The sequence below is a fragment of the Ziziphus jujuba genome, chromosome 2, assembly GCF_031755915.1.
Source record: "Ziziphus jujuba cultivar Dongzao chromosome 2, ASM3175591v1".
Taxonomy (NCBI): Eukaryota; Viridiplantae; Streptophyta; class Magnoliopsida; order Rosales; family Rhamnaceae; genus Ziziphus; species Ziziphus jujuba.
In genome coordinates, this window is record NC_083380.1 from 24,518,885 (window position 1) to 24,590,973 (window position 72,089).

At 32.4% G+C, this 72,089-nt stretch overlaps 5 protein-coding genes across 21 annotated transcripts in view; 2 read left to right on the forward strand and 3 right to left on the reverse strand.

Moving 5' to 3' along the window:
• Positions 1 to 9,873: 9,873 nt before the first annotated feature.
• On the reverse strand, positions 9,874 to 12,471 carry LOC107419123 (uncharacterized). 2 transcript variants are annotated; one of them, XM_060814318.1, is made up of 6 exons: positions 12,411 to 12,471; positions 12,264 to 12,307; positions 11,641 to 11,713; positions 10,863 to 11,015; positions 10,639 to 10,758; positions 9,874 to 10,258 (listed from the first exon to the last, which is right to left on the reverse strand). In XM_060814318.1, the coding sequence occupies exons 1-6, from the start codon at positions 12,414 to 12,416 to the stop codon at positions 10,178 to 10,180; spliced, it is 477 nt and encodes a 158-aa protein (XP_060670301.1). In that variant the 5' UTR covers positions 12,417 to 12,471; the 3' UTR covers positions 9,874 to 10,177. The 2 variants fall into 2 exon arrangements, with proteins under 2 accessions (XP_060670301.1, XP_060670300.1); XM_060814317.1 differs by having other exon boundaries at positions 12,264 to 12,328; positions 12,411 to 12,431.
• LOC132800500 (disease resistance protein RGA2-like) lies at positions 10,246 to 25,444 on the reverse strand. Of its 5 annotated transcripts, none has more exons than XM_060814316.1 (7): positions 22,138 to 25,444; positions 21,349 to 22,002; positions 21,075 to 21,163; positions 20,871 to 20,942; positions 20,501 to 20,751; positions 19,369 to 19,476; positions 10,246 to 10,353 (listed from the first exon to the last, which is right to left on the reverse strand). In XM_060814316.1, the coding sequence occupies exons 1-3, from the start codon at positions 25,259 to 25,261 to the stop codon at positions 21,075 to 21,077; spliced, it is 3,867 nt and encodes a 1,288-aa protein (XP_060670299.1). In that variant the 5' UTR covers positions 25,262 to 25,444; the 3' UTR covers positions 10,246 to 10,353; positions 19,369 to 19,476; positions 20,501 to 20,751; positions 20,871 to 20,942. The 5 variants fall into 5 exon arrangements, with proteins under 5 accessions (XP_060670299.1, XP_060670298.1, XP_060670296.1 ...); XM_060814315.1 differs by having other exon boundaries at positions 10,248 to 10,353; positions 19,369 to 19,590; XM_060814313.1 differs by lacking the exon at positions 10,246 to 10,353 and adding an exon at positions 14,730 to 14,762.
• Positions 25,445 to 50,961: 25,517 nt separating this feature from the next.
• LOC107407568 (diacylglycerol kinase 1) lies at positions 50,962 to 57,972 on the forward strand. Of its 3 annotated transcripts, none has more exons than XR_007240766.2 (9): positions 50,962 to 51,155; positions 51,929 to 53,343; positions 53,847 to 54,213; positions 54,925 to 55,001; positions 55,296 to 55,415; positions 55,613 to 55,777; positions 56,121 to 56,258; positions 56,725 to 57,077; positions 57,449 to 57,972. XR_007240766.2 is itself a non-coding variant. In XM_048473279.2 (9 exons), the coding sequence occupies exons 3-9, from the start codon at positions 52,174 to 52,176 to the stop codon at positions 56,872 to 56,874; spliced, it is 2,187 nt and encodes a 728-aa protein (XP_048329236.2). In that variant the 5' UTR covers positions 50,962 to 51,155; positions 51,327 to 51,428; positions 51,929 to 52,173; the 3' UTR covers positions 56,875 to 57,091. The 3 variants fall into 3 exon arrangements, 2 of the variants coding, with proteins under 2 accessions (XP_048329236.2, XP_048329235.2); XM_048473279.2 differs by lacking the exon at positions 57,449 to 57,972 and adding an exon at positions 51,327 to 51,428 and having other exon boundaries at positions 56,725 to 57,091; XM_048473278.2 differs by lacking the exon at positions 57,449 to 57,972 and having other exon boundaries at positions 56,725 to 57,091.
• Positions 57,973 to 60,487: 2,515 nt separating this feature from the next.
• Positions 60,488 to 64,181, forward strand: LOC107407569 (UDP-glucose 6-dehydrogenase 1). 2 transcript variants are annotated; one of them, XM_025069818.3, is made up of 2 exons: positions 60,488 to 60,606; positions 62,506 to 64,181. In XM_025069818.3, exon 2 carries the CDS (start codon positions 62,522 to 62,524, stop codon positions 63,962 to 63,964), a length of 1,443 nt encoding a protein of 480 aa, XP_024925586.3. In that variant the 5' UTR covers positions 60,488 to 60,606; positions 62,506 to 62,521; the 3' UTR covers positions 63,965 to 64,181. The 2 variants fall into 2 exon arrangements, with proteins under 2 accessions (XP_024925586.3, XP_048329243.2); XM_048473286.2 differs by lacking the exon at positions 60,488 to 60,606 and adding an exon at positions 61,343 to 61,675.
• Positions 64,182 to 66,590: 2,409 nt separating this feature from the next.
• The window catches only part of LOC107407162 (pre-mRNA-splicing factor ATP-dependent RNA helicase DEAH1), a 15,632-nt gene continuing 10,133 nt past the window's right edge, over positions 66,591 to 72,089 (reverse strand). For 2 of the 9 annotated variants that reach the window (XM_016014396.4, XM_016014395.4), the window contains exons 19-28: positions 71,897 to 71,983; positions 71,644 to 71,759; positions 71,489 to 71,555; positions 69,760 to 70,800; positions 69,404 to 69,466; positions 69,148 to 69,271; positions 68,953 to 69,053; positions 68,113 to 68,175; positions 67,926 to 67,998; positions 66,987 to 67,529 (exon numbers count right to left, since the gene is read on the reverse strand). In XM_016014396.4, the coding sequence (XP_015869882.3) occupies positions 67,486 to 67,529; positions 67,926 to 67,998; positions 68,113 to 68,175; positions 68,953 to 69,053; positions 69,148 to 69,271; positions 69,404 to 69,466; positions 69,760 to 70,800; positions 71,489 to 71,555; positions 71,644 to 71,759; positions 71,897 to 71,983 (1,779 nt within the window). In that variant the 3' untranslated portion in view covers positions 66,987 to 67,485. Of the gene's footprint in view, positions 66,874 to 66,986; positions 67,530 to 67,925; positions 67,999 to 68,112; positions 68,176 to 68,952; positions 69,054 to 69,147; positions 69,272 to 69,403; positions 69,467 to 69,759; positions 70,801 to 71,488; positions 71,556 to 71,643; positions 71,760 to 71,896; positions 71,984 to 72,089 lie in introns of those variants that run through there. The other 7 variants (XR_007240764.2, XR_007240763.2, XR_001580641.4 and 4 more) reach the window with 7 other exon arrangements.

A 72,089-nucleotide genomic window follows, 5' to 3' on the forward strand; every position in this document is an offset into this window, starting at 1 on the left:
CTCTACAGGAAGAAGTCTTCATGGTTCAACCTCAAGGATTTGTGGATAGCTCCGAACCCTCTCACGTTTTCCGTTTAAAGAGAGCCATTTATGGTCTGAAACAAGCCCCACAGGCATGGTTCCTTGCTCTTAAAACTTTTTTAATCAGCTTTGGCTTTTGAAATGCGTATACAGACGCTTCCTTGTTTGTTTACTTGAAGAATGACTGTTTGCTTTATCTTCTGGTGTATGTGGATGATATCATCCTCACAAGGAATAATCCATCTTTTATAGATTCCTTTGTTGCATCATTGTCCACCAAGTTCTCTCTCAAAAACCTAGGTTACTTTCTTGGAGTTGAAGTAATACCTATTGCCTCCGGTATCTGCTTGTCATAGCAAAAATACATCATGGACTTACTTGAAAAAACTGGTATGGTTGATGCTAAAAGTGCCACAACACCAATGGCCTCCTTTACTTCTCTCACCCTATCTGATGGTACTCCTCTCTCATCCTCCACCTAGTATTGTCAAGTTGTTGGTGACTTGTAGTACCTCACGTTAACCATACCCGATATTTTCTTCTCAGTAAGCAAACTTTCTTAGTTTCTACATCGGCCAAGAGATATCCATTGGGTAGTTGTTAAATGGCTACTTCGTTATTTACATGGCACCATGAGTTTTGGACTTCATCTCAGGAGAAATTCACCCTTAACCCTTCATGCATTCTCTGATGCAGACTAGGCAGGGGACAAAGATGACAGTAACATCCACAACTGGCTATCTTATTTTTCTTGAAAGCAGCCCTGTTTCATGGTCCTCAAGGAAACAAAGGTCAGTATCTCGGTCCTCCACTAAAGCTGAGTATCAGGCAGTAGATCATGCCACATCCGAAGTCTACTGCCTTGTTAATCTTCTTCAGGAACTATAGATTACTTCCACTGTCACACCAGTTATTTATTGTGACAATCTCAGCACCATTTATGTCTATGCTAACCCAAAACTTTATTCCAAAATGAAGCATGTGAGGATTGACTTACATTTTGTCAGGGACAAGGTTACGGAAGGGTCAATATGGGTTGCCCATGTCTCATGCCATGACAACTTGCAGACATACTCACTAAGCCTCTGGCTCAAGTTCCTTTCTACTCAAACTGATCCAAGTTTGGTGTTTTGGACAATACCCCAATCTTGAAGGGGCATGATAGAATATTGTAACTGTAATTTCTATATTGTTGACATAGTTATCCTTTCCTTGTTTCGAGGCTCAGTTGGTTTTGTATGTAGCTTATTAGTTGTAACCAAAGGTCTCACACTACCTTTATATATACTGGTATGTTTTTAATAAATATATAAGTTTATCATTTTGTTACAATACTGACTAATGGTGCACAAACAATGTGCGCCTCAACCTGCGTAAGCTTTTTGTTGATTTTGATTCCAAGTCTCTAGCATAATTGTCTTCATGGTAAGCGTTGTGATGAACCGTCTGTATAGGAAACAAATCAACAAGTACACCAGACGGAGGTTAAACTTTAAGTGCAAAAAATCAACTCCCGGCATATTTTACATCAATTCTGTTATATTCACCTGCATGATGATCTGTTTCTCATTAGCCTCTTAGAGTACCTCTGAACCTCAACAATTGTGTTCCTATGAATTCACATGCAAAGATAGCAACATGCAAAAACTCCCTCTGCCTCCCAACCATGCATGCTATCATCAATATTAGACTCTTGGAATTTCAAAGATATGAACAACCATCACCTACACTATCTGTAGGCTGTTGCCTTGTCTACGATTCATTACCATGTACCATATATAACCATTAAGAAAATATAAAATATAAAACAGTAAACCAGGTTGCCCTTATTTCATAAATCAAGTTGATAGGTGTGGTTCGAGGAGCATATCCATGTAATAAGTAAGAATTATATATATGACTCGTATCTAGTAAGGTCCATGTTATATCCAAGTTACTATTACAAAGAACAAAAACCAAGAGAGGAAAATATTGCCATACATGTACTGTAAGAAAACAATGCCAATGAAGAACTCAACGATAAAGAATAAACTAAATAAACTACCTCTGCTCTCATATAATTAGCATTATTATCTTTCAGTTCTTCATTCATCAGCATGATCTTCTTTAATATCGTTCTTCTGACGTGTTGGTAAAAGTCAGTGAATGGTGATCACTGTGGATCTAATATTGAAATAAGACAGAGAACAAAAAGAGAAGGCAGATGTGAGTAAAAGGTGAAGGGCACCAAATATTATAAAGCAAAAAATGGACTAGAGACCTTTTTGCAGAATCACCAAAAGTGGGAACCAAATATTAAAGCAGCCATGATTACTTTTTTCCATCTAGAAATTCCATGACTGATCCACGAAGTGGTTAAGAAAGTTGGATTATTACACTATTCAGCACATACTTAGAAAATGAATAAGGAAGCTTTTAAGAATTCAAATCTGGAACTACCATCAGGGAGAAAAAAAAACGTTTACTATCTCCGAATATTGAGACTAGCTTCATTTATTCATTTCTAGTTCTATTTGTACCTAAAAAGCCACTATATATGTTCTGCAAAAAGAACTTCTTATACATGACTAAATGACACTTGGAATTAAAGCAGTAAAGGGAAGCAGTTTCTGGTTTCTTTCAACTAATTCTATTTCTGGTTTTTTTTCCCTCCCCCCCCCCCCCCCCCCCTCCAAAGAATGACTTTTGAAATTAATCCCTCTTTTCAAAATTAAATATTAGCAAATATTATATAAAAATATAATATATAAAATAAAGCAAGGATACGGAGCATATACGAAAACAAACATTAAGCCTAATTATAAATAAGCTAATAAAAATGAATTATACGGAAAGCTTAAATTACAAAATAAAACAAGCTATATAAATACACACACCAAAGCTTGTAAATGCTAATCTGGACAAATAATATGAAACGTACATATATAGATATAAAAAAATATAACATAAATAAGAACCCGTGAGAAAATAGGAAGAAGTTTCACATAGTTTTTTTAAGACAGATTTACTCTTCACCAGTATTAATGAATCTAAATACATCTATTTTCTAAGATATAATGGACTACAGAAGCTTCAAATGTAGCATTTTTGAGCCTTTGTCGGCGTACTTGAAATTGTTTCTCCTCTGCCATACTGAACCCTAAACAATTTTAAAGAAATTTCAGAAGGAGTTAAGAAGAGAGCTGCAGAGCTTCTTCTCCTGTAATCCTCAAATTCTGTCACTTTTCCTAACACTGAAAACTGAAGGGAGACTAGGTTATATATAGGCCTTAACCTGCAAAGGATTTAAGGTTTGCCATGAAATTTGCAATTTAATTATCCATTACAAAATCAAATTCATTCAAATTTGTAATTCCCTTGTTAAAAACTTATTAAACCACCCAATTAACATGGCTGTTACACATTCAAGGTTTTTAATATAATTAACAAGCCAATTAACATGGCTGTTACACATTCAATGTTTTTAATATAATTAACAAGCCAATTAACATGGCTGTTACACATTCAATGTTTTTAATATAATTAACAAGCCATTTAATATGGTTGTCACAAAAATTAATTTGGTTTAATAACCAAATTTTTCAAACATTAAAATCCTATCTTATATTAGTTATTTTTTAGGGTTTAAATCCTATCTTATATTAGTAACTTTAAATCATTATCTATTCCAAAAGCTATTTATTATAGAAATAATATATAGAAATGACCTATTTATTCTAGAAATAATATTGAATACATACAATTTGAAGGTACAAAGTCACTTACAAAATGAATCCATTATGGGAATTAGCGGTCCACAATGCAAGTGATCTAAGCATTCAAAAATAAATTACTGACATTTAAAAATGGAGTTATTTAAAAATTTGCACAGTAAAGCATTATGTAATCCTTATTTTCTTTCTTTACTGGCAGTCTCTGGTATGACAAGAATAAAAAGCTGCATGTTTCATACTGTGATTGGTAAATCTTCTAAGATATCATCCGCTTTCTGAATAACTGCCTCACAGAATCAATTTCTACCATATGTGCTATGATAAGTTGGAAGAAAAACTCAAAGATATCTCTGACTGGTAACTAATTTCCATAGTTGTACTAATTAATATAACACGTCCATTAACTAAGATTATTATGGCTATTAAGAGTGAACAATATAAGTGACATAAGCAGTTTATAAATAAATGACAAGAAATAAGCAGCTACATGGTACATAGTGTGATTACCTCTGCCAATTCTTTAGAAGGTCGAAAATGAGATGATACCATTTTGTTTCTCAGTTGCTACATAAGTATGTTTTAGACATCTTCTACCACACAAGATTAGTGAACAAATAATCACTAATCAGCTTCATCCCATTCCCATACAAAATCCTATAGGGGTGGAAGTTCATACACAATGATTACCTCGTTATTCTCATAAACAAAAAAACCATAACCAAAATTATGGTCTAATGGAAATGGATATGGAGTCACAAGGAAAAGTAAGAAAATTACCTACATATCATAAACCAAACTCATTATGCAAACTTCTTCTTCCCAATGGATTGGAATTAATTGTCCATAAATAAGCTCTTCAATTGGGCAAAAATTTTCAAGCATTATCAATCCAGGGGAAATGAAAAAGGACAGGATTCCTCATTTTGCCTTTACTGGTTAATGTTTGAAAATTTTGCACAGTTGAAGTGCCCACAAGTTTTGGAAGAGATTGATTCCTCTTGTTGTTCTGCTTTGTGTTGTTCTTCTACAATACAAGATCAATTCAGAAGCTTTGGTCAATAAAATTAAAGACAAAATAAAGATTTAGTATTCCATCATATACAAAAGTTGAATATATAAGAATATTAATTGTTGAAGGTAGATTAGTTTTCCCTTTTTGTCGTGAACTAATAGTAGTATAGATCAAATGAACATGGAAAACATATCTGAATTAATGTGAACGAAACACAGAATTACAACATACCTTTTATCAGCTCCAGCTCTTCGATGTGGGAAATCTTAGGCCAATAGTCACCCATGTCCTCTTGGCATCTTTCCATTAAAATGGGACAACCTTCAATATGCAGTGTTTCTAAAAAGGTGAGGCAATCGATTCCTTCAGGTAACGACTTCAAATTTAGGCAATTCCTAATGTCTAATTCCTTTAACGATTTAAGGTTGTTGATATTTTCCATAACATCCTCTAAATTTTCACATGTAGAAATAAAGATATCTTGGTGGGTTGTAAGTTGTTGAAGCCCCTGAGGCAGAGCAACTAATTTTGGGAGTCCCCTCAACCACAACTCAGAGAGGCTTTGCAAGTGTTGCCACATAATTGCATCACTAACATCATTTGGCATCTCTATCTCCTTACAATCCCTAATAATGTACACATGCAATAAATTAATGAGTTATATATGAATTGCATTGCATATGTAAATTAAAAGAAATAATAACACTTACTAGCATAAAATAAAAGAAAGCCATCGCATACGAATTAATGAGTGTACTAGCATTGCATATGTAAATTATTGATAACACTTAATTTACCAACCACTGTATATAACTTTTTTTCGAAAGATCATATACCATACGTAAATTAATATACACTTATGGCAGTATCTTTGGAAGCGTTCAAATTAGTTATAGTTTGATCCAATTTTAGTCAAGCGTGATGAATTTACAAATAAGAATGTGCCAAGAAATAAAAAGAGATTAATTTGGCATGAATTATGAGTGATATTAATATTTGGTGATGGATTGGTGAAACACATAGAATGGATGAGACTTAAGGTGGATAAAGTGAATTTGTGTACATTTTTTTGGGTCTTCTCAATTAAAAAAAAAAAAAAAAAAAGAACTCTTGATTCGATTCTGGTTGAAATTTTATCTCCTATTCTTCTATAAAAATGGGTAAATAATGAGATATCAAAGTAAAATTAATAATATAGAACCACTTATTATTAATGAATACACATTCTTAAAGTAAAATCTAATAATAAATTTTATATAACAGTGCTTTAGCCGTGATTTTAGTGCCCATAGGGGTCACTTTCAATATTGCCCCCACACTATACTAATGAAATGAGAACAATCAAGGCTAACATAGTACTTTTGTATAAAAGAATTTCCAGATTCAATTTTTAGGTTATGACTTATTCGAAGTCTTTTCTCTTTTTTGGCAAATACTTCATTTCTTCTCTCTCTCTCTCTCTTTCTCTCTCTTGTTTTTTTTTTCTTTTTTTGATAAAAGATTTCTTTTTCTCCTGTGAAAACTTTTTAGGTTTCACTTGTATATTATTTTAGAATTTTTATCTTTTACTATTTTTCCCACTCTCTCAATTACCCAGCACTCTTTCTAAAATCCTTGGTCCTCATCAATTTTCCTTTTTCTTTTTTTTCTTTTTTCATGATTATTATGTGAGAGAGAGAGAGAGAGAGAGTTGCTTTGATATATTTTTTTGTTACTTTCCTTCTTTATTTTTAGTTTCAATTTACAAAAAGACAAGTAAAAAAAAATCATATCCAAATAAATAAGGTAAAATGCACAGAATATTTTGAAAATATATATTATGGCAAATTATTTTGCCCTTTGAATGAATACATCAAATGGTGGATAAATATTGAGAATGATGGTAGTTATTGTTATGATTTATTATGTATAGTTAAATCTAATCAAATCATGGATAAGAGTTACAAGATAATATTTGTTAAAAAATTCTTTTCCTTCGTACATGAAACCAATCCCTAATAAAAATTTTAGAGAAATGCTAGAGAACCAAGTTTTGGTTAACAAATGATCAATGCGGTGTAATCCTATTGAGTTCACTTTCCATGAATTAGTATATAATTTTATTTTTCTTTTTCTTTTTTTGGGGATAATTACACTTTAATACATTCTAAAATCAAATTATTTTGTTTAGGGGTTTGTATTTTTTTTCTTTTTTTAACACCCTGATACCTCTATCTTAAAAATTATTATAAACTGGTACAAATATGTTAAAATTAACAGAAACCATTAAAAAGTGGAATTTTATATTGTGTTTGGTTTGATGGAATACGAGAGAATAGAAAGGAAACAGTGCAAATTCTTTGTTTGGATGGTTAAAATAGGTGGAAAAGTAAGGAAAATGAAGGAAATAGAAATAATTAATTATTTTATTTTAATCAATTTATTTTCCTCTCAAATTTGATAGGAAATGGATAAAAAGAAAAAAAATATAATAATTAATTTTTTAATATTCCAAAATTTTTCTTATTATTACCACATGAAAATATTTATTGTCTTTTATATCATTTCATTTTCTTTCTATTCATTAAATATCCAAATAATAATTTTTATAGACACTTTTCATTCCATTTTTTTTCCTTTCCTCACTTTAATCCAAACATAGTAGTAACTTGTTTTTTTTTCATTTTTTCCAATTTAATTAACAAATAGATTAGTAAACTAAAAAAATTTAAAACCACAGTAAAATAAAATATAAAAAACTCATCATTGAATCCGACCAAACAACACATATGTATTATATATATATATATATATATAATATGTATTTTTTATAAACATTTTACTTTTCCAAAAAAAAAAATTACATTATATTATAAAAATTACTTGATCACTTTTTTTAGAGGTCTTTATTTTTTCTTTTTTCTTTTTTCAATCACTATAATATGTATATATTACTGTTTTTATTTTTTGAAAAAATATATTTGTATTTCTTAATACTTTATTAATTTATTAGAAGAATAATAGCTCTCTTAAATAAGTTTGTAAAATTTTAAATTTTTTTGTCCCAAAATTTTAATACGAAAAAATGGTATAAACTTTGGAAAGAAACTTAAACTTTTATAAACTTTTTAATAAAAAATACAAATATAATTTTCTAAAAATAAAAATATGTACATATTACAGAGATTTAAAATATTTATAAAAAAAAAAAAGTGATCAAGACAATTTTATCGTATAGAGTATTTTGTTTTTTGGAAAAGAAAATTTTTTATAAGAATAATATATTATATATATATATATATATATATATGTGTGTGTGTGTGTGTGTGTGAAGTGCCTGTCTATGCATGCAATCCCACTCTGTCCCTCATGATTTGCTACTAAATTCTGGGTTAATGTTTCTCAGTTTTAAACATTTTTTCTTATTCATTCATATTACATGCAGCCACAAGTAACTTTTTCCCATTGGTGTTTCCCAGTTAAAAGGCATTTGCTGTTGTTTTGTGCAGGATATTAGAAGCAAGCTTGGTATAATATTAATAATAAGGAATGAAGCAAAAGTGGAGCTTATAACTTTATGCTGTTAAGATGTGAGTGCGTATATAACTTCATTTTTTCTATTAATCAATAGCTTTCTTTTATTTTCTCTTTAGATACTCTCTTACTGTTTTAGGGCACTTTTGTTATTTATTTAATTTCTTACAAAACTCATTTTATGTGTTTCTATAAAAGTCTTCATTGTTAATCAAAGCAGATGAGCATTAATTATATAATTCATTCAAAAGTTCTGCCAGTTTCAAGAAATGTCTCTGTCGTCTGTGGTTAAATTAGCTTAAGATGTTCCATTCTTGGATTTTCTATTTTTTCAAGCATATTTGCTTTTGCACGGCTTGTTTTTCAAGCTTATTTTCACAACTTAGACCCGTATGTTATTAACAGACCACATAACAGACTCATATAGTTTTTTTTTTTTTTTTTTTTTTTTTTTTGATGAAACAGACTCATATAGTTAATGTGCACATTTTTGTTGGATAGGCACTTGAAAGTGTTTACTATTATGTTCAAGGAAGAAGAATTGCTACAGGGACTTTATTTGGAAGGTGAGCGCCTCTTGTGATATTTTTCATGTTTCATTTGTTATGTAAATTATAATCCTTGTTTTGAATTTTATCTTCGCATTTGGTTTGGTTTCTGGTTATTTATGTTACTGGTCACTAGCTTTCTGCTTGTCTAGTCGTGATTCTTTGTTCTGTCTTTGGCAATTTTGATGGCACACTAATGCTCACTAACATAAATTGCCCATTTTGGCTACTAATGCTTATCTGCTTTGTCATGACAGGCTCCAAAATGAGAGTTTTTCCTGGACGTGTCATATTTTGAAATTTATAACGAGTAGAAGGAGAATCACTTCAATTGGCCACTGGTATCTTGACCAATTAATTTTTGAATGAAGAATTTTTAGAAGTTGCTATAAATTTTGAGTCCAATGTGTTTTATAATCATGCAATATTTTATTTTCAGTTGTTAAAGACTTATTTTTCAGTTTTTGAACCAGCTATTCTTATATTCAATGGTTCATCGATTTAACTAGTGCAATGCATGCATATATTTAAAACATCTCAATTAGTACTCCATCTACTTCATTTTATTTTTATTTTTTAATTTTATTTTCCTAATATTTAAAAATTTTGCTCCGTCATTTTCCAAAAAAAAATATTGAATACCAGTTATGAATCAAAAACTTTCAATGCTTTGCTATTATGATAGATTATCAACCGGTTGATTTATTTTAGAAAACAACGAACAGAAGTTCATGTTTCAAATTGAAAAAGAAACAAGGAAAGAATTGCATAGATAATAAAAAGATTAAAACAAAATTATGTTTTCTAAAATTTTAGCTTTTACAAAAGTATATGTGCCGTTTTTTTAATGTTTTATTTTTTTATGGAATTCAAATTTGCAACAACTTCGATAGAAAATTGTCTAAAAAAATGAACAGTTATTTTGGGCAAAGGAATGAAATCCTAATGGCGAGAATTTTTAGAGGCATTATTAGTGATATGCATAGAGCTCCTTTATAATCCAGAAATGAGGAGATTCATATTCGGCAACAACCTTAATGAACAACCGAATAACATAAAACAAATATAAGAAATAACTTTCTTCCTTCTCAAGTTGAAACTTTAAAAATCTAAACTCATTAAGACTATATTCTGTTTTAGAGCATAGCAAAAGTGATTGGGAAAAGGTGATAATGAAGAATTTGAACATATATGCCTAACTCCTTGATATATAGCAATGCAGATGAAGAATAGCCCTTCTATAATCATTGTAATCATGCATTAAATAGTCTGCAGGCAGGGGCCTAACAGCAGTATTCAGACCTGATGCCTGCATGCCTAGTATACCCGCTCTTCCTCCCATGCGTCCACACCTGCACGAGCACCGCTTGTCATTGATCTGGTGTCAGATGTCTCGGCTCCAAAAGATAAGCTTGGAAAGGCAGCAACATTAGCATAATATTCAGGGGGAACTGCCAAATAACAGAACAAAATTCAATTAGAAAGCTTATTCCAACGAGAAAATAGGAATAACAATAAATTTAGGCCAGTCTTGAGAAGCCACAACCTGTACTGCAAACACAAGTTTATACCAAGTTAAAACACAAGAGTTTGAACATACAGCTAAAGAAGAAGAAATATTCATATTCAAGCAAAAAGCAAAATTGGGTATCCCATAACAGACAGAAGCAACTGTCTTGCACATTTGGAGAGAAATTAATGCAGAACCAGTTATTTACTCTCACCATTTACCATTTTCTACAAAAATTTTCCTACCAAGAGACACTAACATATAGCAACTTGAGAAAACATAAAAGACAGCCAATAAGCAACACAAGTAGAGATACCTAACTCCAACTCTATGGCATAATGGTGCACAACGAATGAGCTTCAACCCAAGCAAGCTTTTCACTGATTTTAATTCCAACTCTGTGGCATAATGGTGTTCATGGTAAGCACTGTGATGAACAGTCTGTACAGGAAACAGTTCAATTGAGTACACCAGAAGAAGGTTAAACTTTTAAGTGCAAGAAATAGGCTCCTGCAATATTGTACATCAAACTCTGTTTTATTCACCTGCATAACAATCTGTTTCTCGTTCAGCCTCTTAGAGTACCTCTGACACTCTAACAATTTTGTTCCCATGAATTCAGAGTCCTCCCCATAATAGAAACATATCAAAACTCCCTCTGTCTCCCAACCATGCATTCCAACATCAGTATTAGCCTCCTAGAATTCAAAGATATGAACAACCATCATCTACACAATCAATAAACTGTTGCCTTGTCTACAATTCATTACCATGTACAATGTATATCCATTAAGAACAAACAAAAAATAAAACATCAAACCAGCCACCTGGTTCTCCCTATTTCATAATTCAAGTTGATAGGTGTGGCTCGTGAGCATATCCATGTAAAAAGTGAGAATTTCTTGTCAAACTAATTAGTAGTCAATATATATACATATAGCTTGAGTCTAGTAATATCCATGCTATATCCAAGTTACTAAGTAGCCAGGGCTACAAAGAAGAACAACTAAAAGAGCAGAATATTGCAATGCAATATTCTATCTATAAACATCATAATAGATAAATTCATAGCAAAATATTTAAGACAATGCTAATGAATGAAGGACTCAAAGATAAAGAATAAACCACATAAACTACCTCTACTCTCATATAATTACCCTTATTATCTTCAAGTTCTTCATTCATTAGCATGGTCTTCTTAAATATTCTTCTACTACTATGGTTGCTCGATTGTCACTGAAATTCTACAATGGTTGCTTGATGGTGATTGTGGATCTACATTGAAACAAAACAGAGTACAAAAGAGAAGGTACAGAGTCATACGCGCTTCCTTCTGCAATAACATATTTTGACAAATGCCAAAGAATCCATGTCCCCCAGAAGCCAAAGGACAAACCTGAAATACATTAAAAAGAATAATAAAACAAAATAAATCGGAAATGAATTATTTATTGTAGAAATAATATTGAATACGGTACAGTGTGAAGGTACAGAGTCACTTCTAGAATGAAGCCATTAAGGGAATCAATGATTTGCAATGCGACTGATCTAAGCATTAGAAAATAAATGACTGACACTAAAAAAAGGAGTTATTTAAAAATTTGCGTAGTAAAGTATAATGGAATCCTTATTTTCTTTCTATATGGCTGTTAGCTTGTGGTGTAGTAAACGAATAAAAAATAAACAGCTCATCACGAACGTGAAAGGGCTTTCAAAATTTGGGAAGTGCATGGCATTTCAGCTGAATTCACACCAGAAAAAGAAAATAAATAAAAAAATAAATAATAAAGGGCTTTCACAAGTCTATTTCAATCTTCATTGTGCTGCTTTGGATACAGGAAGTGTAAACTCAACAGGTTTTACATTTATTCAAATAAAAAAGCTAAAACAAATAATCATAGATTAGAGTTCATCAAAAAGCAATAAAAGCAAGTATCCATTCTCACATTCCTTTTGCTGAATTTTTGTATATCTTCTTTCCTGGCAGTCTCTGTAATGACAAGAATAACAACTAGATGTTACATAATGTGAGTGGTAAAATAGAAAAGGAAAAAGCAACATATACATATATATATGGGCAAGTATATATATACCTCCATGGCCTCTGGCCTCTACCAAATCTTCAGTGCTATCATCTGCTCTGAGTAACTGCATCATAGTAAATCAAGTTGCACCATATTTAGTAAATCCTTAGTTTGTGTGGCCCAAAGCATATATATCCTTGACTAGTATAGTATATAGACTACAATAAGTTGGAAGAAAAAAATCCAAAGATATTTTTGACTGGTAATTAATTTGGTTAGGTGTACAAATTACATACATCTATATAAAAATCCTTTAACTGAGATTATTATGCTTAGTAAGGGTGAGCAATGCAAGTGACACAAGCTCTTTATAAATAAATGACAAGAATAAGCAGCGTAATGATACATAATGTGATTACCTCTGCCATATCATCAGAAAATACACGCATATATATATATATATAAAGTATATATAACAAGTTCAATTTTTTATCTGTTGTATATATAAAAATTGTAGTTTATACGCAAAACTATTAGCTTCAATAATTAAGAGGAAGTTAATGTAGTCTAAAAGAGAAACAAGATTAAACAGAATGATACCAAAAAGCATCCAATTCAAACATGCAGGACTTAATTAAGTTGTAACATATAACAATGAAAAAAGAAAAATAAATAAATAAATTACCGCAAATCAAGTTGTCCTTACTTTTCAATAAAGTCAAATTTTCTGAGAAAACTGATGAGCAGCCAGGAGTACAAAGAAAGAAGAGTAACTACTAATTATATACACTCATATCTATTTACTAACCAGTACAATATACAACGGATTAAATTTGATGAGACTCAATCATAGATGGCATATCAAACAATAAGGCAAACCAGATCCTAATGAATGAAGAACAAAGATCACGATGAAATATATACTTTAGGAGAAAATCATAAAAATAAAATAAAAACAAAACAAAACCAGATCGCTAATAGATGGAACAGTCATTAAAGACTAATCTATGGAATAGTCACCTTTTACAGCCAATTTGTGCAATAATTGAAAACAATCTAAGAGATCCAATAAACTGTAACACCTTGGCAAAATAAAGAGCAGTAATGAGTGAGAAGCAACTCCGCATCATAAATGATTTAGATCCAGTTATTAGTTTTCTAAACATAACCAAAATAAATGAAAGAAAACTGCAAAAATTATGAACAGTACACTGAACAAACAAATTGCAAAAGTATGCACAAAATTATGTTATTTGCAGAGAAAATCAGGAAATTTCATCACCTCTTTATTATTTGGAAAACCAAGGTCCTCAGTTTCAACTTGATATCTTTAACTATGAAACATTGTGTTGCTGCGAATTCAGTACCCCCAAAACCGGAACCTTAAAGAATAACTATGCAAAATATCAAAAGTTTATGCAAAGTGTCGCACCATCAGCTCTCCTCTCTTACTCTGAATCATCATTCAAGTCCCCACCTACTTCTGCTCCCTCATTCAAATCCCTCCTCTCTCTCCCACCCATTCTAACATCGATATTAGCCTCCTGGAATTCAAAGATATAAAGAACCATCATCAACACTAGCCATAAGCTGTTGCCTTGTCTTCACAATGCTGTTGTACTGTATTTCAACAAATTCCACATAGCCAACATACATAACCATTAAGAAAAAAGGAAAACAAAAAAATAGTACATCAAGTTCTCCCTATTTCATAAATCAAGTTGAAATTTTCAACAATTTCAATAGAAAAATTGTCCCCAAAAATGAGCAGTTTTTTCAGGCAAATGAATTAAATCCTATTGGTGAGAATTTTTAGATGTATTATTAGTAATATGCATAGAGCTCCTTCATAATCCAGAAATGAGAAAATTCATATTTGGGAAAAATTTAATAGAAAAACACGAAAACATAAAAATAAAGATACAAATAAAATAAGAAATTTATAACTTTCTTCCTTCTCAAGTTGAAACTTTAAAAATCTAACCTCATAAGACTAAACTCGTGAGAAGTTGTGCAGAATTTGAATGTATATGTCTAACTCCTTGATATATAGCAATGCAGATGCATACTAACCATTTTGTAATCATTGCAATCATGCACAGCTTAGTATGCAGGCAGGCAAGGGGCTAACAGCAGCATTCAGACCTGGTGCCTGCATGCTTCATCTACCTGCTCGTTCTCCCATGCCTCCACAATCCACAGAAGCACCGTTGGTCATTGATCCAGTGTCAGAAGTCTCCACTCCAATAAAAATAAGCTTGGAAGGGCAGCAGCATGAGCATTATATGCAGGGGGAACTGCCAAATAACAGAAGAAAATTCAATAAGAAAGCATATTCCATTGAGAAAATAGGAATATAACAACAGATTTAAATTTGAACCAGCATACTTTAACTTCAGGCCAGTTTTGAGAAGCCACAACCTTATTGCAAACACAAGTTTAAACCAAGATAAAGAAGAAACACACATATTCAAGCCAAAAGCAAAGTTGGGTATCTCATAACATACAGAAGCAATCGTCTTGCATATTTGGAGAGAAATTAATGCAGAACCAGTTATTTACTATTCTACCATTCACCATTTTCTACAACACTTTTCCCACCAAGAAACAGCAACACATAACATCTCGAGAAAACATAAAGACAGCCAATTAGAAACATATGTAGAGATACTTACCCATGTGCACAAAGAATGCGAGTTTCAACCCAAGCAAGCTTTTCACTGATTTTAATTCCAACTCTGGCAATAATGGTCTTCATGGTAAGCATTGTGATGAATGGTCCGTTTAGGTAACACTTCAATGAGTACACCAGACGAAGGTTAATCTTCAAGTGCAAAAAGTAAGCACCCATCATATTCTGCATCAACTCTATTATATTCACCTGCATAATGATCTGTTTCTTATTCAGCCTCTTATTGCACCTCTGACCCTCAACAATTTTTTCCCCATGAATTCAGTCCTCCCCAATAATAGAAACATATCAAAACTCCTAGAATTCAAAGATATTAACAACCATCACCGACACTGTCCATAAGCTATTGCCTTTACATTTCATTACAGTGTACCATATAGAACCATTAAGAACAAATTAAAAAATAAAACAATAACCCAGCTACCAGGTTGTCGCTAGTTCATAAATCAAGTTGATAGGTATGGTTCAAGGAGCATATCCATGCAAAAAGTGAGAATTTCTTTGCAAACTAATGAGTAGTCAATATATATAACTGTATCTAAAGATGTCCATGTTATATCCATTTTAATAAGTAGCCAGGGTTACAAAGAAGAACAACTAAAAGAGGAGAATATCACTATAAAAATAATGTATATATATTATAAGCATCATACCAGATAAATTCACAGGACAATATTTAAGAGAACAATGCTATTGAATGGAGAACTCAAAAATAAAGAACAAACTGCATAAACTACCTCTGCTCTCATATAATTAGCATAATTATCTTTGAGTTCTTCATTCATTAGCACGGTCTTCTTAAATATTCTTCTACTAACATCTTGCTGAAAATCAATGATGGTTGTTTAATGGTGATTGTAGATCTAACATTGATATTAACCCAAAAAAAAAAAAAAAAAAAAAGTAAAAAAGGGGAGAACAAAAGAGAAGGTGCAGAGTCATACATGCTCCCTTTTGCAAAAAAATATTTCAACACATGTTAGAGAATCTATGTCCCCCATAAGCCACAGGATAAACCTGAAATTCATTAATAAATAAATAAATAAATAAGAAATGAATTATTTATTATAAAAATAAATATTGAATACGGTACAATTTGAAGGTACAGAGCCATTCCCAGAATGAAGCCATTATGGGAATTACTGATCTGCAATGCAAGTGATCTAAGCATTCCAACATAAATGACTTGAGATTAAAAAATGGAGTTATTTGCATAATGATGATTGTGTAAACAGGCATTCTGGCTTTTTGCTTGTGCTGTAGTAAAGAAATAAAAATAAACAGCTCATCACAAACATGAAAGGTTTATTTCAAAATTTGAGAAGTGCATGACATTTCAGTTGAAGTCACACCAGAAATAAAAAAATAAAAAATAAAAAAGGGCTTGCAAAAGTCTGTTTCAGCATTCATTGTGCTGCTTTGGTCACTGAAAGAGGGCAAAGTCAACAGGTTTTTACATTTATTTTAATAAAAAAAGCTAAAACAAATAATCATAGATTAGAGTTAATCAGAAAGCAATAAAAGCAAAGATCCATTCTCACATTCCTTTTGCTGAATTTTTGTATATCTTCTTTATTGGCAGTCTCTGCAATGTAATTGGTAAAATAGAATAAACAGCTAGATGTTACACAATGTGATTGGTGAAATAGAAAAGGAAAAAGCAACAAATATTCAGAAAGCAACATGTGTGTGTGTGTGTGTGTGTGTGTGTGTACCTCCATGGGCTCTGGCCTCTACCAAATCTTCAGTGGCATCATTTGCTCTCTAACTGCATCACAGCTAATCAAGTTGTACCATATTTAAATCCTTAATATGTGTATATATCCTTGACTTGTATAGTATATATGCTATGATAATAGTATATATGCTATGATAAGTTGGAAGAAAAAGATATCTCTGACTGGTAACTAATTTGCTTAGTTGAACTAAGTACATACATCTATATAAAACATCCATTGACTGAGATTATTATGGTTATCAAGGAGCTAAATGATATAAGCACTTTATAAATAAATGACAAGAATAAGCAGTCGCATGATGCATTATGTGATTACCTCTGCCAAATCTTCAGAATATATAAATACACCTCCACAGCCTCTACCAAAATCTTCAGTAGCATCTGCTCTCTCTGAGTAACTGCATATAACGAGTTCAATTTTCTGTCTGTTGTATACATAGTTTATGCACAAAACTACTAGCTTTAATAATTAAGAGGAAGTTATTGTACTATAAAAGAGAAAAAAAATTAAAAAGAATGATACCAGACAGCATCCAATTCAAACAAGCAGGATTTAATCAAGTGACAGCAAATCATGTTGTTCCATCCTTCATAAATCAACTTAATATGTGTGGCTAAAGGCTTATCACTGTAAAGTTGAATTCTCTTCAAAAGCGGACGAGCAGCCAGAGATATAAAGAAGAAGAGTAACTTCTAATTATATACATCCACAATTCATATCTATTTACTAACCTGTACCATATAAAAGACGTTAAATTTGATGAGACTCAACCATAGAGAGCAAATAAACCAATAAACCCAACCAGATCCTAATGCATGAAGAACTCAAAGAATAAGATGAAATACATACCCTAGGAGAAAATTGTTAAAAAATAAATAAAAAAATAAAAATAAATAAAAGAACAAACAAACAAACAAACAAACAAACAAGCAAGCTAGATCAGTAATATATGGAACGGTCATTAAAGACTAATATATGGAAGTCACCTTTTACAACCAAATCATGCTACAATTGAAAACAATCAAAGAGATCCAATAAACTGTAAAACCTTGTTAAAATAAAGAGCAATAGTGAACAAGAAGCAACTCTGCATCATAAATGATTTGGATCCATAGTTTTCTAAGCAAAACCAAACTAAATGAAAGAAAACTACAAAAATAATAAACAGTAGGAAACGTACAGACGTATTTATCACCTCTTTATTTTTAGTAAATCCTTAATATGTGTATGTATCCTTGACTAGCACAGTATATATGCTATGATAAGCAGGAAGAAAAACTCCAAAGATATCTCTGACTGGTAACTAATTTGCTTAGTTCTTCTAACTATATAAATCCATATAAAACATCCATTAACTGAAATTAAGGGTAAGCAATGTAAGTGATATAAGCACTTTATAAATAAATAACAAGAATAAGCAGCTGCATGATACATAATGTGATTACCCCTGCCAAATATTCAGAAAATATACTCATATATATACCTATGGTCTCTGCCAAAATCTTCAGTAGCATCTTCTATCTTTCAGTAACTGCATATAACAAGTTCTCCTATTTTATGTCTGTTGCATATATAAAATAGTTTACACACAAAACTATTAGCTTTAATAATTACGAGGAAGTCATTGGAGTCGAAAAGGGAAACAAAACTCAACAGAATGATACCAGACAGCATCAATTCAAACATGCAGGATTTAATCAAGTTGTATTATATAACAATGAATATTACAGCAAATCATGTTGTCCCATATCTTTTGTAAATCAACTTTATATGTATGGCCAAAGGCATATCACTACAAAGTCAAATTATCGTGGAAAACTGATGAGTAGCCAGGAATATAAAGAAGAATATTTACTATATACTTTAGGAGAAAATCATAAAAAGCGAAAACTTTATTTTTATATATTCACTAGTTACTATATACTAATTATATACATCTACAATTAACCAAACCAGATCCTAATGAATGAAGAACCCAAAAATCAAGATGAAATATATACTTTAGGAGAAAATCATAAAAAAGGAAGACTAAACCAGATCACTAAAATATGGTTTATCCATTGAAAATGATTAACCTTGAAAGCATCCTAGATGACCTTGTACAAACAAATCATGAAATAATTGAAAACAATCTAAGAGATCTAATAAACTGTAACACATTGGTAAAATAAAGAGCCGTAGTGATGGAAAGAAACTCTGCATCATAAATGATTCAGACCCAGTGATAAGTTTTCTAAACATAACCAAAATAAATGAGAAAAACTACAAAAATTATAAACAGGGGACTGAACAAACAAATTGCAAAGGTATGCACAAATGCATGTTATTGGCAGAGAAAAGTAGGAAATGTACAGACATATTCATCACCTCTTTATTTGGAAAACCAAGGTCCTCAATTTCAACTTGATATCTTCAACTAAGAGACATTGTATTGCCACAAATTCAGAACCCCAAAAACTGCCACCTTAGAGTCAGTTATTTTCTATTCTACCATTCATCATTTTCCGCAAAATTTTTCCTACCAAGAAACAGCAACACATAACACCTTGAGAAAACATAAAGACAGCCAATTAGCAACACAAGTAGAGATACTTACCCATGGTGCACAAAGAATGCGAGTTTCAACCCTAGCAAGCATTTCACTGATTTTAATTCCAACTCTCTGGCAATAATGGTCTTCATGGCAAGCATTGTGATGAACGGTCTCTTTAGGTAACACTTCAATAAGTACACCAGACGAAGGTTAATCTTTTAAGTGCAAAAAGTAAGCACCCATCATATTCTACATCAACTCTGTCATATTCACCTGCATAATGATCTGTTTCTTATTCAGCCTCTTATAGTACCTCTAACCCTCAAAAATCTTTTCCCCATGAATTCAAAGTCCTCCCCAATAATAGAAACATATCAAAACTCATAGAATTCAAAGATATTAACAACCACCACCAACACTGTCGATAAGCTGTTGCCTTATATAACAAAAAGGGAAACAAAATTCAACAGAATGATACCAGACAACATCAATTCAAACATGCAGGATTTAATCAAGTTGTATTATATAACAACGAATAATACAGCAAACCATGTTGTCCCATATTTTTCGTAAATCAACTTTATATATATGGCCAAAGAATATCACTATAAAGTCGAATGTTCTTGGAAAACTGATGAGTAGCCAGGAATACAAAGAAAATAGTAACTACTAATTATATATATCTACAACTAATATCTATTTGCTAACCAGTACCATATAAAAGAGATTGAATTTGATGAGACTCAATCATAGATAGCATATCAACCAATTAACCAAACCAGATCCAAATGAATGAAGAACTCAAAAATAAAGATGAAATATACACTTTAGGAGAAAATCATAAAAAACGAAAACTAAACCAGATCACTAATATGTGGAATATTCATTAAAAGTGATTAACCCTGAAAGCGTCCTAGATGACCTTGTACAAACAAATCATGCAATAATTGAAAACAATCTAAGAGATCTAATAAACTGCACGAAATTGGTAAAATAAAGAGCCGTAGTGAGGGAAAAGCAACTCTGCATCATAAATGATTCAGACCCAGTGACTAGTTTTCTAAACATAACCAAAATAAATGAGAGAAAACTACAAAAATTATAAACAGGGCACTTAACAAACAAATTGCAAAGGTATGCACAAATGCATGTTCTTGGCAGAGAAAAGTAGGAAATGTACAGACATATTTATCACCTCTTTATTTGGAAAACCAAGGTCCTCAATTTCAACTTGATATCTTCAACTAAGAAACATTGTATTGCCACGAATTCAGAACCCCAAAAACTGCCACCTTACAGTAACTGCAACCTTGTTTTTTTGCAAAGAGCAGTGCCATCAGCTCTGCTTTCTCATTCTGAACCATCACTTCAGTCCCCACTTACTTCTCCTCTCTCATTCAACTCCGTCCTCTCTCACCCACCCATGCTAACATCAATATTAGCCTCCTGGAATACAAAGATATAAAGAACCATCACCTACACAATCCATAAGATATAAAGAACCACCATCTACACCATCCATGAGCATCACAAGATAACAAAGAAGGCCATTATTATTCATTTACCTTCTCTTTAATGCTTGAAAATTTTTGCACAATTGAAAAGCCCACAAGTTTTTGAAGAGCTGGATTCCCATTCTGCAATATAAGAGCAATTTAGAAGCTCAGGTCGAGAAAATTATAAACAAAACAAAGATTTTGTATTCCGTCACGTACAAAGAAGTTGAATACATAAGAACATAATTAATTGTTGAAGGTTAATTAGTTTACTCAATGCTTGAAAATTTTCGCAAAATTGAAGAGATCACGAGTTTTGGAAGAGCTGGATTCCTCTTGCGGATCAATTTTGTGTTGTTCTTCTGCAGTGAACGTATATTCCGTCATATACAAAAAAGTTGGATACATAAGAATATAATTAATTGTTGAAGGTTAATTAGTTTTTCTATTTTTCATGAACTAATTTAATTAGTAGTATTATATCAAATGAACATGGAAAACATATCTGACTTAATGTGAACAAAACACTGAGTTTTAACATACATACCTTCTATCGGCTCCAGCTCCAGCTGTTTGATGTGGGAAATCTTAGGCCAATAGTCGCCCTTATCCTCTTGGCATCTTTCCAATAAAATGGGACAACATCTAATTCGCAGTGTTTCTAAAGACGTGAGGCAATCAATTCCTTCAGGCAGCGACTTCAACTTTGGGCAATTCCGAATATATAATTTCTTCAGCGATTTGAGGTTGCTGATATTTTCCAGAACAGCCTCCAAATTTTCACATCCATGAATAGTGATTATTTGGAGAGTAGTAAGTTGTTGAAGCCCTTGAGGTAGAGCAACTAGTTTTGGAAGTCCCCGCAACGTCAACTCAGAGAGGCTTTGAAGGTGTTGCCACATAATTGCATCACTACCATCATCATTTGGCATCTCTACCTCCTCGCACCGATGAATATACAATCGTTTAAGTGACGTGAGATGGTAAAGACCTGGAGATAAAGATTGCAACTTTGAACAATTTCGAATATCCAGCGTCTCAAGAGAAGTGAGTCTTTTCAACCCATCCGGTAGATGCTGCAGATCCCCAATACCATAGATTTTCAAAGATTTCAAATTGGATAAATGGTAGAAGAAGGATTCGCTATCCATTGGAATCGATTCTCCCCATAGAAGAGAAACCCCTTCACATGAAAACTCCGCTGGCAATAGTGAAAATACGTCTTTTAGATTAGTCAGTTGATATAACCAAACCCCAAAAAAAAACGAACACACCCTGTTTTTAACCGAAGACAAAATCAGTGTAGAAAACAGAGCTTATTTAGAAACAAGCATACCTTCTCGTCCAACTGGAGACAAAATCAGGTGTTTGATGTGGGAAATCAAAGGCCAATAATCCCCAATATCATCTCGGCATCTTTCCAACAAGATGGGACATTTTCTGATCTCCAGTGTCTCTAGGGAACCGATCCCTTCAGGCAGCGACTTCAATTTGGGGCAATCAACAACATATAATTTTTTCAGGTTGATGACATATTCCAAAAGAAACTCCAAGTTTTTACATTTGAAAATTCTAATTTCTTGGAGGGTAGTAAGTTGTTGAAGGCCCTCAGGGAGAGCAACTAGTTTTGGAAGGCCACACAACCTCAAAACAGAAAGGCTCTGAAAGCGTTGCCATGGAATTGTTGCATCACTACCGCCATTTGACATATCTAACTTGTCGCAAAACCCAATTTTCAATCGTTGAAGTGAGGTGAGATGGTGAAGAGCTGGAGATAAAGTTTCTAACTCTGGACACCTTTCGATACTTAGATTTAGAAGTGATGTGAGATGTTTCAGACCTGGAGATAAAGATTCCAACTTTGAACATCTTGAAATTTTTAGTTGCTGAAGTGAGGTGAGATGGTGAAGACCTGGAGATAAAGTTTCTAACTTCGGACATTCTTCAATACTCAGATTTAGAAGTGATGCGAGATGGTGAAGACATGGAGATATAGATTTCAACTTTGAACATCTTGAAATTTTTAGTTGCTGAAGTGAAGTGAGATGGTGAAGAGCTGGAGATAAAGTTTCTAACTCTGGACATTCGTTAATGCTCAGATTTAGAAGTGATGTGACATGGTTAAGACCTGGAGATAAAGATTTCAACTTTGAACATCTTGAAATTTTTATTTGCTTAAGTGAGGTGAGATGGTGAAGAGCTGGAGATGAAGTTTCTAACTTTGGACACCTTTCGATACTCAGATTTAGAAGTGATGTGAGATGGTTCAGGCCTGGCGATAAAGATTCCAACTTTGAACATCTTGAAATACTAAGCTTCTGAAGACAAGTGAAGCTTTTCAACCCATCTGGTAAATGTTGCAGATCGCCAATATCCATCATATCTAGAGTTTTCCAATTGGATATATGATGCAAGAAAAAGGATTCGTTATTCAATGGAATCCATTGGTTCCATAAATGCCCTTGTGGAAGTAATGACAACCTTTGTAGATTAGTCAGTTGATCTAGCCCACCTGGCATACCATGTAAAGTGGTATCAGAATCACTTTCAATATGAAGATGTCGAAGGTTGAACATTTTTGTAATGCCACTTGGTATTTCTTGAAGATCCTCACAATAGGACAAATTTAGTGTCTGCAAATTTTGCAACCTTGTAATAGAATTGGGCAATGCCTTCATCTTATTTTTTGACAGGTCAAGATACCTGAGATGCTTTAGCTTACCAATTGAATCAGGTATTATCTCAAGATATGAACAATGAAGATCCAAAGTGCGTAGAAACTTGCATTTTAGAATTGATTTCTCCAACGTCCTTGTTCCATAATATCCACTGTAAAAAACTGTTCGAATCTTTTCTGCATTCACCAATAAAGCTTGAACTTGCAGTGGCTCCAAAGTAAAACAAAATGATACATGACGAGTGCTTTTATCAATTTTTTCATCTTTCGGACTTAATATGAGACCTTTCGTTCCTATCACTGATGTTGCAAGGTCATGCATACAATCATGCATCTTACATTTTGTTACCTTCGAAGAATCATCATCAATTTCAACTACTTCAAAAAATGATCTATAAAGTAAATCTTTAAAATGTTGATAACCCATGTCCTCCAAACACTGATTATGATCATTTGATAACTTAATAAATCCTTGAGCCATCCAAAGATTTATTAGCATTTCCACATCGAAAACATGATTTTTAGGAAACAAACTACAATAGCCAAAACAATGTTTCAAATGCGATGGGAGATAATCATAACTCAACTTAAGTGTGCGTAATACATCGTTTTGATAATCATGTATTGTTAATAGTTCCTTTTCTTTGAAAGATGACCACTCTTCATGTTTTATAGAAAATAACATGGTTGCAATTGTTCTTATAACTAAAGGAATTCCTCCACATTTGCTCGCAATCTCCTTTCCAATTTCCACAAGGTTGCCATCGTTTGGTTCCTGCCCTTGCTTAAAAGCCAATTTTTCAAACAAAGACCATGACACATCCTTATCTAAGGTCCCTAAAAGATGAACTAATCCCTCCGAGCCATTAATAAACTGTGCAATCATTTTATTGCGCGCGGTTACTATTATTCTACTTCCACTAGCACCACCCCTTAACAATTCTTCCAACTGCAACCATTTTCCTCGATTTTCAACCCATACATCATCAAGGACAAGGAGGTATCGCTTTCCTTTTATTTTGTCTTCAAGGTCATTTTGCAAATGACTCATTTTTCTCTCATCTTTTACTCCAGGTTTAATAATTTCCTTGACAATTGACTCCACGTGAAAATCCTTAGGTACATCTACCCACATTATGGGCTCAAAATGCTCGTTAACCTTTGCATCTTTGAAAACTTTTTGCGCTAGTGTTGTTTTTCCTAGGCCTCCAACACCAACTATAGGAATTATACCTATATTTTTCTCAGTTTCCATTTCAAACAAAAGTTTTATGATTTTCATTTTGTCATCATCTCTTCCAACAACATCTTCTTCCCTAACAGTGGGAGTCATTATGTGAATGTCTTGAACATCTACATCTAAGCTGAAGTCATGCCGATTTTTTGCAGTCTTATCTAATTTCTTTGTAAGATCTCTTATTTTTTTACCCATCCTGTGTCGAAAAGCTAACTGGTTATTTGTTGAGAAGAAAGTTCGTACCTGCTTGGCCATTATATTCCCAGTCATCACCTGTTGTTGCAAAGCTTCGGTAGAGAACTCATCCACCAAGTCATCAGCTTCATAGACAGCATCTTCAAGCTTCTCGAGCCATATTTTGATTTGTTCGCTATGCACTTGTTTCTTTTCTGCATCAGCAAGTACACTTTTGATAGTTTTAATGGTGTCTTCAAGCTGGTCAAGCTCATCTTCAACACCCCACAACAAGGCAATCTCTTTCACTGCAGCTTTGGTCAATTGGCCTATGATTCCTTCTGTAAGGCCGGAGAGAATTGGTTCTGCCATTATATTGGAAGCAAAAGAGAATAACTGTTTAAAGCTTGGAAACTTAAGGGAGATAATAATACCGTGAGAGATATGAAGCTTCCCTTTCCAATGATTTATAGGGCGTTTGGTGCTTACTCTGCTTCACCAATATAATGAATTGTAAAGTAGAATCAATTGGATTAAAGTAAATAAAAGAATCCAAGCACGTTAAGCGTGGATAATAAAATATGATGGTGATCTTGCCAAATTTATTTGTCGGCCACTCATGTTAACTAATCAGTTATGAAAACAAAAATAAAAATGAATAAATAAATAAAAGTATGACTTTGTGTACGTGTCTATGCAGGGGTGGTGAAAGTAGGATAATGATGGTTAAAGGTGAAGCATGTGGCTTCAAGTTTATTGGGTCTAACGCAAAATCTGAAGAAGACGACAACAATGAAAACGACTAAAGCATGTGAGGCATATTTTGGCGTGTTTCTTCTTTTCTTTTTTTTATTTTTTATGAGGGATTATTCTGGATCTCAATCAAGATTTTTTTATTTTTTTTTAATCGTTTACAATAATACTGTAAAAATGAGATTTTGTTTGAAAACTAATAAGTAGCCAGGCACATAAAGAAGAAAGAAGAGTAATAACTACTTTGTTATATAAATGCAAGAGGATTCAATACAATGAACAGATTTAATTAATAGAATTTCAAACAAAAGACTTAATTAATAGAATCAATGCGAACCGTTCTACTGAAATACCAACCCAAAAGCTAGTCTGCCTTCTTCCGTTCGGATGCACTCCCTAATCTCCGTTTTTGACACATCTCTTAAGGAGTGGAGGCTTGTAAGGACTTGCTTCTTCATAAAATTGGAAAAGTATTTTATCCCTCGGAATATTGTTTAAAAAGATAATAATTTTAAAATATATAAAATTATTTATTTATATTTTATATTTAAAATTAAATATCATTTAGTAAAGTTTTATTTTATGTTATTCATTTATTTATTGTAAAAAAATTTACTTTTGAATTATTAAAATCTTTCAATCGTATATGCTAATAATTAAAAAAATATAACTGAACAAATGAATGACATAAAATGAAACTTAACTAAACGCATTTGATTTTAAAGATAAAAGTTGTTGGAAATAATCTATATATATTTTAAAATAATCATGAGAATAAAGTAGAATCAATTAGATTAAAGTAAATAAAAGAATTCAGCGTGGGTAAAAAAGTACGATAGTGATCCTCCCAAAATTTATTTGTCGGCCACTTATGTTAACTAATTAATTATAAAAATAAATATAAATAAATAAATAAAAATATGACTTTACGTACCTATCGATGCAGGGGTAGTGAACCTCTTTGCAAAAGTAGGATAAGGATGGATAAAGTTTTGTGGAAAATATGGAGAGAGAAAATGTATTAAAGGTGAAGCATGCGTATTCAACTTTCTTGGGTTTAACGAAAACTTGAAAAAGAGAAAAAGAAAAAGAAAAAGAACAGCACAATTTGGATCCATTCCAAAGTCCTCAACTACCAAATTAATTTCTTTTCCCTGCTTTTCCTCGAAAGTCCTCCTTTATTTCTTTCTTTCTTTTTTTTATTTTATTTTGTTTTTTTAACAAAATGATCTCTTTTAAATTTTCTCATTTATTTTATATATATATTTTATGATGAAAATAATTTATATGAAAATTGTAATATTAATGATGATTTTTTATAATATTAATAATAATTTTTTATAAAAAATTATCATTAATATTATAGTTTACACAAAAACTATCTGTATCATTTATATACACCTTTTTATATATATATATATATATATAACTAATCAAAAAACTATCTGTATCATTTATATACACCTTTATATATATATATATATATAACTAATCAATTAGGAGAAAAAAAAAAAAAAGTAGGACTATATGTTCTTATCCATGCAGGGGCGGTGACCCACTTTGCGAACGCTTTGAAAAAAATGATGGATAAAGTTTCATGGAAAATATGGTGCAACAAAAAGTAGCACGGTGAAGAATTTGGTGGGTTTAACGGAAAATCTGTGAAAAAGGATAACATTAAAAATCATTAAAGCATATAAGAAATAATTTGGTTTATTATTTTTTATGCGGGATTATAATATATTTTAGATTGAATTCAATATTTTGATTTTTTTTTTTTTTTTTTGATAGAAGAATTTAATATTTTGATGGAGCTATATTATCAATGCTTTTATCATAGACCAAATCTAGAAGTACACTAATTTGGAATTTTGTCATAAATATATTATTTTAGGAACAAAAAAATTTATTATGACTATATTATATTATAAATTAAAAAAGATGGGAATTTCATTGAGACCTAATTATGTATTTAAAGGATTTTAGATTTTGAATTACAATAGCTCTTATATCAAAGTAAATTATTACAAATTTTAAAAGTTTAAGCTATTGAAAATTATGTTTAAGTTTCAAAGTTTCAAAGTTATTTTAAGTGTTAGAAAAATTTTAAAATTTTAATTTTACAAGAACCTATTAAAAAATTAATATCATTTTGTCCTAGATTTATTGAAATTCTACTAAATAATATTATAAATCTCTTTGATCAAATTTGTAGATGAACTCATTTTAAAAAATAATATTCCACATTTTTTTTCTTTTTTTGTGGCTCTTAACGTATCATAAGCGATTGGTACGGTCAGCATTTTTTATTCTTTGTTTTTGTTATTTGACTATATTTCTTTTTTCTAGATTAACATTTATTATAGTTGTTATGAAAAAGAAAACCTATGTTAAATATTTAGTAATATATGTTACATATAATAATAAAAAAATAATATTACAAGCAAAAAGATATAATAAATAATAATTTTTTAGTAATTATATACTGTATAAGTAATTAAATACTGTTATCTACTAAACATTTAAATATTGATTTTGAAGCATATAACAATTATAAAATAATAGTTTATGAAATACTTAATCATTCTTTTCGTAACAAATTTTTTATACATTACAGCTAGATTTGATTTTCTCATAAACAAAGTCTTAATATTATATTTAACAAAGTAATTATATTTAATATTATGTTTATAGTCTAACATTTAACATTAATTATATATATGCAAACATTATATTGAGTTTCTAAACAATCTGACATTTCCTTAACCCTCTATATTTTCCATTCTTCAATCTGCTCCAATAATTCTTACTCTTCCCTTATTGATTTATTTATAAATCCTAAAAAAATTATAACTCAATTGTTCTCACAATAATCACATCCATAAATAAAGAATGCACAAGTAATAAGCTATCTAGTTCATCCAAAAAATCTTTAAAACATAATCACCAGATTTTATTTTATTTTTCTTTGAAACAAATCACCAGAAAAAAAAAAATTTGAACCACCTTAGTTTCTTGGGCTAGGATTTAATTAAACGTCATTGAAATCTAGGATTAGAGAATCCATGCATCTCTTCATATAAACCACAAAGAAATCTCAATTAACACAAAATAAGATTTAAAGAAAGAAAAAAAAAAGTCGCTATAATGACCTATTTACTGTAGAAAGAATGTTGAATTTAGTATAATTTGACGCATTATTGTATGGAATCAGAGGTCAACAATGCAAGTGATATATGCATTATTTGCACAGGCAAGATAAAATGAGTAGTTGTAAAATGCAACAAAGTAGAAATAAATGCATTCCTTTTTCTTTTGTTTGTTTGTTTGCTAAGTGTCACATAAAGAAATAAGGTATATAAACATCTCATCATGAATATAAAAGATAATTTATCTTTTCAAATTTGAAATGTTGAGCAGATTAATTTCCACCAATTATTTGAAATACTATAATTTCCATCAATTATTAGGGACGTACCAAATCAATTTCTTTTCACTGTTTTTACTCATCTCAACTAATATGAGAATTCAAATTGATTTTGATGAAGAAAATGTACATAGGCTAAGCCAATTGCACCAATTTTGGGCACTATTCCAACTTTGGCAAAGTTATTTCGTTTCTATTTCTGCTTTTGGAACTCTTTGAAAAAGTATGTGAAATTAAACTTTACAGAATGATAAAGTGCAATAATATTTATCACTATCGTTAACAATATTATATTGTTATTTTCCATTAGAAATACTAAAATTTTTTAAACAATGTCTAATTGGCAAACATTAAAACACATAATTGATCGAAGTATTAATATAAAATATCCCCATTGATTAATTATTGGAAATTGATGGGAAAAAAGAGATACATTTCCTCTATCTTGACTATTTAATTTGAATACAAAATTTCAATATATTGGTGAAAGTGAGTAATATTTTTAACTAACATGTGAATCCATTCCAAAGTCAAAAAAAAGCTACAGCAAATCAAGGTGTCCCATATTTCATAAATTAGCTTAATATGTGTGGTTTAAGGCCTATCACTGTAAAAATGAAATTTTGTTTGAAAACTAATAAGTTGCCAGGTATACAAAAAAGTCTAAGAACTTTGTTATATAAATGCAAGAGTCAATATAATTAACAGAATTAATTAATACAATCATTGTGAACCCTTGTACTGAAATACCAATCCTAAAGCTAGTTTGCCTTCTTCTATTTGGATGCACTCCTTAATCTTCGTTTTTGACACAACTTTTAAGGAGTGGACGCTTCTAAGGACTTGCTTCCCCATATAAAACCAAATCTAGGAATACATTAATTTGGGAGCTTGATATGCAAAATAGCATTATATTTTATTTTATTATGTTGTTTTTAGGAGTTGGTTGCATATATATATATATATATATATATCTTTTTTTTCCTAAAGATTTTGATTCACGATGATATGTATCCAGCTTAATTATCCTTTTGTTGACCAAACGAAGAAAATACTTCGGGGCAAAAAAAAATTGTAAATATTTTTTTAAAAAAAGTGAAAGTAATTAATTATTACCATAAATTTCAAAAGTTTAAATTATTAAAAAGTGAGTTCAATAATAGAGTTACACACACTTTGCCCCTAAACTATTGAATTTTTTACAATTTATTATCTAAATTTAAATTTTAAGAAGTATAACATTGTCATCGAAACTATATATTGTTTTGTTATCACTTTAATGCAGTTTTTCAATTTTTCAAACAAATTTGGTAGACTTAGACCATAAACATTTATTAAAAATGAAATAAAACAGAATAAAATTGTTTTTAATAGAGTTACATTAACTTTGTATGATTAATTTCATAAAATTCATCTAAGATTAAAGTGACAAAAAAATAATAATTCAAAAGGTAATATGACAGTTTTAAAGTTTAAGTGGTAATGTGCAAAATATATAATGGTCCAAGAAGACAAAAGTGTATGCATCCCTTAATATTTTATCTAAACTATTGTTTAACATTTCTCTGATTTGTAGGCAATTTTGATCCTCATAGATATTTTTAAATAAATGAGATATGATTTTAACCTAAATATCTAGAATTTTAAACTTTGATATAATATTAAATTATTATTTATTTTAAAAATTTAAATTATTAAAAAGTAGGTATTATATCTTCTATTGCTTAACACTAATTATATTAATGCAAACTTTGCATTGAGTTTCTAAACAATCTGATTTCCCTATGAATTTTGTACTTCGATCTATTCCAATAATTTTACTCTTCGATATTTATTTATTTATAAATCTTGAAAAAATCCTCCCTTAAATGTTCCCGCACAAGTAATAAGCTATCTATCCCATCCAAAACAAAATCACGGGAAAATTGAAAACAAATGAAAAATATTTTATTCTTTAAAGCTGATACATGGGTAAATGAAAATAAGTACTTGTAAAATACAACAAAATAAAAATAACTGCATTCCTATTCCTTTTTCTTTTGTTTGTTTGTTGTTTGTTTTCCCTTTTTATTTCATTTTTTTAGAAAAATAAATATATAAACATCTCATAAAGAAAGATAACTTATTTTTAAAAAAAAAAAAAAAAAAAGAAGAAAGATAACTTGCGCCCAAATTTGAACTGTTGAGCATATTAATTTTCATCAATTATTTGAAATACTATATTTCCATCAATCATCAGATACCCACCACCAAACTAATTTTCTTTCCCTGTTTTCACTTATATCTATCAATATAAAAAAATATTGGAGACAGGAATAAAATCAAAAAAGTAAAAAAATAAAAAAGAACAGCACACTTGGATCCATTCCAAAATCCTAAACTACCAAATTAATTTCTATTTCCTATTTTTCTTTAAAATACTGGGGAAAAGATTAGAACCGCACATTTGGATTCATTCAAAAGTCCTCCTTTTTTTTTTCTTTTTTTTTTTTTTTTAAATAAACAAGCGGGTCCCTTTTAAAATTTTTGAATTTTTTTTTAGCATTAGTCTCTACCTAACCTTTTATTCAAAATTCAATTAGCATGATAGATAAATATATAGTTTAAAGACTACATGTGCGATATATTAAAATTTTTTAAATATAGTTTTAGTAAATTTTCATTTTAGGTCATTCATTTTTTCTCTTACATTTTTTAATTATTAGCATATATGATCTAAAAATTGTAATAATTCAAAAATAATTTTTTTTACAATAAACAAATGAAGTATATAAAAGGAAACTTAACTAAATGGCATTTGATTTTAAGAAGTTTTTGAAAACAATTTATACATATTTTAAAATTTTTATCTTTTATTTTTTAAATATTTCAAAAAATAAGTATTTTTCCTTTTTTATTTTTGTGGTTTTCTATGAAAAAAATAAGATTTTAAAATAATTATTGATAAAAATATTTATTTTATTGAAAATATATTAAAAATATTATTTAGGTTTTTTTAGTGTTTATTAAGCAAATGGTCCCTAAACTATATAAAAATTTTACTTTAATCCTTTAAAATAACAGAATTTTGGATCAAGGGAGTAATGCTGAAATAAAATAGCAAATTTTGGGATCAATTTATCAAAATAAACAATTTGAGGATCAAAGTGTGACTTGCAGTATAATCTTAAAACAAACTTATGGTGATAATATTTATTTATTTATTTATTCATTTTTAAATGTGATCATTGGGAAGAGCATACTAATTTATGACAAAGGCTTATCTTTTACTATGGGACACTTGAATCCCATCCAAAGGACAATCATTGAGGATGTATAAATTGAAACTGGCCAGGCCAATTATGCATGAATAACATTATCTTTAATTAAATTAAGCAAAGCAAAAGGCACGTAATTTCGATTTGACTATGAAACACTTGAATCTAATCCGAAGGACAATAATTGAGGATGTACAATCTAAAACTGGCCAGGCCAATTATGCATGAATAACATTATTTGTAATTAAATTAAGAAAAAGCAAAAGACACGTAATTTTGGGACCAACTTAGATCTAGAGGGCTATTTCTAACATCCCAAAGTCTCAAGTTGGAGATTAATTACCTAATTTAAATTTTATGGTCCAAGTAAGTTTTTGTGTAATGAATTTTTCTAAAATTTTCAAATTTTTACATATTACTTAGCCATTTATATGACTAATTGTTCCTATTAAATTGTTAGATAAATTTCATAATTGCTCCCAAGCTCTACGTCATTTACGTATCGGTCCTTAAAACATTTTTTTTAACATTTTAGCTCCCAAACTTTTCAAAACATTGTGTCATTGGTTTATGGATAGTATACCATCCAAAATCTACTATTAAGTGCACGTGACACTCAAATGAATTTTAAATAAAAAGTAAATCTTATTTTTCATAAGTTTTTTTGGATCAATTTGTAATACAAAATATAGTTTTGAAATCAATTTGTAACATCTTATATAATTTAAGGATTGATAATATCTATTAAAAATAATATTTTCTTTTAAAAAAATATAAATATAAATATATATATATATATAAAATATATAGATATAGTTTGTTAAAAAATCTCAAAAACATTATTTTATTCAAATAAATATTTTTAACATATAGTTTGTTCACAAAAGTATTACAAATAATATTTTATTAGAAAAACAAAAATATTATTTTTTTAAAATAATTAAAAATAATAATATTTTAAAAATGCAAATTATCGTTTTCTTAAATAAATGAAAACAATATTTTCTTTATATATATATATAAAATATTAAAGAAACCAATTAATGTATCAAGTTATTTATTAAATGTACACATGCCATTATGCGATTGTAGCATTTCTTTATATTAAAAATAATATTTTCTTAGAAAATTGTAATATTATTAATTTTAATAAATAATAATATTTTCTCCGAACTACCAATTTGTTATCAACCTACAAGATTGAGGCCTAGGATTGCTGAATAAGGTTGAGGCTCGATATTGGTCAAGCCAAGCCATGGCCCGAGACACCCAAATTGGCCCCTATGTTCGGGGATTGCCTAAATGAACTAAAAGTTCAAGACCAATCAAAGGGGCCCAACAAATGGAATTGCTCGAAAGGCTAGATGCCTAGGACCACCATTCGAACAAGTCAAGCCTGGGAGCACCATAACGAGCTCAAGATCCTGGATTGCCAAACACTCCAACTTTTTTCAAAAGTATAAAAAATTATTTTTTATTTTTTATTTTTAAATAGAAAACAGAAGATATGACCAAACATGCCATTGTTTTCTTCAAATTTTAGAAAAATATTTTTAGCTAATTAAATGAAAAATATAAATCTTTAAGAAAACATTATTTTCAATACTTTTGAAGAAAATATTATTTCACTTTTTGAGAAAATGTTAATTTTAATGTTTTTAAGAAAATGTTAATTTTAATATTTTTAAGAAAATATTATTCTTATTATAAAAAAATAATACATTTTTTAGAAAATATTATTAATTATTAAATTGAATAATATTACAATTTTTAAATATTATTTTTAATATAGATTAAGAAAATATTATTTTTAATTATTTTAGAACGAAAATAGTATTTTTATTTTTCTAACAAAATATTATTTGTAATATTTTTGTGAACAAACTATAATTTGAAGAAGTTTTTTGAATAAAATAATATTTTTTAACAAACTATACATTTTTGAAGAAAATATTATTTTTAATATATATTATGAATAATAGGTTAATTTCCTTTAATACTCAAATTATATTAAGCATTACAAATTAATTTCTAAACTATATTACATATTACAAATTAGTATCTAAAAATGCATATGAATGATAAGATCTGCCTTTCATTTAAAACTCACTCACGAGTGTGTCATATGCATCTAATGAAAGATTTTAGATAAAATAATGTCCAAGGACTAAAGATTCCATAATATATGAATATATATGTGGAATGAAGATACAAATAAAAATATAAAAAAATGATCAAATAAAAAAGAAAATAAATAAATAAAAAAGATTGGGAACCTGTATTTTTCTAGATTTGATCTGCTTGTTGAAATATTGGTTCGAGGCCTGTGTGATACTACAGTGTCCTTAAGACTATTCCCGTCCCACCGGTGCTGATGTTTTCCGATGGCAGTCTCCCAGGATACAACAGATTCGAAATCTCAGACAAAACACCACCTGAATTTCCCTTGAACTTTCAGAATACTTGATCTTTACCATACTCACTAACCAAAATGTGCAGAAAACTAATTTTTCTCTTTTTCTTCTTTCCAAATTGATTCTCCCGTTGGGAATTATTATTCCAAAAACTTGTTTTTTACTAAAAATTCATCCATCAAGTAAAAACCCACATTTGGAAAGTTAAAAGGCCACAAATAATGCACATAAAGGCCCATTAAAGTCCATTAATTCAAAATCATTCAAAAAAAAAAAAAAAAAAAAACGTTGCAAACATTACAATCCCCCACATGAATGATTTGACTACTATGCAAGGCTCTGGTGGTAAAGCTTTGCAGTTGGAACCTGCATAGGATAGGTAGATGTTACTCTTTGAACCTTCCATTGTGAGACTATATCTTCTTTACTGACTAATGGTAGATGCGATATCTTTGAACCATTTCGTCGTATGTGTAAATGACAACATGGTTCACATAGAATCCTTCCTGGTACACTTCAGTTCTCACTGTTGTTTTCATTTTGGCCTTGAACACATGCCTGGTTCTGCTAGAGTTTTTAGAGAATTGTGCCCTTAATAATTCTCCTTTGAAGCGGTCACTCTTCTCTCTCACATAGGTGATTTTTTTCCAATGTAATCAGCATCACTATGCAAAGATTACTATACATACACTTATAGGACTCATTAAAAGCATACTTTATGCTTAACCTCTTTCTATCACTGTTTCATCACAGAAATGGGCAAATGATTAACCCCCACAGTGAAACATACTAGTCTCTACAACTGTGTTGTCCTATTGAACCTAGATCTTGGGATCTCCAGTCAACTAGGTTGGGTTTCCATCGTATCAACTTTACTCATGGGCTTTAATCTCATTCCTCTCGATGATTTTTCAATTAATTTCCTATTTAACCTTTTGGTTAGTGGATCCGCAATATTATCTTTTGACTTTACATAGTCTATTGAGATAACTCCAGTTGAGATTAGTTGTCTAATAGAATTATATCTACGACGAATATGTCTAGACTTTCCATTATACATAATATTTTGTGGCCTGCCAATAGCAGATTGACTATCATAATATATACTTATTGCTAATATAGGTTTAGGCCACCTTGGAATGTCTTCCAAAAATTGGCGTAGCCATTCGGTCTCTTCACCACATTTATCTAATGCGATGAACTCAGATTCTATTGTGGATCGAGCTATTACTGTCGCACCCGCTAATGTAAATACATAGCCGCTAGTGGATTTAAATCATTGATATCTGATATCTAATTTGCATCACTGTATCCTTCTAATACAGACAGATATCTTTTATAGTGCAGTCCATATTCATGAGTATATCATAAGTATCTTAATACTCTAATGATTCATTTCCAATGATCATCATTTGGATTACTCGTGTATCTACTTAGTCTACTTATAGCGTAGGCTAAGTCTGGTGTTATACAATTCATTAAGTACGTCAGACTTCCAATCATCCTTACACATTCGACTTGAGATACACTATCTCCTTTATTCTAGGATAAGTGTAAACTCACATCTATGGGTGTTCTGGCTATATTTGTATCGTCTTTACTAAACTTAGCCAATATTTTATCCACATAATGCATTTGACTAAGAATGATTCCATTCGAAGTCCTTGTGATTTTTATTCCTAAAATTACATCTGCAAGTCCCATGTCTTTCATATCAAATTTAGAATTTAACATGGCTTTCGTAGTTCGGATCATATGGTTGTCACTACCCATAATGAGTATGTCATCTACATACAAACAAAGAATGACATATCCATTCTCTGTATCCTTTACATAGATACACTTGTCACACTCATTTATCTTAAATCCATTACTTAGCATGGCATTACCAAATTTTTGATGCCATTGCTTTGGAGCTTGTTTAAGTCTATACAAGGACTTCACTAATCTACAGACTTTCTTTTCTTGTCCTGGAGCGAAGAAACCCTCGGGTTGCTCCATGTAGATCTCTTCATCTAGATCTCCATTAAGAAATACTGTTTTCACATCCATTTGATGTACTTCTAGATCCCGCAGTGTAGCGATCGCTAGTACCATCCTTATGAAATTTATTCTCATTACTGGAGAATAAATGTCAAAGTAATCAAGACCTTCTTGTTGCTTGTATCCTTTAATTACAAGCCTTGCCTTGTATTTGTCTATAGTTCCATCTACTTTCATTTTCCTTTTAAAAATCCATTTGTAACCTAAAAGTTTATAACCTGGAGGAAGATATACTAACTCCAAAGTTTGATTTTGTAAAATAGAATCTATCTCACTTTTCACAGCTTCTTTCCATAAATTCCCTTCAGGAGAATTTATAACCTATTGGAAGCTTTGAGGTTCATTTTCTAGCATATACGTAAGAAAATTCGGACCATAGGATTTTTCCATTCTTACTCTCTTGCTACGTCTAAGTGCAACCTCCGTCTCAACATCAGTTTCTTGTTCTTGATCACTATCATGATTATCTTCATCGATAGTATCATAAGTTCGTTTCGACGAACTCGGTCCTTCATTCACTTTATAAGGAAAAATATGTTCGAAAAATGATGCATTTCTCGATTCCATAATCGTATTCTTGTGTATATCAGGAATTTCTGACCTATACACGAGAAACCGATATGCACTACTATTTTGTGTATATCCTATGAAAATACAATCAACTGTTTTAGGACCTATCTTCACTCTCTTCGGAGTGGGTACTACAACTTTAGGTAGACACCCCCACACTCGTAAGTAGTTATAGGAAGGGTGTCTTCCTTTCCATAATTCATAAAGTGTCTTTATTTGGTCCTTTCGAGGCACCTTATTTAAAAGGTCGTTTGCTGACAAAACGGCTTTCCCCCACAAGTTCTGAGGTACTCCAGAACTTATCAACATTGCATTCATCATTTCTTTTAAAGTTCTATTTTTCCGTTCAGCCACAACTTTTGATTGTGGTGAGTGTGGTGGAGTAACTTCATGTATTATGCCATGTTAAGTACAATACTCTCCAAATGGAGTTACATACTCTCCACCACGATCACTTCTGATTACTTTAATTTTTCGAGTGAGTTGATTTTCAACTTCCGTTTTATAGAGAATAAATATCTCTATAGCATCATCCTTGCTCTTAAGCAAGTACACATAGTAATATTTCGTGCTATCATTAATAAAGGTGATAAAATATATATTACCACCTCTAGTTGGTGTAAACTTTAAATCACATACATCACTATGTATTAAATCTAAAGGTTAATTATTTCTTTCAATTGTTTGATATGATAATCTCATTAATTTTGCTTCTACACAAGTTTCACACTTATGTGTGGTATCAATATCAAACGTGGGAATATGATTCAAGTTAATTAACCTCCACAGAGAATTATAATTAACATGACCTAGTCTACCATGCCACAAAATGGAAGACTCAAGCAAGTAAACAGAAGAAGTACTAGCTTTATTATTAATATTATTTGGCATTACAGTCATTACATTCAATTTGAACATACCATTGACTACATAGCCATTTCCCTCAAACATCCCATACTTGGACAAGATAACCTTGTCTGACTCAAACACTAAGCAAAAACCATGTTTGTTTAGCAACGATCCAGACACCAAATTCTTATGAATATCTGGAACATATAGTACATTATTCAAAGTCAGATCCTTCCCAGAGGTCATCTTCAGGACAATCTTGCCTTCTCCTTGGATTTCTAAATATGCAGAATTTCCCATGAACAACTTCTCCGCATCTGCCTTTGGTTCGAAAGAGGTAAACATGCTTCTATCTGCACACACGTGGCGGGTTGCACCTGTATCTATCCACCACTCTCTTAGGTTAGAACCCATTAGATTCACCTCAGAAACAACAGCGTTTAGGTCATTTTCATCAACTTCTCTTGTGATGTGCTCCATCATCGTTGTCTCTATGTTCCTCTTTCTCTTCGGTAGTCTACAGTCTACCGCTCTGTGACCCATCTTATCACAATTGAAACATTTTTCTTGGAACTTGGCCTTCTTGGAGATGCCTTCTTTAGGCCCTAACTTGGAACTTTTTTCAGGTTTCTTCTTGTTCTTGGAGCTACTACCATGCTCTACAACATTAGCCTTTATTCCAGCCTTCATGGATCTTTTATCAGACCTCATATTGTCATCTTCTATTCGAAGCTTTCCAATAAAAGCCTCCATGTCCATTTCCTTTCTCTTGTACTTAAGATAATTTCTGAAGTCTCCCCAACTAGGAGGCAATTTCTTAATCATTGCAGCAACTTGAAAGGTTTCATTAATGAACATCCCTTTGGCAAGAAGTTCTTGGATGAGCACTTGCAGCTCATGTACTTGACTCATCAGTGGCTTGGTATCCACCATCATATAGTCCAAGAATTTGCCTACCATAAATTTTTTCGGACCCTGCATTCTCAGTCTTGTATTTCTGGTCCAGAGTTTCCCATAACTCTTTTGCTGATTTCGCACCACAATACACTCTGTACAAGGTATCAGATAGGCCATTCAGGACATAATTTCGACATAAATAATCGGAATTCTTCCACGCATCCATCGCCATCAAAGTTTCTTTGTCACTTTTTTCATCACTTGGAGGTTCATCCTTAATTAGGAACCTCACAAGGCCCAGAGTAGTTAAGTAGAACAACATTTTCTGTTGCCACCTTTTAAAATTTGCTCCATCGAACTTCTCAGGTCTTTTTGCGTGGCTTGCAGGCGGAAGCACTTGAAAAACAGGAGTCTGTGAAGGCACTTGTGCAGCAGGCACATCTCCACTAGCCATTCCTGTATTTTTCACAAAAACAGAAATCAATTAGTTGTTATTTCTATTTTAACAAACTAATTTAACCAATTTCCAAAAGGAAAACAGACAAAAATATGATTTTTAGAGTTTCTGTATACACCACAAAAATTACTGTATACACCCACAAATTACTGTTCACGTTTCATTATTGTTCACTGTCACTATTCACTACCACGTGTCACCATGTGATACTGCCAAGTGTCGCACTGAAGACCGACACGTGCCACACTCTGGGATGGCCACGTGTCATCTGCTACTGATCGACATGTGGATCATCCTTAGCACAGCATGTGGCTTGCTTTGAACGTGACACGTGTTGCCTGTAACAGGTAAACACATGGCACTAGCAAAGGCAGACACGTGGCTCCCATGGAATCCGACACGTGGAGATGTGGTTATGACATGTGGCTTCACTACTGTATGACACGTGGCCTCGCCACGGTGAGCCATGTGTCATCGTTTCATATTGCCACGTGAAGCTCTCTTAAAGCGACATGTGGCATGTCTAGTTGGGCCAAAATTTATTGGGCCTGGGTTTGGACTGGGCTTGGTCTGAACAGTAGCCTGTTCTAACCATGGGCTGGGCTTTGGAACTAAGATAGGTCCACTAAAATTTAAAATTCAGGCCACTGACCCAGAAACCTAGCCAAACCTGTTTTTCCGACCCGTTAACCCTTTTTCTGACCCATCTTCAACCTCCAGCCAGATTTTTTCAACCCGTTTCACTGGTAAACGGATTTTTTGGACCCGATTCACTACTTTTCTTGCTTGTTACACTATTTCGGCACCGGTAAATTGCTCGAAAAACACCAAAAGGTTTAGAATTTCATGGGCAACTCAATTTTAGGAAAAAATTTTGATTTAAAACAAAACTAAATATTGCCCAAAAAATTCCAAACCCACGAGAAACAAATTTTTTTTTTCTTCATTTTTCAAACCCGATACACAAAAAATTTGAAAACTCTAAATATCATAAAATCATGGGCATCAAATTTACTAGAATAAAACAAAATAAATAATTAAAATAGAAGCCCCTCACCAAGTTGTATACGGGTTTGAAGATAAGAAATTAAAAACATAAAATATATAAATATATTGCTTTCATACCCAATAATAATAAAGAGATGAAATAATAGGCATGTATAAAAATAAAACCATTTAAATAAAATTCTTTTAATTAAACAAAACTTAAAATAACAACATACCCATTCATTAAATCTCCACGGGTTGAAAGCAATTATTTTTTTTTTCCTCAATCCCACATACATAAACATATATTCACGGAATAGTCTTAAGAATGTTATGAAAAATATACATAATATATGAATATATATGTGGAATGAAGATACAAATAAAAATACAAATAAATGATCAAATAAAAAAGAAAATAAATAAATAAAAAAGATTGGGAACCTGTATTTTTCTAGATTTGATCTACTTATTGAAATATTGGTCTGAGGCCTATGTGATACCACAGTGTCTTTAAGACTATTCCCATCCCACCGGTGCTGGTGTTTTCCGACGACGGTCTCCCAGGATACAACGGATTCAAAATCTCAGACAAAACACCACCTGGATTTCCCTCGAACTTTCAGAGTACCTGATCTTTACCACACTCACTAACCAAAATGTGCAGAAAACTAATTTTTCTCTTTTTCTTCTTTCCAAATTGATTCTCTCGTTGGGAATTATTATTCCAAAAACTTGTTTTTTACTAAAAATTCATCCATCAAGTCGAAACCCATGTTTGGAAAGTTAAAAGGCCACATATAATGCACATAAAGGCCCATTAGAGTCCATTAATTTAAAATCATTCAAAATAAAAAATAAAAAAAATGTTGCAAACGTTACAGATTCAACATTTTGAAAAGTTTAAGAACTAAACTATTAAAAAAAAAATTTATCTAAAGACTAACATGTGGATTGTAGTATAGTTTGAAAACCAATTATGTAATTTATCATAATTTGTTAATTAAATTAAATACCCAAAATTTTTAATTTAAGACCAATGAGAATTAGTTTTGTTGTTAGGTAAATAAATATTCAAAATTTTGGGAAAGGATTTTCTTTCCATCTAGCCTTAGAATTTTAGACTTTAGAACTAATGGTAAGGAGGTAATTGAAAAAGTTTTATTTGGAAAAGGATGGATTTGCCCTTGGATAATGGAAATGAAATTAAGGTGGGAAAGGGTAATAAGGTAATCGTGCAAGCAAATTCCTACTAAAAGGACCAAATTGGCCTTCATCCCTTCACCACTTACCCATGATCTTCACCCCTTCCCAGTCAAAACTTCTTTTTTCCCTTTTTTTTTTTTTTGGCTGAAAATTTAATTATAATTTATTTAATTATAAATAAAAAACCATAATAATTTTTATTATTTTGCCTAAATTTTTTTTATTAATATTTAATAAATTTTAAAATATTTATTAAACTTGAAATATATATGGAGAAATACTTTAAAAGAAAATCAGCATCCGATGAATCATCACCATCATAAAAAAGAATTGAGAATAATTCATTACAAAGTTCTATAGAAATCAACTTGGCAAAGCTCCCTGCTGATCCTAGTTGAAACCTCAAATTTTGAATTATAATCTTAATGTTTGATATCAAGTTAGAATGGCATATTTGCAAAAAGGTCCTTGGCAGCTTAAGAACCACATTTTTCCTCAAAAACAATTTGGAGAAAAATAAAAAAGATTTAATTCTACTTTGTTAAGTGAATATCTTAATTGGTTTGAGTATAGTACATTAAAAGATGTTGTATATTGTCTATGTTGTTATCTTTTTAAACCACAAATTAGAAAACAATTAGGTAGTGACTCTTTTATTGGCGAAGGATTTTTAGATTGGAAGAAAAAAGAAAAATTGCAAACTCATATAGGTAGATCAATAGTGCCTATAACCAAACTCTATTCAAATATGAAGCTCTTTTTAATCAAAACCAACATATTCAAACATTTTTATGCGAACAATCAGATGAGACAAGAAAGGAATGTCGTATTTGCATAGAAGCACCAAATGATTGTATTAAATTTCTTTTACAACAAGGGCTGGCAATTCGTGGGCATAATAAATCTAAATACTTAAGAAATAAAAGTAATTTTCTTAAACTTTTATAATAGTTGTATGATCATAATGAGGACATAAAATCTATTTCACTAAGAAATGCTCCAAAAATATGAAATTAACAACATCTTGTATTCAAAAAGATATCATAGATGCTACTTTAGTTGAAATTATAGGCTCAATTAAAGAGATATTGATGATTTGTTATTTTACATTCTTATAACATATCTTTAAGGGTGCAAATGACTATTGTTGTAAATTATTTGTATAAAGTACAAGTTATTGAGTGATTTATGGGTGTTAAGTATGTCACAGACAATACAGCTCTTTCACTTAAGGAATCTATTGATAACTTTTTATGGAGTTCAGCCTTTTATCTCCTAAAGCCCAAGCTTATTAGGGTTTCAACCCTAGAAACCCTAGAGAGAGCATTATACATAGATGCTCATTTTCAGTCTTATAACAAAACACACAGTATAGACAATACAGGTTTTGAGAGAGGCTGAGAGAAGTTTTTTTTATGTATAAAGTTTATAGTAAATAATACATCCTTTTCTTCTTAATTTTCATGTTTTTGTCTCACTTTATTTTTCTGTATTAGTTTTGTGTGTTTTTGGTGATTAAAGGATCACAACAAGCGGTATCAGAGCCAAGATTCAGGTATAGGGTTTGGCATCCAAAAGCTTAAACAAAGCATTTGAGCATACCAAGAGGTAGACCTCACCGAGAAGAAGAGAACGAGTCCAACCGGATTGCCATCTGGCGCTGCACTCACCCCCATGTGCCCCTCAAAGTTTTTTGCATGTTTTTACACACGGGTCAACTCTCAAGTGCCACCCATGCGCCATCAGTTGAGCCCAGCCGCAGTCAAGCCGAGCCGAGCCGAGCCGCAACCGAGATTTGGGAAGAACCAAGCCGAGCCCTGAACCAAGCTGAGCCGCAAGCAGAGCCGAGTTGAGCCGTTGAGCTGATTCAAGCCGAGCCCCACCAAGCCGAGAGACAAGCCGCTGAGCCGAGCTGTGCCACATCATCCTCCACCTTGCTGCCATGTTTCGCCACATCATTAGCCACGTCAGCACCGGTCCATACTTTTCTGAAATTGCAGAAATACCTCTATATTTTTGGTATTTGCAGGTTTTTCTAGAAGTTTTGATATTTGCAGATTGGTTTAGAATTTTTGGAAATTGCACTTTAACCTCAAAACTTTGAAGATTCAAATTTTGGCCCGTGAAGAGTCAAACCTAACATTTTTGACCGTTTCAGACGCCTTGGTGGACTCCATTTTTCCAAATTCAGCTCCAATTTTTTGTAAGACCAAATGTCAATGGACGAGTCACATTCGGGAGCTATGACCAAGTTTGCTACCACCAACTATGCACTTTGGAGATCTCGGATGGAAGATCTTCTAAACAGCAAGGATTTGTTTGACCCCTTAGATGCTGAAGGAAAGAATCCCAATCCCACCAAAGAAGCGGAATGGAAGAAGATGAACAGGAAAACAATTGGTCAAATCCGACAATGGATCAACCACAGTGTCTTTCATCATGTTGCGTAAGAGATGGACGCATACACCTTCTGAAAGAAATTGGAGGACATGTACCAAGCCAAGGCTGCTTGGAATAAAGCCTTGCTGATGAGGCGTTTGGTGAATTTGAAGTTGAAGAATGGAACTTCTGTAGCCGAGCACACCAATATGTTTCAGAACTTGGTAAACCAGTTGTCTACTATGAAGTTACAACTAGGGGATGAAGAACAAGCACTTTTACTTCTTAGCTCTCTTCCAGACATCTGGGAGACACTAGTAGTCTCTCTCAGCACTTCGGCCCTGAATGGAAAACTTACCATGGCTATGGTAATGGATGTCTTATTTAATGAGGAGGCCAAGAGAAAGGACATTGGCAATGATCAAACACATGCACTTATCACAGAGAAATGGGGGAGACAGTAAGAAGGTACTCATGATAGGGGGAGAGGCAAGAGTCAGAGAAGAGGCAGATCCACAGATGGAAGGAGGCCAACATACAGTGTCATTATTGTGGTCAAGAAGGACACTTCAAGAAGTACTGCAGGAAGATGTTGCGAAAGCAGGGGCAGAAAAGCAATCAGCCGAAGAAGGATGGTGAAACTTTAGTCACTGTCAGAGGAGAAGTAGCATATTGTTCCACACATGAAGAATCATGCCTTTACACTTCAAGCCAAGAAGTCGAGTGGATAGTTGATACTGCAGCATCCTACCACGTTACTCCGCACGTAGAGTTTTTCAAAACATATAAAGCTGGAGACTTTGGCACAGTGAAGATGGGAAATAGCAGCTTTGCTAAGATCGTCGGAACTGGTGATATTCAAATAAAGACCAAAATTGGACATATAATTACTTTGAAGGATGTCCGACATGTTCCAAACCTTCGGCTCAATCTACTCTCAGGAATAGCCTTTGACAAGGAAGGTTTTGGCAACCATTTTTACAATAGCACATGGAAAATAACAAAAGGTGCTATGGTTGTTGCTCGAGGACATATTTGTGGAACACTTTATAAGCCTCATGTGAAGATTTGTACAGATAGCTTCAATATTACAGAGAGAGACGTATCTCAAAATTTATGGCACTAGAGACTCGGTCACATGAGCGAGAAAGGGTTGTCTACCTTGACAAATAAGAAGCTCATTACTATTTCCAAGGATGCTATGCTAGATCCTTGTAATCATTGTTTATATAGTAAGCAACACAGAGTCTCATTTAATTCCTCTTCAACGAGAAGATCAAAATTGCTTAGTCTGGTGCATTTTGATGTTTGTGGACCTTTGGAAGAGGAATCTCTAGGTGGCAACAGATATTTCCTGACCTTTATAGATGATGCTTCTCGGAAGGTGTGGGTTTATTTTCTAAAGACGAAGGATCAAATTTTAGATCACTTTAAAGAGTTCCATGCCATAGTAGAGCATGAGACAGGAAAGAAGCTGAAGTGTCTTCGCTCAAACAATGGAGGTGAGTATACCTTCCAAGGGTTTGATGCCTACTGTAGAGGACATGACATTTGGCATGAGAAGACAGTCCCTCGCACCCCACATCATAATGGTATAGCCCAGAGAATGAATAGGACGATCATGGAGAAAGTCAGAAGTATGAACAGTATGGTTAAGCTAACAAAGTCATTCTCGAGAGAAGTTGTTCGTGCCACCTGCTATTTAATTAATAGATTGCCATCAGTACCACTGAATTTTGAAATTCCAGAGAAAGTGTGGTCTGGTAAGAATCCCTCATACTCTCATTTAAGAGTATTTGGATGTTTAGCCTTTGCATACGTATCCAAGGAGCTTAGACAGAAGCTTGACACAAGGACTACTCCATGTATCTTTATTGGATATGGAAATGAAGAATTCGGATACAGATTATGGGATTTGAAGGTAAAGAAGGTTATTAGAAGCAAAGATGTGGTATTCTAAGAAAATCAGACTATAGAAGATTTTGAGAAGCCAATGAAGTCTTCTAGTACCAGCGCCCATGATTTTATTCTTGATTCAGCACCAGCACAACCCGCCACAGATGACGATGAGGTGTATAGAGAATTACCAGAAGCAGAACAGGAGAGAGAAGAGGATATTAAGCAGGGAGATTCTTAAACACCAGAAGCTGCAGGACTATCACAATAGTTAAATGATGGTATACCTCTCCGAAGATCTGAATGAGGCTGTGTTCCGTTAAAGAGATATCTAGAATCTCAATATATTTTACTTACTGAAAAGGGGGAGCCAGAGAATTTTCAAGAAGCTAATTCTTATCAAGAGAAAGAAAAATGGCCGGATGTAATGTAAGATGAGATGGAATCTTTGCAGAAGAACCATACCTATGAGTTGGTTGAACTTCCAAAGGGAAAGAAGGCACTGAAGAACAAATGGATGTTCAATCTCAAGAAAGATAGCAGCAGACATGTGGTGAAGCACAAAACCCTTTTGGTCGTCAAAGGTTTCCTTTAGAAGAAATGAATTGATTTTGATGAGATTTTCTCACCAGTGGTGAAGATGACTTCCATATGAGTTATTCTTGGTTTAGTAGCCTGTTTAGACCTAGAGCTTGAGCAGATGGATGTGAAAATAGCGTTCCTTCATGGTGATCTATATGAAGAGATTTATATGGAGCAGCCAAAAGGTTTTGAGGTTTTAGGAAAGGAGAACCTCGTTTGCAAGCTAAAGAAGAGCTTATATGGCCTCAAGCAAGCACCTAGGCAGTAGTAAAAAAAGTTTGACTCTTTTATGGTGAGTCAAGGATACAAGAAGACTGATGCAAATCAGTGTGTTTATATTCAGAGATTTTTAGATGGAAATTTCATTGCACTATTACTGTATGTCGACGACATGTTGATTGTTGGACAAGATGTAATGAAAATTAGTCAGCTGAAGAAGGAACTTTCTAAGCCATTTGATATGAAGAACTTGGGACCAGCTCAACAGATTTTAGGAATGCAAATAGTCCGAGATAGGAAGAATCATAAGTTGTGCCTATCTCAAGAGAAGTATGTCGAAAGAGTGATAAAGAGATTTGGCATGGAGAAAGTCAAACCAGTCAGCATTCCATTGGCCAACCATTTCAAGTTGAGTAAGAGACCATGCCCTTTATCTAAAGTTGAGATAGAGGAGATAGCTTCAGAGCCTTATTCTTCAGCGATGGGAAGTCTAATGTATGCAATGGTGTGTACTTAGACCGGACATTGCAAATGTAGTTGGTACCGTGAGCTGATTTCTTTCAAATCCTAGAAAGGAACATTGGGAAGCAGTCAAATGGATTCTCAGGTATCTTAAGGGTACATAAAAAATATGCTTGTGTTATGGGGGAGGTGATCCAGTTCTACATGGCTATATAGATGCAGATATGGCCGGAGATCTTGATAGTAGGAAATCTACTTCATGTTACATTTACACTTTTGCTGGAGGAGCTATGTCATGGCGGTTAAGATTACAAAAATGTGTAGCTTTATTCACAATAGAAGCAGAATATATTGCCGTAGCGGCAGCTGGTAAGGAGATGTTGTGGTTAAAATGTTTGCTCCATGAACTGCGCATAAAGCAGAACGACTACAAGATATATTGTGACAGCCAGAGTGCTATGGATTTGAACAAGAATTCAATGTATCATTTCCGAACAAAGCATATTGACTGAGCATAAATTGTTCAGGTTGGTGAAGATTCACACAAAAGAGAATCCAGCAGATATGTTTACAAAGGTTGTCACAACAGAGAAGTTGAAGCTGTGTAGAGACATAGCTGGTTTAGAAGGTGGGTGACCATCAAGTTTTTGAAATGAGGCTGGAGGGGGAGAATTGTGGGGTTCAACCTTTTATCTCCTAAAACCCAAGCCCATTAGGGTTTCAACCCTAGAAACCTTAGAGAGAGCATTATAAATAGATACTCATTTTCAGTCTGGTAATAGAACACACACTATAGACAATACAAGTTTTGAAAGAGGCTGAGAGAAGTTTTTTTTATGTATAAATTTCATAGTAAATAATACATCTTTTTCTTCTTAATTTTTGTACCTTTTTCTCTTTTTATTTTTCTGTATTAGTTTTGTGTGTTTTTGGTGATCAAAGGATCACAACACTTTTTGTTTAGATATGGCCACAGCATATCTAGATTGTCAGATATGATGGAGTAAGCCATAAGCAAGGTGAGTTTAATGATATTAAAACAATCATAATGAAAGAAAATAAAAGAATATTTTATATTCATTGTTTTACTCATCAACTTCAATTAACACTTGTGGTTGTGGCAAAGAGACACGGAAAGACCATTAGTCTTTTTACAATAGTTATTAATGTAGTGAATGTTGTTGAAGCATCAAAGTTGTTGTGATATTCTTTGTAAAAAACATGGTGATAAAGTTTTTAAACTCTATTTAATTGTAATCTTTCAAGTGGGCAAAGTTTAAATAAAGAAATTAATCTTAAATGACTTGTTGACACACAATGGAGCTTACACTATGTAACTTTAATCAACTTGATTTGCTTGTTTCCATCAGTATTGAATTTACTTAACTTAATAACGGACAGATGATCAAACTTAGAATAGAAATATGAAGTAAAAATTCTAGTGGATTTTATTCATACATTCAATTTTCTTTTTAGTTTATTTATGATGACAAACCATTGGCAACTTCAAATAATCTATATAAGCATTGCAAAGGAAAGAATAAGATATTGTAAATACTATGAAGTTAGTTGGAGTTTCTAAAGAACAATTGCAAAATATGAACTTAAGTGATTTTGATTCTTTACGCCATAATGTGCATTCTTTTTATGAAATTCTTGAGATTAAAGTTCCTAACATAGATAGTATGTTTATGACTCAAAAGCAAATATAGTGAAAAACTTATGAAATTACATACGTACATAATTATTATGTTAATTTGTTTTATCATATGACAGATATACATATCCAAGAATTGAATTATTGTTTTTCTTAGAAAACTGAATTACTACTTTGTGTTGGATTTTTAAATCCAAGTAATTCTTTCTCATCTTTTGATAAACAAGAATTGATCCACCTTACTCAATTTTATCTAAAAGATTTTGGTGAAAGAGATATCTCAATGCTTGAAAATCAAATTGAGAAATATATTATAGACATAAACTCTAGTACCGAATTTTCTAAATTGAATGGAATTGGTGATCTTGCATAAAAAACGGAGAAGAAAAATAAAAATAAAGTTTAACCATTAGTTTATTTACTATTGATATTGGCCTTACTTTTTTCCATAGCAACTGCCATTATCGAAAATGTATTTTCTGCTATGAATATTATAAAGAATAAATTATGCAATCAAATGAGAAATCAATGGATTAATGATTGCTTAATTATATACGTTGAAAAAAATATTTTTAAAGGCAGTGAAAATGAAGTTGTTATGAACAGATTTCAAAGCATGAAGAGTAGGACAATTATAAATTTGTTGAGAAAAAAATTATATAAATTACTCTTTTTATATTCATGGATAATTATATTTTATCTTTTATTATTAATATTTAAGATTTTTCAATTTTAATATATATAATTTTTTTTAAATTTCAATTATCTCTAACAATATTTTCTGAATCCGCCATTGATTTAGAATGGAATGTGGTATACTTTGAAATGCAACCATGCCAATTCCCTTTTTGATGGTGTTTCACTTCAATTGATTTTAATAGAAGTACATATCATCCCTCGTCGTAAGAGCAAAATCGACGAGTCTGTCGGTAAATCACGTTGTAGTAATAAATACTAACATGCGCATGCTATTTAAATACGCCAGGTGCGTTGTGTCCGAGATCGGTGAACTGTCAAGTGTTAGAGAAGCCACGATGACTGTGCAGTGGGACCCAAATTGACATTCCACCCGTTGCCTTTCGCCACGTGGGGCCTCCAGAGATAGATTCGTATCTCTACGCACCCTTGCGTTTTTTAGACTTCACCACCATAAGAATCTTTCTTCTTTTTTTTTTTTTGGCTATTTTCTTAAATTAAATTTATAATTAATAAATATGCAAAATAAACAATAGTTTTAGATATTTTAATATTAACATGAGAGATTTGCTTTATCTATATATATTTTTATATTAATTTGATTGTGAAAATTATAAAGCAAGATGCTACATCTGATATAGAGCTTACAATTTTGATGTATAAGAGAAAATATATTTTATTTTAATGCGTTAAAAATAAAATGAAAAAGGGAAATTTTTTAACTCTGTTATATCTCATACTTTATAAAAAAAGTTAGTTTTATTTTTAATAAAAAAGAAGTATAGTTTTTTTTTTCTTAATTTTTTTAAAAAAATAGTGACAAAAACGAGAAAGTACAACCAATATGCTATTAATGAAATAATCTGCGTTAATGAACTTAATAAAGTAGATAACAATAAATGCTTTTATATTTGAACGGAACCCATTAATATGTAAATGTTGGATAGAAAAATTATATTCTAAAATTCCTTGGTGTGAAAAAAATGGGATATGAATTTATAATGTTAAATAATTAAATTAGTTATATATTATAAAATATAAAATAAATTATATTATTAATTAATAAATTCATAAAAACAAAAAAATCCAGTTCTAAAAAAACAATTAATAAGATAAATTTAATACGATATCGTATTAAATTTTGTTTTTATTTTCTTTAAAAAGATTATTTTAGTTGTAATAAACAGTGTTTAGGATTATTTTACGAGTAATAGGATCCAATGCGTGGTCAAAAAAAAAAAAAAAAAAGGACTTCATTTCTTTCCAAAAGCATTTTTTTTAAAATTGGCACTTTAAAAATCGCGTGCTTTTTTTTATTTTTTTATTTTTAGCTTTTTTATTTTTTATTTTTTAAATTTTTCCTTGAAATTAGCATATTTGAATAGCCTCGGATTCAAGTTTAGCACCGATTCTCAGGTATTTTATGGGTTCTCTCAAACTCTTCCTTCATCTCTCTGCTTCTGTGGATCAAGCTCCTAGGGTTTCCTTTGCACCTCTCATTCACACCGCGTCACTGTGAGTTTCGTTTTTTTTTTTTTTTTTTTGTGGCAGAAACCAAAAAAAAAAATTGTTTTTCCTTTTTGTTTCTGAAGTTTTATTATACATTTTCAGTGCCATGTTCCTGTCTTTGATATGCAAATAAGCTAGTTGGTTTGGAGTTAACGGATGTTGTTTTGGTTTATATAGGATAAAAGTTTGTATTGGAGTTTTTGGTTGTGCAGAGGGCTTTGATCTAAATTACTAATTCACTGTGCAAGAAAACAGCCCGAGGGAGCATTTTGGTTTAAAGTATTGATCAGTTGTTAATCAGTTTTTCCTCCTCTTAACATTTTCTCTATTTTTGGATTCTGCTTTTGTGTTATAGTGATTGCTTGTAGGATATTCTTTTTGGTTTGTTCCCTAAATTATTTGTATGGTGTTGACTGATGATTGTAACTCTTTTTGGGCAAAGATGATTGTAAATCTTGAATATTAATTTGTGAATTTGAGAAATGCTGATAGAAATGATGACTGATTTTCAGTGCAACCATGGAAATCGAAATTATCCTTAATGTTCCTATGCATGGGGAAATCCGTGTGTAAATGAAAAATGAAGCATGGTTTGTCTTTTTCCTTAAGCAAATTATCTACTTCATCTGACCAGTTCCGGAGTTACATCCCAAGCATATACATATGTGTGTTTGTAGCATATGTTTATCTGTTAGCAATGATAGAGTTAAACTCTATTTGTATAAGAGTTCAAGTAATGTACACTGATTTATCAGGGGGTATTTTTGGTGCTTTTGCAGGTAATTTCTTTGCCCCATAGTTTTCATGTGAATACCACAGATTTGGATGACAATGCATGATAGGCTTTGAAGATCCTCTTTCTCAAGAAATTGGATGGAGAGCTATATTTAGTTACATATGTCAAAAGCACCAGAGACTCTTCTGTTTCATCACAAGTGAAACTAAGTACGATGTTGAATTGAATTTTGAAATCATTTTATTGCTTATGCAGTTGCATCTAGAATAGAAAAGAAAGTCTGGAGGAATGGATGATGAAAGAGAAATTGCGATATCGTTACCTGGTTGGAACAACCGGAATCCAACAGATCGTCTTTTTATTATTTCTTGCTTTGTTGCTGCCTTAGTTGGAATTTTAACTATAGCCTACACAGCCTTCCAATGGAGGAGAAATATTAATCTTTGTTGGATGAAAGCCATAGCAAGATCAAAGAAAAACCCGAAGACAAGGCATAAAGTTCCTGTAGCTCCTCATACTTGGATTCTAGAATCTGTATCTCGTGGAAAGAACTTGAACTGCTGCGTCTGCTTAAAGTCGATGTCCCCTTCTCAAACTCTTGGGCCTATAGTGGCTTCAGATAGTTTTATTCACCATTGTAGCATTTGTGGTGCAGCAGCTCACCTCAATTGCTCTTCTAGTGCACACAAGGATTGTAAGTGTGTATCTATGGTTGAGTGTGAGAATGTGACGCATCAATGGGCTGTCCGATGGACTGAGGTCACTGACCAGCCTGATGAAGCTTCTTTTTGTAGCTACTGTGAAGAGCCATGTAGTGGGTCTTTTCTTGGTGGATCCCCAATATGGTGCTGCTTATGGTGCCAACGATTGGTTCATGTTGATTGTCACAGTAGTATGTCTAATGAAACAGGTGATATTTGTGATTTAGGTCCATTCAGAAGGTTGATTCTGTCACCACTCTATGTTAGGGAATTGAGCAAGAATCCTGCTGGCAGTTTTTTGAGCTCAATTACTCAGGGAGCCAATGAAATAGCATCTTCAGTACGTGCAACTATTAGGAGTCAGAGCAAGAAATACAAGAACCTCAATGAGACCTCTGTTGACACAGAAAATAGCGGTAGCATCATTGATATGTCTACAGAAAGCAGTGCTGATACTCACCAAGCCATTAGTGGTTCTCATGGAACTGAAGAAAACTGTAATGGTAACTCAAATGTAGATGATAAGCCTCAGGACGGTGACATAGATAATAAGTTGGATTCAAAGCCTAGTTTCAAAAGAACCTCCTCAATAAATAAAAAGGATGAGTCTCAGGTTTTGCAGATGAAACAGAAGTATGAGTTGAAAGATTTGCCATCAGATGCAAGACCCCTATTAGTTTTTATCAACAAGAAGAGTGGGGCTCAGCGTGGGGATTCTCTAAGGCTGCGACTGAATATTCTTTTAAATCCAGTTCAGGTTTGAGATATATTGCTACATAATTTTTTATGAGTGTGTGTTTTACATCAAATTTGTTAATTTCACTTTCTTTGTCTTAGTGGGCTTGATTAAGTGAACATATGCATATGCTATTGTGTGGAAAAATGAGTGTACTTTAAATCGTGCAACTCTTTCTAAAGTAAAATATGAAAGACTTGGAGTAACATCATATGGAAATAATAAAGTGTTCTATTTTCATAATTGGATGGAGTCAAATAAGCTCGTTGGATTAGGCTTGATAATATTTTATGGGATGGCTACCTTTAAATTTATAACTAACTCAAAAGAACTCTCCACTTTGATTGCTGTTGCAAAATGCAACCTAAATACGAACTCCAGTTGTTGCCATTTATCAACTTGGACAAATGGGGCAATTGTCATATTTTGTTTTCAAGGATTTTGGTCAGCTTTTTTCTTTTAATATTTATCATATTGACACATTCTGCGTCTTAATGTTGCATTTGCTTTTGCTTCTATTGTAGGTTTTTGAATTAAGTTCCACACAAGGACCAGAGGTAGGTCTTTATTTATTTAGAAAGGTGTCTCATTTCAGAGTTCTTGTTTGTGGGGGAGATGGTACTGTTGGTTGGGTTTTGAATGCCATAGACAAACAAAATTTTGTTTCTCCTCCTCCTGTTGCCATTCTTCCTGCTGGCACTGGAAATGATCTGGCTAGAGTTCTGTCATGGGGAGGTGGTTTGAGTTCGGTGGAGCGGCAAGGAGGTCTTTGCACAGTGTTGCATCATATAGAGCATGCTGCAGTAACCATTCTAGACAGGTGGAAGGTGACACTTGTAAATCAACAAGGAAAACAACTTCAACCTCCAAAATTCATGAACAATTATCTTGGTATGTAAACATTTTTTTTTTTTGGGGAAATATCCACTTTACTTGTGTAGGTTATTTTAAAGTGCCCTTATTGGACGCTTCATTATACAAATGTAGTGAACTTGCATTGGTTACTTGCGTTGCTGTCTCTCGGTTGTATTGGTATCAATTGCATTTTTGTTGCATGTATATATGTATTTATTGACCTGATATATGGCTTAACTTTCTCAACTTAATATCAAGAGTTCTATCTAATATCCTGCATTGTCTTGGTTCCTATCTGTTTTTCATCAAATAGCAACTAGTTATGCTGTCCATTTGTACCGTTGTAGAACTTTCTTTGTGTACAACTAATACTTTTCAATATGAAAAAATATTAACATATGAATAATACATGTTTCAGCATTGCATAAGTACCCTTATGGTGTTCTAACTTCCAACAACATATGTTTCCTTTCTTTTTGTACAACTAATATTTTTCAATATGAAAAAAGATTAACATGTGAATAATACACGGTTCAGCATTGCATAAGAACCCTTATGGTTTCAAGTTAAAAAAAAAAAAAAAAAAAAAAAAATGTGTACCCTTATGGTGTTCTAACTTCCAACAGTGTATGTTTCCTATTAATTACATACTTTGACTTTTGTACCCCATTATTTTCTGACCACAATAAATGTCTGGTCTGTCAATTATTATGCACTATGTTGATGAGCTGACAAGATTCATTGCAGGAATTGGTTGTGATGCAAAGGTTGCTCTGGACATTCATAATCTACGGGAGGAGAATCCAGATAAGTTTTATAACCAGGTATTTAAACCTCATTACATTACAGTCAAAATATAAATTGTTAAGTATCTAAATCTAAGAAAGGAATAGATTATGCCTATTGGAATCCATGATCACAAACACTTATCAAGAGAAAAGGTAGCAAATAAAAAATAACATTGTATATTTTATCTCCAATCACTTTGAAGCAATTCTTAAATCTGTATTTAGTATTTATCCCTCTGGGTTTTTTTTCTTTTTTTTTCAATATTTTTATTCTAGTTGAGTTTTCCTACGTTCTTTGACCTATGTTATTTTGTTGCAACTTAACTGCAGTTTATGAATAAAGTTCTTTATGCAAGAGAAGGTGCTAAGAATATTATGGATAGGACATTTGCAGATTTCCATTGGCAAGTACGAGTTGTAGTGGATGGTGTTGAGATAGATGTCCCTGAGGTTAGTATAAAAAATGATTTCAACAATAAGCATAAAGTAGTATTCTTTGCTGATACACAATCATCTTCGTACTGGTGCTTTGGTGTCTTAATATAGATCCTTTTTTTTTTTTCTTTTTTTTTCCCAATGCGATTCAACTCTCCGAATGGTGACTATAATATTGATTTTACAATCTTTAACATTATTGTTACTGTCAGGATGCAGAAGGTGTACTTCTTGCAAACATTGGAAGCTACATGGGTGGTGTAGATTTGTGGCAAAATGAGGATGAAAATTATGATAATTTTGATCCACAGTCAATGCATGATAAAATACTAGAAGTTGTCAGCATATCTGGGACATGGCACCTTGGGAAGCTCCAGGTATACTGCATATTTAAGCTATAAAGCTAACTCTCTATTGTTGCTATATGGGTTCACAGTTAGTGTTTTGCAATTTTTTTTTTTTTTTTAATTGTTTTTTGTTTATCTTTATTTCCTTCCCTTCTGGCCCACGCAACCCCCAAAATATTAGAATCTGTTAACTTTTTGCTTAAATGAAGTGATGTTTTTAGCCAAATATTTATTTTGCTGTGTATTAATTTTCTGGTTGTCCTTGTATTTGATACAATGGATTAGCATGTTCCTGTAACAGCTCGATTTCTTGTATTGACTATGTGGAAATGTTTCTGAAATGCTGTTTTTTTTTTTTTTTTTGAGGGAACAGGTGGGGCTTTCTCGTGCTGGTAGGCTTGCACAGGGTCAGTCAATCAAGATACAGCTCTGTGCTCCATTTCCTGTTCAAATTGATGGAGAGCCTTGGTTTCAGCAGCCATGCACATTGATCATATCTCATCATGGCCAGGTCCTCTCTTTCTCTCTCCATTTGCCTTTACATGTAGATGGATTAACACGTACTTGCATGCACACTTCTCCCAATAAATACATCCTTCATGTCAGCGTCGCATCAATCATTTTGTCATTTTGTTTGTTATATTTCCAATATCCTTCATCATTTTCAATGAGTCATTAATAAATCAAGCTTGTTCTGCCATTGTTCTGCCTGTGTTTGTGTGTGTGTTTCAACTTCGTTATTACTTGTTCCATTAGAGAAATTAGTCAACTAGGAAAAAATGTTTTGTTTGGTTGTACAAAATTTTTTTTTTTTTTTTGGTTATTTTTTTAATTCCCGCCCCTCCACCAATTTTAATTCAATGTTTGATTAGTTTTGCCATTGCATAAGCACTAAGCTATACATTATATTGCTTGGACTAGTGTTACGTTTGATTAAGCATAAAGGCGATTTGCTAACAACATCTAAGATGGCACAGGCCTTCATGTTGAAGAGGGCTGCTGAGGAACCCCTTGGTCATGCAGCTGCCATAATCACTGATGTCCTTGAGAATGCAGAAACCAGCCATGTAATCAATGCTTCACAAAAACGAGCTCTTCTTCAGGAAATGGCACTGAGGTTGACGTAGAGGTTTTTTCTTGTACTCCTGTTGTAGTTAGGGTTTTGTTTGTGGTTTCTCTTTTTTGTTGAAAATATTTACATGTTCTACCCTGCGATTACAGCACATGTATCTTGCATTTCAATGTTATATGTTGTGGTGTTGAACTTGATGCTTTCAGCTGGAGCATATTGTATATGAACCTTGTTCAACATCAATGAAAAGCAAATTTTGTATGTTTTCCCAACCCTGAAAAATTTATCATTTTATTGTATTTTGTTATCTTTTTACTATAACTGACTTGAGTTGAGTGTTGGTGTTCTGGCTTAAGCAATGGGAAATAAAGTCACTGAAGATTGGGATTCTGACCCTTAATTCATCCATTCTTTCTTTCTTCACCATCTTGTATTTGTTTTTGTTTTCATTTTCATAGAATATAGAAGTTATACATACACAGCGAAAAGGGAAAACTCCGGTCAAGCAGTTGTCTGGGAGATAATAACATTATGCTACACAAAGATAACAGCAAAAGCTTGATTAAAATACATAGAACCTGTATTTGCTTATTGTTTACCCTAATTTTTTTTCCCTATTCCTCATAAAGCCATGCTTCACCTTCTTCCATAACCACGTCACAACTCCCGTAGCGACCTCCCCAGCACCTTTTTTGCTCGGCTTGTCATCATGAGCTGTATGGGAGATTCTCGGATGTGAAATTCTCTTTGGCTTCTTGATGCTCTCTCTGTAAAGGCGATCTAAGCGCTGTCGGTAGAAAGGTGACGTTAACGAGCACAGGTAAGGAGATGAGAACATTTTCGAACCTTGAATGGCTTTATTAAGCTGTTCTGTTACTGCTTGAAACTCATAGGAATCATACAGGGTGCTGCCATTATATCTGGGGCTGAACCTCAATACGGGGCTCATGGCTTGGGATTTGACGTGGTTTGAACTACTTCTCGATGACTGTTTTTCTCTTGGGATTTCTGTTCGGTTGGAAAAGCTTCCCATTTTTCTTAGCCGGAAAGTATTAAGAATTGTGAGGCGTTTATGAGTGGAAGATTACATTGAAAGTAACGTTGGTTAATGAAATGCTTAACAAGAAAATTGCATTGCTTTATACGTCTTTATGTGGCATGTTCTCAAATGGAGTGTCATTGTGGTTAAACTCATAAGTCAGCGTTAGACAATATCTGGCATGAGACATGAGTTAAAATGGGTTTTGAGAACTTTTTTGGTGAATTTGTCGGGACTCTCAGGATTGAGTAAAGTGATTCATGTCGACAGAATTTTTTTTTTTTGTTTCTTTTTTTTTTTTTTTTTTTCCTTTTTTTCTTCTATAAAAATGATCAATCAGAAAAAAGATAAGGGGATAACCGGGTGGTAAAATGTCAAGGATATTATTTATTTATTATTATTATTTTTTTTGAAATGTATGTTAAGGATATTTGGATGATTAAAATATTACCGTAATATTCCCCCCCCCCCCCCCCCAAAAAAAAAAAAAAAAAAAAAAAAAAAAAAACAAGATATTACCGTAATAGTTGGTTGAATGAACTTCCATCCGTTAAGCTGGTTGAATCACAGGGACTATTAATAATGTGTGTGTTGGATTTTCTTTTTTTTTTTTTTTTCTTTTCTTATCGTTTTAGAATATTAAAAGTGGAGAGTTTCCAACTTTGAACTTGTAAAATAATTGCTTTGTGATTAGGTTGTTGCCATAGGAACATATGGTTCGATGTTAATGGTCATTATTAATAAGAAACACAAATATGATACCATAAAAAATCTAGAAGCATTTTTTTTAGGATAATCTTAAAAATTACTTTCAATGGGACAAATGGAAGGAAAATGCATTATATATGGTCGGATAAATTATAATTAATATATAGGTATAATATTTATATATATAGAAAGATGAACAACATCGTTGTCATTTAGAGCGTTGAGTAGTAGCATATTGCTTGAGATCCAACCAAATAGAAGCACTATATATCTTATTATAATTTATAAACATTCCATATGCCTGCTCCTAATTCCTCGTTGTTCGCATTTCTACAATTTGAAACATGTATTCTTATATTGAAGTCAACCAATTTAAAACATATAAAATTTTTTACATTCGAACTTTGTTATTTTCTAGTTAATCTCATGACACTGAAAGATAATGCATTCATAAGATTTTAATTGGATTTTGTTAAAATTGAATATCCAAATGTGAAAACCACCTTTAAAACACATTTTCTAACTCATAAAAAACCCAAAAAAAAAAAAAAAATTACAAATCAAGTTATCAAATAAAGGCTTTATGTTGTCTATACAAGGATGATCCATTCCATTAGCAGAACCAATATTTTTTTTTTTTTTTGACAATAATTTTGAGTTGGATTCCCTCATTTCTATGCCCCCTTCTTTTGGCTGAGTAAATATAATAACAAAATATTCCTCTTGACGATCAATCTTGGGTACAAACCATAATAATCAAGGAGACAATGCTTTTTATTTATTTAGTACTAAAAATATGTCAAAAATTAACAACTTAACATCCATATATATATATATATATTTTTTTTTCTTCAATACCATCCATAGATTTTTTTTTTTTTTTTGGGTCATAATACCATCAATAGTTAAAGAGACAACCTAAATGGCCTAACATTCCCTCCTTCTAAAAATTAGGTCCAGTTCGTTGTAAAAATAAATAAATAAAAATAAAAAGTTAGGTCCAGTAAGTCTTTCCTGTAGTAATTTATGTACGAATCTAATGGTCTAGCCTTTTAGATCAGGTTATTATTCAGAAATATGCCAATCCCCACCAAACACCACATTGTATTTGCAGGCTATATTAGTTCCTTTTTACTTTTTTTTTATTTTTTTATTGTTTTTATGATAATTGACAATTGATAGCATTTAAAAATATGTATAGCTAACTTATTAGAGTTCAATATTGCTAATTTCAGTTTATATATTTTTTTTTGTTAAAAAAAACTTATTTGGTAAAATATTGAAACTTGTAATTTCTGATTTTAGAAGCAAAAAATATAATATATATATCGATTATAAAATGAACAACTTTTTTAAAAAAAGAAAAAAAATTATCTTTTAAATAACCAAAAAAAAAGAAAGAAAGAAAAGCATTTTTTTACAACTATTTAGCATGAGAAAACAATACCATGTCCTGTAAGCCAATTTGGTAAGATTTGCAAATCACATTTAATAGAAAACCAAGTTGCAGCTGAAGAAAGGTGATTTTCTGTCTAACTAGGGAAGTTTAGAATTCAACCATGGATCTAAAAATATGATGGGCTGTGCACATTTCCAAAACAAGTCAAAATGCTTTTTTTTATTTTTGGAGTCAAACCAACCACAGTTTTGAAATTTATGCCAGTCCACCAAATCCCCGTTTTGGACAACCTCAAACTTCTCTGGGATCTCCTTTTCTTACACGTGTCACCAACCCATTGAACTTTCATGTATAACTTTTTTTGATAATTCATTGTAACAAAATCAAGTAAATCCATTTTGGTCAAGTAAAACAAAGACGTAAATCAAGTTAATATATATTTCTTTTTGTAAAAGCAAATTAAGTTAATAAACATTCAAATTTTGTATATATAGTCAGTGTTCAGGAGGCTAAAGGGTGCCCCTCCATTTTTGGTGCTCTAACCATACTCTCTCTCGCTTTTCTCTTTTATATAATTTTTTACTGTCTACTTCACGCTTTCCATCAACTTTTTTGGTGCTGATTTGTGGCATTTTTCTCAGGTAATCAACACGTTAATCTTCATTGATTGCTTTTGAATAAAACACTTAAACTGTCACGAGATGTAATATTCTAATCCCATGGCTTTGATGATGCTCCGGATTATTGAACCCCACCGAGCATGTTGTTTTCCGGACTTTCATGCCTCCTTTTTACCTTGAAATGGTTAAAAAAAAAAAAAAAAAAAAAAAAAAAAGTTTTAATGTTTAGTTAATGACCTTATGCACAGGCCCAAATAAGATATTGAAAATGCTTTCAATTTTTTTAAAAGATGAAAGTCAAAAAAAAAAAAAATATTCCTTTTGGATTATTATGGGACATGGATTTTGTTTGAAATTGTTTATTTCTTATATAAATTGATTAAAGTAATGCAAGTCTAAATATCTTTGAACGCGCTTTTGTATTCAATATTTTTCTGTTATTATGACTTTAATGAGGTAGAGTTCCATATGATATTTTTCTGTCTTCTCTAAATTCCCAAGTAAATATATATTGTATAAATCTTTTCGTTATAACTTATTGGGATTTTAAAAAAAAAAAAAAACATTTATAACCTATTGGATGAAGATGAGAAATTTAAAAATAATAACACCATTATTATTATTATTATTTTTTTTTGCGTGAAATGATGATGGTACAGAGACGCATGACTTTAGTTACGAGTGGAATATGTATACATTCATGAGAAACTGATGTATTATTCTTGGGAAATCTGAATTTTGTGGTTTCTGTTTTTGCAAGAGAAAAAGAACTGAATGGGTGGGCTGAATTTTCCCTTGTTTGTCACTAAAAGGTGTTTTTCTAGGCAACATGATTAATGTTCCATTCCAGCTTACTAATCTGACTTTGCTTTGGTTCGTGAAAGTGCATAAAAAAAAGTAGGTAGATCTTAGATTTGGCTTTAGCCTTTTGGGTATTTAAGGAGGTCCTAGATCTCCTTGCTTTGCTGTACTAGTTGGTGGTCTCTTCTATTCGTCATAGAATAGATAGGGGCCCTTTATTATTTATGTACCTCCCCACTCTTTCCTGTTTCAATAGTTCTTCTTGAAGTTTCTATAGATATAAATTAAGGTACCATGCTCTGAATTTCAAAGCTCCTGAAAAAACCATTATTGGATTCTTGTTCTTGTCTATGTATGTCAAAGCTGTTTGCTTCAATCTTTTACATTTGTGTTTATAGAATATGTGTTCTTCAATCTTTTACATTTGTGTTTGTAGAATATGTGGTTCTTTTTTGTTATAAGTTACGCTTTCTAATGCTTTGATGTACTGTTTCATTTGATCTATGAAACATATTTGGTTTCTCTAGATTGTGATTGTTCTAAGCTTTATTTTCACAAATGGGATGTGAATAAGATAGGCTTGTTTCATTGGTAGATTCTGTGATTTCCTTACCACTATCACATTATGTTCCTAATCTGCACAATGTCCACGAGGCTTGAACATCTATAATGTAAAATACATACATACATATTTGTTTATTTTGTTGTCATGCAATCTGAAAAGCTAAAAAAGGATTAAGCAAGTTTTACTTTCTTACTTTGATTATGAAATTCTATCGAAGATTATCATCTTTTGGGAGGACAGTGTAATTATATGTTTCTATTTTGTCTAACTTTTGTCAAGTAATGCCACAGCCAGCCCTTTCTCTTTCAGAACCCATTCAAATGCATTTTCCTTTCTTTAGCCTCCATTTTTTTTTATTTCATTGAAAATTTTGACTCCCATTCTGATAGGCTCGTTTTTTATATACCATTGTACTTTCTGGTCATGTAATAATCAAATTAGGCAGCCTTTTGACAGTAGCGAAGGTGACAAGGATGCTTCTTTGTGTGGAAAATGAGTTTCATATTGTTGGATTACTTTCTTCTTTTTATTTATTTATTTTTTTTTTTTTTCAGATTTTAACTGAAAAAGATGGTGAAGATATGCTGCATTGGAGCCGGCTATGTCGGGGGGCCAACTATGGCTGTAATTGCACTCAAGTGCCCTTCGATCGCAGTAGCTGTTGTTGACATTTCTGTTTCCAGGATTGCAGCCTGGAACAGTGACCAGCTTCCCATTTATGAACCAGGTCTTGATGAGGTTGTGAAGCGGCGCAGAGGAAAGAATCTCTTCTTCAGCACTGATGTTGAAAAGCATGTGGCAGAGGCAGACATAGTCTTCGTCTCGGTTAACACCCCAACGAAAACTCAGGGTCTTGGAGCTGGCAAAGCAGCAGACTTGACATATTGGGAAAGTGCAGCCAGGATGATTGCTGATGTTTCAAAGTCCAACAAGATTGTTGTTGAGAAATCAACTGTTCCAGTGAAAACTGCTGAGGCAATTGAGAAAATTCTGTCCCACAATAGCAAAGGGATCAAATTTCAGATTCTCTCGAACCCTGAGTTTCTTGCTGAAGGGACTGCAATTCAGGACCTTTTCAAGCCTGACAGGGTTCTGATTGGTGGTAGAGAAACCCCTGATGGCCAAAAGGCAATCCAGGTACTGAAAGATGTATATGCTCATTGGGTACCAGAAGACAGGATTTTAACAACCAATCTTTGGTCAGCAGAGCTCTCAAAGCTTGCAGCCAATGCATTTCTTGCACAGAGGATCTCATCTGTCAATGCTATGTCTGCTCTCTGTGAGGCCACTGGAGCTGATGTCTCACAGGTTTCTCATGCTGTTGGCACAGACACCAGGATTGGACCGAAATTCCTCAATGCAAGTGTTGGCTTTGGTGGTTCTTGCTTCCAAAAAGACATACTCAATTTGATCTATATCTGTGATTGCAATGGCTTAGCTGAAGTAGCAAACTACTGGAAACAAGTTATCAAAGTGAATGACTACCAAAAGAACCGATTCGTGAACAGGGTTGTGTCTTCGATGTTCAACACGGTTTCAGGTAAAAAGATTGCCATTCTTGGGTTTGCATTCAAGAAAGATACCGGTGATACAAGGGAAACCCCAGCCATTGATGTTTGCAAAGGGCTATTGGGGGACAAAGCAAGGTTGAGCATATATGACCCACAAGTGACTGAGGATCAAATCCAAAGGGACTTGACAATGAAGAAATTTGATTGGGATCATCCAATTCATCTGCAGCCAATGAGCCCCTCTGCAGTGAAGCAAGTGAGTGTAGTTTGGGATGCTTATGAGGCAGCTAAGGATTCGCATGGCATATGCATTCTTACTGAGTGGGATGAGTTCAGAAAACTTGATTACCAAAGGATTTTTGAATGTATGCAGAAACCAGCATTTGTGTTTGATGGTAGGAATATTGCTGATGTTGAGAAGCTGAGAGAGATTGGATTCATTGTGTACTCCATTGGGAAGCCATTGGATCCATGGCTCAAGGACATGCCCGCTATGGCATAAGAAGGAAATTTCTTTCATGACGTTTGAGAATGAGTTGGAGCTGAGCTTTCAGAATGCAATTTTATTTTATATTTTATCTTTTTTATTTTATTTTTAAATTCATCAGCTAATCTGAACTATTTGAAAACACATGTATTAACAGTTAGTTCTACAGTCAATGTTGCATTTTCTTTTCTAAATTAATTTTCAATAAAGCAAATTTTATGACATTTTTACTGCCTGCTGTTTCATGCATCTGAAGTGGATGGTGAGATATGATTTTCATATAGATTTTCACTTGTTTTTATCTAGCCTTCTAAACCCTAATTTTGCATATTATATTAATTTTTTTCTAAGATTTTAAATTCCCTATTAGTGTTTTTTGGAGAAAAATTCATTTTCGTTGACAAGGATCTAGAATTTGAATCCTTATTATACAAACAAAAAACACATGAAAAAGGTGCAATAACTTATGAAAGCTATTTTCAGATGATCTTTTTCTTGTAATCAAATTTTTTTTTTTTTTTATAGATTCTTATAAAAATTAGGAGTTAATTGTATTTTGATATTCTCTAATTTGAAAAAGTTCAGTTTCCGCCCTTAGTTTTAAAGCTCCCCACATTGATCCACAATTTTCAATTTATTGCATATTGAAGAATGATTAAACTTTGACTATCATAAATTTAACCAACGACTGGGATTACAACCGAGTTGGCAAATGCCATACTTTCTTATCTTTTCCTATTTAGGTTCGATTTTAAATTCCCTATTAGTGTTTTTTGGAGAAAAATTCATTTTCTTTGACAAAGAAAGATTCATTTTCTTTGACAAAGATCTAGAATTTGAATCCTTATTATACGAACAAAAAACACATGAAAAGGGCGCAATAACTTATGGAAGCTATTTTATAAGTTATTTTCAGATGACCTTTTTTTTGTAATCATTTTTTTTTTTTATAGATTCTTATAAAAATTAGGAGTTAATTGTGTTTTGATATTCTCTAATGTGAAAAAGTTCAATTTCCGCCCTTAGTTTTAAAGCTCCCCACATTGAATCCACAATTTTCAATTCATTGCATATTGAAGAGTGATTAAACTTTGACTATCATAAATTTAACCGATGGCCGAGGTTACAGCCGAGTTGGCAATTGCCATACTTTCTTACCTTTTCCTATTCAGGTTCAATTTGAAATTCCCTATTAGTGTTTTTTGGAGAAAGATTCATTTTTTTTGACAAAGATCTAAAATTTGAATCTTTATTATACGAACAAAAAACACATGAAAAGGTTGCAATAACTTATGGAAGCTATTTTCAAATGACCTTTTTTTTGTAATCATTTTTTTTTTTTATAGATTCTTATAAAAATTAGGAGTTAATTGTGTTTTGATATTCTCTAATTTGAAAAGTTCAGTTTACGCCCTTAGTTTTAAAGCTCCCCACATTGAATCCACAATTTTCAATTTATTGCATATTGAAGAGTTATTAAACTTTAACCATTATAAATTTAACCGACGGCTGAGGTTACAGCCGAATTGGCAAATGCCATACTTTCTTACCTTTTTCTATTCAGGTTTGATTTTAAATTTCCTATTAGTGTTTTTTGGAAAAAAATTCATTTTCTTTGATAAAGATCTAAAATTTGAATCCTTATTATACGAACAAAAAACACATGAAAAGGGTGCAATAACTTATGCAAGCTATTTTATAAGCTGTTTTCAGATGACTTTTTTTTGGTAATCATTTTTTTTTTATATAGATTTTTATAAAAATTAGGAGTTAATTGTGTTTCGATATTTTCTAATTTGAAAAAGTTCAGTCTAAGCCCTTAGTTTTAAAGCTCCCCACATTGAATCCACAACTTTCAATTTATTGCATATTGAAGAGTAATTAAACTTTAACTATCATAAATTTAACCAACGGCCAAAGTTACAGCCGAATTGGCAAATGCCCTACTTTTTTATTTTTTCCTATTCAGATTCGATTCTGCAACATAACGACAATGTTGATAATTATCTTAAACAGAAGAAAAAAAAAAAAAAAAAACCATAAATTTAACCGTCATCCCATGTGAGTTGCACGTAGAATTTATGGGATATCAAAATGCACCTTTTTAAAAATATAAAAAAATACTAAACGGCAACCTTTTAAAAGTGGGGCAAGAAATAGGATTCTTTTTTTTTTTAATTTATATAAAATAAAATTGTAGAAATTTTGATATAGTTTTAAAATTCCCGCTACGGTAACTTTTATTTTTCAAAAGATTGCATTTTGATAGCCCATATCCATATGGAACTCATATGGGATAACCATCAAATTTCCATCAATCAAAGCTACCATAAATCAATTTGCAATAAATCAAAAAACTGCGGACTCAATATGGTGAATTTTCAAAATGAGGACAAAAATTGCAACATTCCCAAATTAAAAGGTATCGGAATGCAATTAACCAAAAAAATGAATAAAAACTAAGCCAAACAAATTCTTTCCCCTAAAATTTGGATACCAAAATTGTCTTTCTTCTATTCGATTGAATATAATAAACTTTCCTTTTATTTATATTCCCCTTCCCCCCCCCCCCCCCCACATAAATTTCCCTTGTAGCATAGAAACACACACGTGAAAAAAACTTTATAGATAAGACTTGATAGGAGGGTATAATTATTTTTGATATATTTAAAGTTTTTAGTAAACTCAAAATCTTGATTCCATGATTTCAAGTACAACAGATTATCAAACAGGCATATCAGGGTACATGGATCTGCAGGAGCCTACATTCAGGTCAAGGGAACTTTGGCAGAATCTCGCTCATTTTCCGACATTGGCTGAATCTGAGTCCCAAGAACCCTGATTGAATATCAGCATGGTAGCACCAATGGAACTTGAATAAACTCTCAAAACTTCAAGTCAACCTGAATTAGGTAGTGTTCAGCCTAAAAGCCACTTAAGTTAGACCAGAAAACATTTTAAGCAGAAGAAAAAGGTTGAATAAAGAGGACATAACTAACAAATATCAAAAGGACAGAAGCTAACACGCACTCTGATAAATCAGATAAAATGCAGAAACAGTTTAAAAGAACAATGGACAAAATTCATCAATATTACATAAGTCAGATACTAATTGAAAATAGCCCCAAATTCTTATGTGCACTTGCTAATACTTCGTCAAAACTTAACAAAAGCTACCATGTGGAGAAATCTAATATATCGTTGGACAAATTTATACATCATGTCAAATATCTAATCTATAGTGGGGTTGAACCCTACCCTACACGCCAAAATCCTGGGTTTGATAAATGACGACTGCAAAAGGTCAGTCTCAGCACACCAAGTCCTAAATGAAAACCGAGCAAGGAAACAGCAGCCAGGGTAAAACTAGTTACAAAATTGCATACAGTTCAAGAGAAATATAAAAAGTTAAGCACTCGGTCCTTTTACCTCTTCCTGGTCTCTTTTTCCCCTGACAAGCCACCAGTTATATATACAACAGTATCTTGTGAGATACAACGGGATCTGAAACAACTTGGGCAATATAGTTGTCAGCATTACAATGCACGCCCTTGTCCAGTAGGAAATTTCTTTGAACCAGCTGCCACAAAAAACATGAATAATTGGCAACTTACTGACTGTATAACATAATTGATCAACTGCATGCTAAACATTACCGCCATGAAAACTACTAGACAGGTATGAATCTTATACTGTAGGCTTTGCAACAGTGTTTTTGACGATGAAATTATACACAATGCTGTTCAACTATTCACAAGAAAATACTCGGAAATAAATAGGAAATGATTGGAAAACTTAAAACCAAAAAAATTTAATGGAGATATTTGAAAGCAAAATGGACTGCAAGATAGCAGCTGTCATCTTATTCATGGAATGCTGCTTCTATTCTCTAAATACAAAGGAGCATTTCTAATTAGTCAAAAATGATAATGGGACTTCTGATACCCTATAAAGCATAATACAGAGAGAAACTTACGGTCTTCAACATCCTTCAGCTGGTAATAGTGTGGGGCTATTTCGACCAACCAGTCTGGCTTTAGTTCTGTTACCTGCAATTGGATATCAATGTATTAGCCAGTTTACAAAACATAAATCAAACAGAGGACCAGTATAATGGAAAGATAGTTTAAATGTAACCAGATAGTTTAAATGTAACCAGTTACCTGTCTCATGTATTCCTTGGTTGTAAGCACCAATTCATGATACACAACCCACCTAGGAAGAACCTGAAAAAATTGGACAAAAACAAAGAACAGCAATAATTAATGCACAAGAATCAACATTATATTACTTACTTTCCCTTGAAATATGTAGGGACGTTTTAGAAATATTTTTCAAAATATTTTTTAGAAAACAATAAAAATATATTCTGCAGTTGTTTTCAATAAATTTCTTTTTCTAAACCAAAGAGAACTTCTAAAAAGAACATTTTTCTGTCTACCGAGTTCAACCTGGTTTTCTGAAAATTACAGACAATTCAGTTGAAGAAACATGTCTCCTAACATCCATATCTTTCACTTTATTAATCTTTTAAGAGATTTTGTCATCCACAGATACATGTGCTAGTGATTTCAATGACACAAAAATTTAGCTTTTGTTAAAATGGGGCTTCCGAACTTGATAGCATATGCTCTTGCATGTCCATGATAGTATAAAATTTACCCAGGTAAATTGACACATTCTTAGAAAGATATGACCGATTAGACCATACTCAAAACAGTGGTCAAACAACTGATATAGCAAATCCTGCATCCATAAATGCAATGTAAAAGAATACCTAACTGATAGTGAGGAGTTAGTGTCAGCTAACACCAATAAAGTAATAGCCTAACACAACAAATTACTCTTCCCCATAAATTTGAATAACCCAATATGTGTGAGAAATGTGTGACACTGCATATTCTTTCATCAAACAGCATGTGTAAGATCAACCCAGATGCTGATTTCAAGCCCATATGCTTATACAGAAAATGAATCCTAGAAGCAAGACATTTCTTTTTTACCTGTGCAAGCCCTGAGCTGGGATGTATATGAACAGTTTGTGGATGTTTAACTGTTCGATAAGCTCCATTCTTTTGAAGCCTTGCAGAATGATGGAAGAAACCTAAAAGAAACATCAATTTAGGATTCTATTTCGAAAGATAAACATAAAGAAGCACTCCTAGTTTTGGGTCATTATAAGCAAAGGGTCCTATTACCAGATGTAATGGTCTTCTTTATAGCTTCTAAATCATTTTCATTTGAGGATAGCTCAATCTCAACCCTCTCTAATAGCCCCTCAAGTTGATCTCTAATATCTCTAGCACGTTTCATACTCCTAACCTGTAAGGGTTGGAGACAAATAAGATCATTAAAAAAAAAAAAACAAAAACAAAAACAAAAAAAAAGGAAGGAAGAGGTAGCATTTTGAAGTTAGTATATATCTAAATTAATAATCAATCTATCCAAGAGTACCTGAATATAATTCTCATAACACCATTGTGTCGAGTAATTTGTCTCTTTCCATGAATTGTAAACCTAAGATGAAACAAAAATAAATAGGATCAGTAATGTTTTCTGAAATATGGCCGTCACTGCTTGCTTGTAAAGTTAAATAGTATACAAATTGAAACCCAATCTAATTTTCAGGATATTAAGATGTAAGATGCAAAACTACCATGCTCCCACCCCTGAACATCTCCCCCTCCCCCCCTCTCTCTCTCTCTCTCTCTCTCTCTCTCTCCCCCCCCCAAACAACCGTTGGATTCTAAGCTACAAATATGACTTAACTCCTAAAAGAACCAAAAGAAGTGCTTAGCAGATAACCAAACCTTAAGCAATGCGATATGGTCTCCAACATTGCCAGTGTGAAAATTCATTCGGGCATTATCAGCATGGACTTGCTTATCCTTTGGTCGGTAAAAGATTGAATTACCCACAGAAAGCATGGCAGCAATCGAAATGATCTCATCTGAACACTTGTACTTGTCAGAAGCAACTATCATTTTAGATAGCATGGGATCAAGAGGAAATTCTGCCATTCGTCTACCCATTATAGTCAACTCACCAAGTTTATTTAAGGCATTCAATGCGAAGAGCAATTCCAATGCTTTTAATAATGCTTCAGAAGGTGGTGGATCCATGAAATCAAAATGTAACAAGTCATGAATACCAAGGCTCTTAAGCATAAGAACCACATTTGCAAGGTTAGTCCGTTGTATCTCAGGCACAGTATTGTCATCCAAATCACACTGATAATTGTAGGCCGTGTATAATCGAAAACACTTCCCCGGGCCTGTTCGACCAGATCGACCTGCCCTTTGCATTGCAGATGCCTTGGATATAGGCGTTACCAACAGCGACTCCATTCCAGTTCTAGGATTGTAAGACTTCATCTTTACAAAGCCTGGGTCAATGACATATTTAATTCCATCTATAGTCAATGACGTTTCAGCTATATTTGTGGCAAGGACCACCTTCCTTGCACCTTCAGGTGTTGGTTCAAATATTTTTGCTTGCAACTCGGTGGGTAGGTTGGCATATATGGGGCAGATTATTAATTCAGCAATCTTCGTTCCTAGGCCCCTTATTCTATGCTTCAAAATTTCTTCTACTGTTTCAATTTCTTCTTGACCAGTAAGGAATACCAATATATCCCCAGGTGCTTGTGTCACATGGATTTGAAGGGCAGTAACAATGGCAGCATCTATATAATCAGCTTCTGGTGCTTTGGTGTAATGTATTTCAACAGGAAACCGCCTACCTGGAATTTTGAAAATTGGAGCAGAATCAAAATAATCGGAAAACTTCTCTGCATCAAGTGTTGCACTTGATATAAGCAACTTCAGGTCAGGACGAAATCTTGCAATATCCTGTAACACAAAAATACTTTGACTCACAAAATTAATAAAACAAAGGTACTTAATGCAAAGAGGAAACTAATGACTCGACGCAATCAATAAAACAGGTTAGTTTTAATCAATCGGAGCTTAGCCCAACTTAATTTTTGTTAAATGTTGAATTTATTAGCTTGATATAAAGTCAGGCCACTTTCTAACAATTTAAGCCCCTAAAAGGAGTGGTCACTTGACATTGTATTTTGGCCTACTTGTTTAAGTGGTCTTGTGTTTGAACCTACTAACCCCATTTTTCTTTAATAATTCTGCAGCATGTTCTGTCCCACTGTTGGTCAAGACAGCAGCTGAACCCATGATAAACAAATATCTAGTGATAAGGATTTTAATGTGTCAACAGATGCAGTTTGGTAAATGTAAATTTACAACTGTTCCCAAAAGATTTTGTTAGGTAGGTCTAACTGAATATTAAAACTAACAGTTGAAGGGTAACACTCCTGCTTAAGTAGGCCTGTTCAGAAACGGGATTACGTGTAGCCCATCCAGCAACACACTGGAACCAAATTTTCACATTTGCTTACAGGTAACAATAGGAATGACACTCCTTATTGGAACCATTATATATTGGTTCAACAGTAATGAACTCTTTTTCATAAGAAAAGGAATATCAAGATAAACATCTTTAGCGAACAGACTATATGCATACCTTTACCAAACCAAAGAGGACATCAGTTGAGAGTGTTCTTTCATGAGCCTCATCCACCATCACCACACTGAAAATTTTAAAGACACGGCGAGTAAAATAGAATAACCAATTTAACTACATGCTTGTGAGCTAGTGATATAAAACACCTAACATACCTATAATTCGCCAGATCTGGTTCACCAAGGAATTCTCGCAACAGCATTCCATCTGTCATATATTTCAGAACAGTCTTGTCAGATGTGCAATCTTCAAAACGAATGGAATAACCAACCTGCAAATGACATGAAAAGTAGTTAACTACTGACTAAACAATGCTTGTCAATTCAAATACTACGTCAAAACAACACTTAAAACAAAAATCTTTAGCACCATCCAAACAATCATAGCATAAAACTAAACATAGCATACCTCATGCCCAAGTTTGACACCCATTTCTTGAGAAACTCTGGCAGCAACACTCATAGCAGCAACTCGCCTTGGCTGTGTACATCCAACCTGTGAATAATCAATGGAATCGCATGAAACAAACTAAATTTCAAATATTCTTAATATCACAAAAGTTCCAAACCTACTAGACTATTTTGGACATGTATATATAGCT

Coding starts and splice junctions, on each gene's coding strand:
- LOC107407568 (XM_048473279.2), top strand. CDS start 52,174: ATGGATGATGAAAGAGAAATTGCGATATCGTTACCTGGTTGGAACAAC. Junction 53,344..53,846: donor TTCTTTTAAATCCAGTTCAG/GTTTGAGATATA, acceptor CTTCTATTGTAG/GTTTTTGAATTAAGTTCCAC. Junction 56,259..56,724: donor TCATATCTCATCATGGCCAG/GTCCTCTCTTTC, acceptor AAGATGGCACAG/GCCTTCATGTTGAAGAGGGC.
- LOC107419123 (XM_060814317.1), bottom strand. Junction 11,714..12,263: donor AAAAATTCAGCAAAAGGAAT/GTGAGAATGGAT, acceptor AATGTATTTCAG/GTTTGTCCTTTGGCTTCTGG. Junction 10,759..10,862: donor AGAAACAGATTGTTATGCAG/GTGAATAAAACA, acceptor TTTCCTGTACAG/ACTGTTCATCACAGTGCTTA.
- LOC132800500 (XM_060814316.1), bottom strand. CDS start 25,261: ATGGCAGAACCAATTCTCTCCGGCCTTACAGAAGGAATCATAGGCCAA. Junction 22,003..22,137: donor GTCTCCAGTTGGACGAGAAG/GTATGCTTGTTT, acceptor CACTATTGCCAG/CGGAGTTTTCATGTGAAGGG. Junction 21,164..21,348: donor GGAGCTGGAGCCGATAGAAG/GTATGTATGTTA, acceptor CGTTCACTGCAG/AAGAACAACACAAAATTGAT.
- LOC107407569 (XM_025069818.3), top strand. CDS start 62,522: ATGGTGAAGATATGCTGCATTGGAGCCGGCTATGTCGGGGGGCCAACT.